Here is a 72,089-nt window from a genome sequence, read left to right on the forward strand (position 1 = left end):
TACCAAATTGCCCAAGTGCCAGTGTGTGTAATCGGTGGGGCTGGTCTTGGTGCAGTTTGGGGATTTTTGGCGAAGTATTTTCCACATCCTGATGATAAAAATTTGGCTAGTTTGAGGATTCTGATGCTGCTTACTGGAGGTGTTACTTCGGTTTTTGGAGCTACTTATGTAGGATTTGAAGGTACGGAAAATAAGATGTTAACATAAATGATTTTCATACTGTGCAAAATCTTTAAACAAGTTAGTAATATCTTACTAAAAGTTTGAGCATTTATGACACAATTGCCTTAGTTTCTCGAAAACAACTTTATGCCAACTTTTCGAAAAGTTATCAGAAATTTTTGTGACACCAAAAATAAAATATTTTCTTAGAAACCAATAACTAAATACACATCAGTGATCATATTAATCAATATTTAAACCGCGAATTCAATGTCCTTGTTTTTGTCAATTATTACCAATTTGGTTACTTCAGGAGCTGGTCCATTAGCAGTTGTGACAGCATCATTTGTGAGCACTGTATTTTACCAAAAGCAGGGTTGGAATATTAAAAAAAATGCAGTGGTGGACTTTTTTGCAATTTTGTGGGTCGGATTTGAACCACTCCTGTTCTCTACAGCTGGTGCCCAAGTCAAGGTAAAAATAGGCACTTAGTACAAATTATTTTGGTAACCAACATAATGTTTTTTTTTGCAGTTTTCAGAATTGGATACATACATATTGTTATGTGGTTTAGCATGTTTAGTAATTGGTGTGTTCATGAGAGTGTCTTGCACAAGTCTGGTTATGTTCAATGAAAATTTGAACAAGAAGGAATTGGTTTTTGTGTCTTTGTCGTGGATGGCAAAAGCCACTGTACAGGTAATATAATACTCACAAATACAGTGGTGCCCCGACATACGAGTTTTTTTCGTGTCGAATCTTAACTAGTGGTGTATGGCATCGTGCCTTAAGGCAAATTGTTGGAACTTCCCGTACCGTAATGAAATATTCGAGAAATTTTTAACGTTTTCAAATATATTATTACAAATACTGCAACTTTCATTATTTTTGCTATCTTATTATATCTGAGCAACTCAAATGTAAATCATAAATCAATTCATCTCCAGAACATTTACAATCGTCATTTCATTTCGAATTCAATTTCAAAAAAAAAATAATTGCCTAATTTACACAAAATTGAAAAAGTGCTCCCGTATAGTCACAGTCTAAACGCATTTGCAAATAATTCTGTGCGACATTTTCACTTATACTGTGCTTAGCTTGGCGGCATTTTTACATTTTTCAATAGTTTTCACAAAATTGGAAAAGTGCTCCAGAACATAAACAGTCTAAACGCACTCGGGTAAACATTTGTACGAGAGTGGCGCTTTGGCTGTGCTTAGCCTGGGTAATTAAAGTAAAATTAAATAAATTATCACATATTTTATAGAGATTTCAAATACGAGTACTGATTTTGTTAGAATATTTTTGGGTTCCGTACCACGACTTTTAATTTTTGAACTTCACTTATACGGTTCAAACAAATTTGAAAATTTTCAGAAAAATGTTTTTCAAAATTTTCAAAAATATACAAAGTTTTATGCTTCAAACATAAATTTTAAATTTACAATTCAGTTTAAAAATGTATATATATTTCATATGCGTTATTGTAATCGTAAGAAATATATCCTCAGATGGATTAATTTGGCATCTCTTGTTGATGTAAACATTCTTAAGTGTTTTGAGCCATAAGATCGTCACTGTGTATTTTATGAACGATATTATATATAGTGATTATAATTATCTCTTTGAAAATATTTAAAACAATTGTTATCAATCATTGATCAATATTTATTGATTATTATTTTTTTTATGCTTGAATGTTTAATTCTAGTATTCAAAATTTTCGAAAGTTTACAAAGTGTTATAATTTAAATATGAATTTCAAATTTGCAATTCAGTTTAAAAATGTATATATTTCATATGCGTTATTGTAATCGTAAGAAATATATTTTCAGATGGATTCATTTGGCATCTCTTGTTGATGTAAACATTCTTAAGTGTTTTGAGCCATAAGATCGTCACTGTGTATTTTATGAACGATATTATATATAGTGATTATAATTATCTCTTTGAAAATATTTAAAACAATTGTTATTAATAATTGATCAATATTTATTGTTTATTAATTTTCTTTTCTCAAATATTTAATTCTGGTACGGGAAGTTTCAGCAATTTATCTTAAGGCACGATGTCATACACCACTAGTTTATATTTCATTTTGTCATTAACATTTTTCTAGAAAACTTTTATTGCTCAAAGCTCGAATTTTGTGAGTATGTCGAAGCAATAAATCGTTTCTTTAGCTCGTACATCGGGGTACCACTGTACATATATCGAATTTGGGTAACTCCAGTTGTCTTTTATTTCTTTAGGCTGCCCTTGGTCCAGTTGCCCTAAACCTTCTACCAGCCAGTTCGACAGCTGATGAAAAACATTATGCAGAAATTATTTTGACAATCAGCATTTTAAGTATCATAGTAACAGCTCCTCTTGGAGCAATAGTCATATCTTTAAGTGGTCCTAAATTGCTGAGCAAACAGGATCATAGTGTGGGAGTTGGTGTGTTGAGTAAAAGTAAAAGAGACGATTTGGATAACTCGAATTCTAATGATAATATTGCTTTTGATAATGGTCATAGTTGAATTAGAAATATAAACTAGATCTATGGGTAAATTTACGTGCTAGAGTTAGTGGCGCACTCTATGGAGTGCGGAAACGATTAAAATTTAAGGGGCACAACTAGTGTGAAATTTTCAAAAAATCGATTTTTCAATTTTTCCATATTTCGATAGGATATACCTTTAAAAATAACATACCAAAATTTTAAATCGATATCTTAAATAGTTTTTGAGTCACAGCCATTTAAAGAGTATATATATAGTATATACGAGTATATAGTATAACGATCATTTAATCTTTAAACGCGTTTTTCTCGATTACCCAAAAACAAATGATCCGATCACTATCATTTTTTTACATGTTCTATATAAAGTTCTCCGTAAATTGAACTATCGATTTTTTGATTGGATCCAAAATCGAATTTTGGCAGGCCAAAAACGTCCAAAATTTTGGGTAAAATTCGCCTTTTATTCTAAAAACGCCGTCATTTTGTCAATTATTGATTTTTTTCTTTATCGTAGTTCATTTTACAGACAGTATTATCTAGTTTAAGGAGAATTTTTTTTTAAATTTCATCCACGTAGAAGAACGGAATCACTGTAGCAGTGAAGGGCTTTTTTTGTCGCGCCGTTGGAGATCGACGATAACTTAAAAAATATTTAATTTTTTTCTTCAAAAATTTTACTATGTATTCTTAAAACATGTATAAATATATTCCTGAAATGTTGAAATGATTGATAAAGTAGTTTTTTTAATATAAATTCCCAAAAATCACATTTTTTTTTAGGCGGTTACACTAGTTGTGCCCCTTAAGGCAAAGCGGTCGTATTGCGATCTATTTATACTTTTTTTGTCTATCTTATAAATACGTACTTATAAATCACACATAAATTAATATATTAATTTTTTATTTATTATTTACACTAACAACTAATTTGATAAATTTTGTGTCTACACTACGTTATTTTTATTCTAAGGGTTTTTTTTTTTTTTTTTTTTTTTATTATTTTATTGGCTTTATAAACTGGTACATTAGCCATATACTAAATTACATAATATCTACACTATCTCTTACATATATATCATTGTTTTATGTATATTGCATTTATAATTTTATATTATTACATTTGATGTAAATATAAAGAGCTCCATATAATCTTGTATCTGTCATCACTGTTATAAAATTAATTGGAAGGGAGATTTTTTGTTTAATTATTTCCTCCCATAGTTTCTAAGGGTTGATAGATAAAAAAAAAATCTCTAAAAAAACAATTGACGTTGTTGTATATTTTTTACTAATGTCAAAGTTTATTTTATAATTATTTACAATTTGTGCCAACTTTTTTTTGATAAAAATTTTTGTGTACTTAATTTTGAAACTATTTTAAAAATATTTAAAAAACGAAAGTTTGCAAAAAAATGTGACAGGGTTTTGGTGACAGAAAGTTTGTGGTAGATTTATTAATATTTTTGTCAAAATGTCGACGGATGATAAAGAGGAAATAAATCTTAAGTAAGTACTATATAGTTTATTATTATTATTATTAACTTCCCGTAGGGTAGTTATAGTAATGGGCCGAAAATCAAAAATGAAAATTTTATTTCTCGACGTTTTGAAGGATTCTGAATATTTTACTGGCATACCTCGGAAACTAAATGGATGTGTGTATGTGTGTTTTGTATGTCCTCATTTTTTCGTCCACGTTTTCGGGCACACGGATCAACCGATTTGAATGGTTCAAAAAATATTCGATTTCTATTGATAGGGATAAGTGCTGATTAGTTTTTGGCAGAGGCAGGTCCAGCCGTTTCGGAGATACGGAGCAAAGAGTGCAGAAAATACAAATCGAGTTTTTGAGAGAACGGATTATCGGATTTGAATGATCTAAAAAATATTCAATTTGTAATGATTGGTGGAAGGGGTGATTAGTTTTTAGCAAAGACAGGTCCCGCCATTTTGAAGATACAGAGCTAAATGTGCAAAAAATGGCAGTTTTTGAGTGAACTAAGCGTCCGATTTGAATGATATAAAAAACTTTCTGCTTGTATTGACAAAACAATTGCTTTTGAGGATAAAAAATTTTACATCTTTTAAAAATTCAAAAAATTACCCAGGCTAAGCACAGTCTAAGCGCCACTCTGGTACAAATGTTTACCCTAGTGCGTTTAGACTGTATAAGTACTCGAGCACTTTTCCAATTATGTGAAAACTATTGAAAAACGTGAAAATGCCGCCAAGCTAAGCACAGTATAAGTGAAAATGTCGCACAGAATTATTTGCAAATGACGTTTAGACTGTGACTATACGGGAGCACTTTTTCAATTTTGTGTAAATCAGGCAACTATTTTTTTTTTAAATTGAAATCGAAATGAAATGACGATTGTTCTAGAGATAAATTGATTTATGATTCACATTTGATTTGCTCAGATATAACAAGAGAAATAGCAAAAGTAATGAAAGTTACAGTATTTGTAATAATATATTTGAAAACGTTTAAAATTTCTCGAATATTTTCATTACGGTACGGGAAGTTTCGGCAATTTGCCTTAAGGCACAATGCCATACACCACTATTTAATATTGGCGTTTGAAGGCAGTTACAAAAATGACTTTACTGACAACCGAATCTACAGTAGTATTTTAACAATATGGGTCTGATCCTGTTTCCTTTAAACAGTAGAGGTTGTCTTTTCTCTTTTTTCCAGCAGAATTTCATTTGCCATATTTTCTTTCCATTAGAGTGCATATCTCTGATCCAAACAGAGCTATACTGACCAAGTTTATTCCTGTCATCTTCATTTCCTTCAGTTGTTCTAATAAATCTTTTACGGAACACAATTTTCAGTATGGATTTGACCAAGTTTTTTTTATAGACAAACAGTAGAATGATTTCTTCCAACTTTTCAGCATCTCTTACAGGTCAATTTCAACTCTTCAACTTCTCTAAAACCACATCTCAAATATCTTCATATATTTTTGCTTTTCCTGTAAAGTTGAGAGTCCATACCTCTAGCTGGTTAGTAAAATCTCTTGAACAGCAAAGACATCTTATTTTTTTCTACAATGAATTAAAGTTTCTGGCAGATCAGTGGTCGATTTGTGAGGTATTTGATTTTTCAGGAGCCCCAGCAGTAGTTCGTCCAAAATCTCGATAAATGTAGAACCTACGACTGAAGAATTTTTGGAAGACCAATTGAAAGATTCTAGTTCGAGCACATCAACTATTTCCGATGAAAAAGTACCGTGTCCAACAAAGGAGGTAAGTGGTAATTGATAAGTATTTCATCAAGGTAAAAAAAATCTACTGTTTTTCTTGGCCAATAACAGTCATTTTTCAATTTGTATTAAAAGGAATTATATCGTATTTGTATCTGGTTCCAGGAAAGGCCATCTAGTAGTGGCAGTGTCCATAAGAAAAGTTCTAACAAACGTGCTGATAAAGACAAACACTCAATGGATTTCTATTTGAGTGAATTCGTCGACGAATTAGAACGCCAACTGGTTGGAATGAAATTGAGTGCTAGACATTATGCTAGAAAAGCCAGGTAATGGTAATTAAGTTATTAGATAACATGGCAAAAAACTTAGTTATTAACTTCCCGAAGGAGAAGTTTGTTTTCATTAAAAAATCCGACTCGCTAATTTTATGTTTTCTCGACGTTTCAAGCCATTCTGAATCGAATGAGACTAGATTTGGAAAAAGTATGTGTGCATGTGTGTGCGTGGGAACAGATTTTTTGCCGTAAATCAACGTTTTTCCCAAAAACGGCTGGACCGATTTTAAAAATTTACAAGCCATTCGATGTTTTTCGATGAGGATTATTGTTTGTCAGTTTTGCGCGACGGTCGGCTGAGACGTTTCTTTATAAATAGCAGAAAAGTGAAAAATGTTTCGTCTACGTTTTAGCCCGCAATTTTTTATCGATTTTGAAAATTCCAAAACCGTTCGAAAGATATTGGTTGGGAATCGTGCTGATTAGTTTTTGCTAGAGATCGGCCGCGCTGTTTTCTTGTAATAAAGTGTTAAAAAAAATTTTTAGACGAATTTCATGATATTTTTTTTACGGTAGATACCATAGTCTTATAGATCATATCAAAATATTACGGCCATTGCTGTATTTTCAGTAGGGGCAGTCGGGAATATCGCCCAGGATAGCAAGAAAAAAATTCTATACAATGTGTTTAACTGATTGTTTTAATAACATTTTTTATTTATAGAAAAATAATTAAAAAAACATAATACGATTGCAATGCAAAACTGGGGTTCAAATAACCTATTATTAAAATTTATTATTTTGCCTTTCCTCCCTCTCTGAACGTAAATTATCAAATTGGTTATAAAGTCATTATCAAATTTGGCAATTTGGTTAATATAAAGATTCGTAAACGAGCTGAAAGTTTAGGAAAAATGTTTTTCAGATGTCGAGCCCTCTTAAGAATTCGTGCACTTCCAAGCTTAAGCTTCTATAAAGAGCTTTAAAATTTTGTGAAAAATGTAATAAATTGACTTTAAAAAACTTTTTTTTATATTGTGATTTTTTTTTGAAAATCATGAACTTTTTTTAAAGCAATCGTCCTGCATAGCTGTTCCAGAGACGAAATATCGAAACTCAATTACCATTTTCCGAAACGGCTGGACCTGTGCCCCAGGGCGCCAAATTTCTAAATCCGGCTCTGATTACGGCCCTACAACTCGTTTAATTTTACAAATTCGTCAAAGTTTGCAAAAATTTGTATAATTTTTTGGTGTTTGTCCCAATTAGACCTTTGATCGATGTTTGCTCAAAAAACGCCTGAACCGATTTCAGAAATTTAAAAGCCATTTGATGTATCTCAATGAGGACTATAGTTTGTCAGTTTTGTGCGACGAATTGCCGAGCCGTTTCTTTGTAATTTGAAAAAAAGTGAAAACTTTTCGTCCACATTTCAGCTCATCCTACTGAACCGATTTTAAAAAATCAAAAACTGTTCGAAAGATATTAGTTGGGAATAATACTGATTAGTTTTAGGTGAAAATCTACTGAGCCGTTTTCTTGTAATTAACTGTTGAAAAAAAAATTTAAGCCGATTTTTATGGAACTCTTTTTGGTGATATATATCATGGTCTTATAGAACCTACTGAAATATTACGGCCTTACGACAAGTTGTTTCATTTTAAAAATTTATCAAAGTTTGAGGAAATGAGTAGCTTTTTTTGACGTTTGTTAAAATTAAAATTAGACGATTTACTTAATGAACTTAAGGAACATACTAAACCATTGAAGTCCTACGGAAACTGGTTCAATTATAAAAATTATTGATTTGTGCAAATTTGCTTTTAGAAAATACTCCGAGTCAACGTGTTCGTTTGTTCTCAATTATGTGTAATAAATCCACTCGGAATACTTTTAATCACTCATAAATTAATTTAATTTTCATCGATTAAGTTGTTTATTTACACATATCGGGAAGTTCATGTAACTTGCCTCAAGGCAAAATACAAATACCAACTAGTTTTCACGTTTTCTTTTCCCCAGTCGATTAGAGGCGCGGGTGCAGCGCCGCAGCCAGAAACTCCACGAGCTGATCAGCCACGTCTACAATCTACGCCAAAAAGTGTACAAGATGCAAAAGGCTCGTCTCAAAAGACAGCATCGTGCTTCAAATCACGGCATCAGCCAAAATCCACAAAAGCAGCCCAGTCAGTCATCTGCTCTTCCAGTTGCATCAGGCAGCACCAATAACAATTCTGGTGCTACTGGAACGACTTTACAGGCTCTTTTGGGAGCTAAAGCTTCAGCTACAGCTGTGGCTGTGGTCAGTCGAGGGTCGACCAGTGCCCAAAATCAGCAGCAGCAGCCGCAGCAGAATTTGGTCAGAGTTGTGCTGTCTTCGAGTGGAGCAGCTGGCAGAAACGGTAAGACACAGACCAAGTTATAGTAATCGTTCCAAAAACGAAAATGAAATTTTGACATACCTTAGAAAACCAGTGGTGTATGGCATCGTGCCTTAAGGCAAATTGCTGGAACTTCCCGTACCGTAATGAAATATTCGAGAAATTTTAAACGTTTTCAAATATATTATTACAAATATTGTGACTTTCATTATTTTTGCTATCTTGTTGTATCTGAGCAAATCAAATGTAAATCATAAATCAATTTATCTCCAGAACATTAACAATCGTCATTTCATTCTGTATTAAATTCCAAAAAAAAATTTTTTTGCCTAATTTACACAAAATTGAAAGAGTGCTCCCGTATAGTCACAGTCTAAACGCACTTGCGAATAAGTTTGTGCGACATTGTCACTTATACTGTGCTTAGCTTGGCGGCATTTTCACACTTTTCAATAGTTTTCACGAAATTGGAAAATTGCTCCAGTTCATAAACGGTCTAAACGCACTTGGGTAAACATTTGTACCAGAGTGGCGCTTAGACTGTGCTTAGCCTGGGTAATTTTGTTGAATTTTCAATCCAAAATTACGAAAATATTTTATGGAAAATAAAAATAGATGTAACTAGTGGGGAGAATGGCATTGTGCCTTAAGACAAATTGCTGGAACTTCCCGTACCAAAAATTATTTTTTTTTAACATTTTTGAAAAAAATGTTTGAGAAACTATAAATATTTGACAAAAATATACTTTTTTTTTGAAAAAAAAAGACTTTTTGAAGAAAAATTTATTTTGAGATATTTTGAAAATTCTGAACTTTTTTCAAAGCAATCGTACTGCTTTAACTGCATAGAGACGAAATATCAAAGCGCGTAAGCGCCGCGCCGCCGTCTAATGGATAAAGATTGGTACGAAACCCATAGGAATGTAAACAAAATTTATACTTATTATTAAAATCTCTATAAAATATCTGATAATTTGATGTGCATATGTTTAATGCCAAATGGCATTTTTTTACTTTTTTTATTAGATCTCTGAAACCGCTAGACCTGCCTTCATGAATATTTGATCAGTTGTTTATCTTGTTGATACAAGTAAAATATTTATTAAATTATTAAAATCGGACGCTCCGTTCTCTTAAAAACTGAGTTACCGTTTTCGGCACTTTTTGCCCCGTATCTTCGAAATGGCTAGACCTGCCTTCGCCAAAAACTAATCAGCACGTCTCCTTATCAATACGAATCGAATGAATTTTGAATTATTCAAATCGCTTTATCCAAGTTCCCGAAATCGTCGACGAAAATTTGTATCCGCACACACACATACATCAATTTTTTCTAAGGTATGCCAAAATATTCAGAAACCTCTGAAACGTAAAGATATATAAAAATTTTTGTTTTCGATTTTTTTGCGATTACTATAACTTGCCCTACGAAAAGTTATAGTAATATATAATTTCGGGAAAAGTTCAAAAAATTACCCTACAAAGCACAGTCTAAGTGACAACCTGGAGCAAATTTATTTGCAGGTGCGTTTAGACTGTTTTTGTACTGGAGCACTTTTTCAATTTTTTGTAATATTATAAAAATGTAATTTCGCGAAAAATTAAAAAAATCACCCAGACTAAGCACAGTCTAACGCCACTCTGGTACAAATGTTTTCGCAAGTGCGTTTAGATTGTGACTATACAGGAGCACTTTTCCAATTTTATGAAAACTATTGAAAAATGTGAAAATGCCGCCAAGCTAAGCACAGTATAAGTGAAAATGTCGCACGAAATTATTTGCAAATGCGTTTAGACTGTGATTATGCGGGAGCACTTTTCCAATTTTGTGTAAATTAGGCAAAAAATTTTATTTTTTGAAATTGAATTCGAAATGAAATGACGATTGTTCTAGAGATAAATTGATTTATGATTCACATTTGATTTGCTCAGATATAACAAGAGAAATAGCAAAAGTAATGAAAGTTACAGTATTTGTAATAATATATTTGAAAACGTTTAAAATTTCTCGAATATTTTCATTACGGTACGGGAAGTTTCGGCAATTTGCCTTAAGGCACGATGCCATAGATCACTAGTTTTTTTTTTGTTTTTAGCAAATTTGGCGACAAGTGCGTCCACAGCTCCTACTAATCCTTCAACAGCCTTGGTGAGTGTCACTCCTGCGATTATGGTGACATCTTCAGTCATCGTCTGCGACAAAGACAAACACAGGATGACAAATGCTGGCGAGACAGGAGCTGCGGTAGCTGCTAAAGCTGCTGAGAAAGCCCCTGAGAGGATATCTTTGTCCCAAATCAGGGTAAAATTTTGTCATGTTTTTTAGACTCCTGATATTTTATATATAAAAATGGAGCTCTCGATAAAATGATTCGGTAAAACTCGAAAACGGCTAAACCGATTTGGCCAGTCTTAGTCTTGAATAATTCGTGCTAATCAGTAGGTTGTCGGAAATGTGAGATATTATTTCAAAATCGCGTAGAAACTTTACATTTTTAATTTGAAAATTTTTGCGGTAGCGTAATTTCAATAAAACAATGAACGGTGGCTAATACGTCAAGTGTCAAACGTTTTTGACAGATGATGTTCAATTACGTTTAATAGGATGTTATACGTGAATATTATTTAATTATGAATAAATTGTAGTAAGTAGTTTTGTTTGTAGTTTTATTTATACACAAAAACGTTATTAAACGGGCCGCAAGTGTTACTAGAAACTCAAAATATCAACTTTTTTGAAATGTTAATATGAAAATGCACTTTTTAGCATATTTTTCTCAAACACGATGCTCTGAAAGATCTCATTTGTATAATTATATACTCATTGGTATTTATAAAACATTTTCTAGGTTATATTATTTTTTATTTATATTATTCAAATTCAGAACCTAAATTTGGTATCGATCAAAGGAACATTTTGTCGAATAATATTTTCCCAGTTATAATTTCCCAGAATTTATCGAAAAATTGATAGTAATATATGAAGGTCCGGGGTTCAAAAGGTAAATCAGCGATGTGTCAAAAATCAGTAAAGTTAAGCATTGTTTAACAACAATATTTGAAAGTAGAGGGAAAAATATGTATAACCAGCTATAACCTTGATTCTTATGACTTTGCTATCGGGAGATAAACGGTAATCTTTGAAAATCCATATTAAAAGTATTTTCTTCCTTTGGTAGTTTTTTAGCATTAGTTAAAAGTGTAATTATTTTGTAAAATACGTTTAAAATTAAAATAAGACATTAAACCTTTTTGCCACTTGACTGTTTCAAGTTATCCCGTCTATGGGGTAAAAAGCTCTAGGTAACAAATTTTTGAAAGACATCAAAAAACACATTTCTACAATGATGAAGTAGCTGGCAGTTTTACTGAACTTAGTCAGATAATTTTTCGTTTGAAATGTGTTATTTTTTGCGATATAATTGTTTTGGTTTTCGCAATATAGTTTATATTTGCTCAAAGTCAAATTGGACTTTTGTGCCTCGCCCTGCTCTACATATATACTTTTTATTAAATTTACTTTAATTTATCGAATGTACTTGAAACTTTTCAAGAAGCAGGTCAAAAAAGAAATACTTAATTCATTTTTTATCTCTCCTCGCAAAAATTTGAAAATTTTGTATAAGCTCAGTAGTATTATTTACAATTATACACAAAATCCAGAATCCAAAAAGAATCTGAAAAACTTGAAACTTAATCAATAAGTCGGAAGGCCAAAAATGACTTGGATTGGATTATACCATGTTTTCTTTAGAAAGTGTATAAAACCTCCAGACAAAATATAGACAAACTAATGGGGTTTATTGGTTTTATAATACCCCATTATATATAGCATTCAAACAACACATCCTTATACACTAAAAGTATGAATATTTTTGATTCTCTAGAAATTATTTAGAATATACCTTACTTAGCAAAACAACGTTTGCCGGGTCAGTTAGTTGGTTAATAATTTTTTACTAAAGTTAATAATACTTTACTAAGTTAATAATCTTTTACCCCCAGCTTAGAAAAATGGCCCTCGAGTATCTCCTCAACAAAGTGTCGGAGCGCCTTCGCGCCGTAAGGGCGTCTCAGTCGGCAACTTCTTCACCAGCACCTGCAGAAGACCTAAATCCTGAAACAGAAGGATCTGTAGGGACTGACCTAAAAAAGGCAGCTATTGTTTTAAGGGCTGTCGCCAGTAAAAGTGACCAGCAATCTACGAGGAAACTTATGATTGTGGCTATTCCGAGCAATCGCAATATCGGCAATCGTAGTAACAATAGCGACGCGAATAATAATAATAACAATAATAATGATAATAATAATAATGGGTGTAATAGTGTTAATTGATAAAATATACTCTTGATTTTTTTTAAAGTTTTTTTAAATTTTTGAAGTGATACTTTTTATGTTACGTTTAAGTGAATTTCGTTACGCGAGTGAAATGAAAGACATAGTGTAGTGTGTAAAAGAGACAGAACTATACATTTTGATTACCCGGCTTGCGGTGGGAAAGAGAGAGACGTACGAGGTGTGTTCAAAAAGTACCCGGAATTACTAATAATTAAATTTCGCGGGTCTGGAGTGTCTGATTGTCAAAATTTTTTTTTATTGTGTTGGTATACATGCCCCTAAAGTATGATGAAATTTTCAGCTATATTCACTGTTTACTTTGTCTGTGGTAGTCGCTAAGGTTCGACGTGTTTTTCTGAGCTCGGCGATTTTTACAATGGAAGAATTGAAAAGTCAAAGAATTTGTATTAAATTTTGCGTAAAAAATGAAATAAAGTGTTGCAAAGTGCAAAAATTCACCAGATATGGCTTCGTGTGACTTTTTCCTATTCCCAAAGTTGAAGAGACCCATGAAAGGACGGCGGTTTTCCTCGATTGAAGAAATAAAGGCCGAATCGCTGAGAGTGCTCAAGGACATATCAAAAAGTGAATATCAAGGGTGCTTCGAAAATTGGAAAAAACGCTGGCATAAGTGTATTATATCTGGGGGGGACTACTTTAAAGGGGACCACATTAATGTAGACGAATAAATAAATATTTTTTTGAAAAAACGAAAATTCCGGGTTCTTTTTGAACAGACCTCGTATACGCAAAGCTGCAGGGCGATAAGGTAGGATATATTTATAGTACCATTGCTCTAATTTTAATTGTTTCCGCACTCCATAGAGGCGCCACCAACTGTAGCACGTAAATTTACCTCGGGATTTAATTTTAAATTTTAAATGAAATTTATTTAAATACTAGTTGCAACTGTTTACACTTTGCCGTGTTTTACTTTCAATTAAAAATTTGAACAAAAATGCATATTTTTTGCATCTAGTCTAGCATCCAGTCCGGGTATTTATTTAACGATTTCCCAAATGTTCAAGGTTCATGAATTTGTAACAATTACATACACAGAAATACATACATACATTTATATATATATACTAGCTGACCCGACAGACGTTGTCTTGTAATGCCAAAAAGAAACGAATTTTTAGTAGCCAGTAACTTGAGGAGTATTTGCTTTTTTGAAAAACATGGAACATTTTTACCTTCCTGTAGGGTAGTTATAATAATGGGCCGAAAATCGAAAATGAAAATTTTTGCATTTCTCGACGTTTTGAAGGTTTCTGAACGTTTTACTGGCATAGCTCAGAAAATATGGATATATGTGTGTGCGTGTGTGCGCGTGTGTGTGTTTTGCATGACCGACTTTTTACCATGTTTTCGGGTGCACGGATCAACCGATTTGAATGGTTCAAAAACATTTGATTCCTATTGATAGGGAGATGTGGTGATTAGTTTTTGGCAAAGGCAGGTCCAGCCATTACGGGGATACGAAGCAAAGAATGCAGAAAATACAAATGGAGTTTTTGAGAAAACAGAGTATCCGATTTGAATGATCTAAAAAACATTCAATTCGTAATAATAGAGAGAAGTGGTGATTAGTTTTTGGCAAAGGCAGGTCCTGCGGTTTCAAAGATACAGAGCTAAATGTGCAAAAAATGATAGTTTTTGAGAGAACTAAGCGTCCGATTTGAATGATCAAAAAAACTTTCTGCTTGCATTGACAAAACAATTGCTTTTGAAGATAAAAAATTATTACATTGTTTTTTATTTTCCATAAAATATTTTTGTAACGTTGGATTAAAAATTCTAAAACTTACCCAGGCTAAGCACAGTCTAAGCGCCACTCTGGTACGAATGTTTACCCAAGTGCGTTTAGACTGTTTATGTCCTGGAGCATTTTTCCAATTTTATGAAAACTATTGAAAAATGTGAAAATGCCGCCAAGCTAAGAACAGTATAAGTGAAAATGTCGCACAGAATTATTTGCAAGTTTAGACTGTGACTATACGGGATCACTTTTTCATATTTGTGCAAATTAGGCAACTATTTTTTTGAAATCGAATTCGAAATGAGATGACTATAGTTAATGTTCTGGAGATAAATTGATTTATGATTTACATTTGATGATTTGCTCAGATATAACAAGATAGCAAAAATAATGAGTTACTGTATTTGTAATAATATATTTGAAAATATTTAATATTCCTCGAACATTTCGTTTCGGTACGGGAAGTTCCAGCAATTTGCCTTAAGGCACGATGCCATACACCAAACGTTTCTTTTTTTCAGTTGTCATAGGCTTCAAATAACATTGTCAGTATCGATACCATATTTCTACCCTCAAATATGAGTTTTTTCCCTTCATGTGTTATTTTGCAGCCCTAAACGATTACAAAAGACCCCTAACCAAAATCAAGATAAGACAAATTCAGAAGTAATTCTATCTCGTTTCATCCCTTTTGACAAACTGATAGCAATCTCGACATACCCGCCTGTCTAAATATCGATTTAAATATCGATCTGTAGATTGTGTTATCGAAGTTAAACCACATTTGTAAAAATAATATGAAGGATGAAAATTATCTAGAGGAGGGATCTCGTAATAATAATATAGTTGTAACCATTGGGGGTAACTTCGATAACATAATCTACAGATCGATATTTATAGACAGTAGGAGGGTATGTCGTTTTGTCAACACAAACAAAGTTTTTTGAATCATTCTAATCGGACGCTTAGTTCTTTCAAAAACTGCCATTTTTTGCACATTTATCTCCGTATCTCCAAAACAGCTGGTCATGCCTTTGCCAAAAACGAATCATCTCTTATCCCAATCATTATAAATCTAATGTTTTTTAGATCGTTCAAATCGTATACTCCGTTCTCTCAAAAACTCGATTTGTATTATCTGCACTCTTTGCTCCGTATCTCCGTAACGGCTGGACCTGCATTTGCCAAAAACTAATCAACACATCTCCCTATCAATAGGAATCGAATGTTTTTTGAACCATTCAAATCGGTTGATCCGTGCGCCCGAAAACGTAGACGAAAAATTGCGGACACACAACAGCAGTTTTTTTAACTGTGCTGAACTCTGTCGTTAGTTTCGCGAACGTCTTGGCAGCAATATGCCGCCACTACATGGCAGCACCTGTTATATTTATTGAACAAAGTTTTGAATTAACAAGATATCTAGGTGTAAGTGGTATTTAGCCTTGAGGCAAGTTGTATAAACTTGGCGCTATTTATAAATAATTTAATGGATTCAATTAGTTTAATTTTAAATAAGACATTAAAGTTTGCAAAAATTAGTGAATTTTTTGGCGTTTGTCAAAATTAGACTTTTCATCGACGTTTTCTGACAAACGACTGAACCGATTTTAAAAATTTAGAAACTCTTTAATGTACCTTAATGAGGACTATCGTTTCTCAGTTTTGTTTGACGATCGGCCGAGTCGTTTCTATAATGAATAACATTATGTGAACACGCGCTTAGGACATACACAGAGTATGCTCTGAGGGCAAGACTTATTAATTCCCAATTCCAATCTTTAACAAATTTTTGTAACAACACTTTTCGTAAGTTTTTATTAATTCAAAATATTTTTTTAGAACATGAAAATTCGTTCAAAAATCGAAAATCGCAAATGATTTAAAAAAAAAACATTTTGCTTGGCTTTGCAGTGCAACAAGAAAAAAATACCAAATTTTCAAAATATGAGATAAAATCCTTCATTCTAACTCCGATTCATTTATTTATTTATTTTTCAAGCCGTCAGTATAATGATATTATCCAATTTACAAGCTCTTATATTTTGTCTATAAAATACGAAAGTTACAGTATTTATAATAATCTATTTGAAAACATTTAATATTCCTCGAATATTTCATTTTGCTACGCGAAGTTCCAGCAATTTGCTTCAAGGCACGATGCTATACACTACTAGTTACTAATTAATTTGATCATTTATACTTTTCGCATGTTTATGCAACTTGCCTCAAGGCAAAGTGCCCCTTTCAATTATTCAATTTATTAAACGGAATTTTACTATATTTATGAATTGCCCCCACAGATGAAATATAATATTTACAAATTCATAAGCCGAACAAATTATGCGTCGAATAAAATGCGTGACTAATTTCCATTCATACAGGAACATCGACAACAAAACAATAATATTAGGATATCCTTAAACCAAAAAAAACACGAAAAAATATATATATACCCGAAAGAGTTTTTTATGCTCTGAATTAAATGCTACCCCTTTTTTTGACGAAGGGATGATTGGATAGCTTACCATCGTTTTTTTAATGCATTAGTTTTGCAGAAAATCACGTAAAAAGGATTAAATAAAGACTAAAAATTATAAAACAGTTTATATGATATATTTTTATAAAAATTCAATTTAAAAAAAAAATATTTTGCCATAACGACTTTATATCCTGAGCTATATACATTTACCAAAGTAACCAATAAGCCATCGATAAAGTCTATATTATCCATGTACATCATATAAGTTTTTAATTAGATTTCACTCATGTTACAGTTTCATTCACTATTTCATCATAAATAGGTCAAAAGTGCACTCGAATCGGATTTAAAATGGGTCGAGGCGACCCATCGAGATGCGCACGAGATAGAAAATGGGGCACACATACACTTATATATATATATATATATATATATATATATATATATATATATATATATATATATATATATATATATATGTGTACTTCTATATTTTTGTAATGGTACGGAACCTTTAGAGAGTTTAGAGAGAGAGATGCTCTATTGCAATTGCAAGGATTGTTGTGACGTCACGATGCGCATGAAGATGCACAAAAGGAGAAAATTAGTAATAGATTTTGATATTAAGGGTTGTGACGTCACGACGCATTTTAGAAATGAGATGAAATCCATGATAAGAATCAAGTTTTATATATTAGTTTTTTAGAAGTTTGAAGAAAAACATTGTTTTTTTTAACATGATGTGGACTTTCAAGTTATTTTTTTTATTATTATATTTATATTATTATTATCATTATTGGTTTTATTTACTTCTTTATTTTACAAAAATAGAAATGTTGTATAAAATAGCTAAATGCTCACTTGTTGCATTAAGCTATTTTTCTACAACATTTCTTCTCACATTTTGTACTATTTTTAGTTAGTAAAGTATATATCTCTTATATACTATCTTTATATCCTATACTACTCAATTTTCTTTACAACTGACTTCTTCATTCTTCTTTTCTAACATCTAATTCTATTTCAATAAATTCTATTTAATTTCAATCCAACAAATCAAATGATAATTCTGTGTCAGTGCCAGGACTCGAACCGAGTGTCCTTGGTGTGTGAGTCGGGCATGCTACTGACTGAGCTATTTCCGCCACTCATTGGTTTCGTATTTATTACTTAATAATTAAATTATAATTCAAAATTCCTGTTTTTTAGGCTCTTTATTTTGTCTTCAATGACATTATTTCTCTTAAAAGCCAGATTTATTTTTTACAGAAGAGTTTTTCTTGTTTCATATTTTAGCACTATTTATTTATCACATTGCTATTCATATAATTATCATATTGTCAAGCATCCTCTAAGTAGATTTTTTCTAATTATCTTAGAGTCCATGTCTCTGATCCATATAGTGTTATGTTTAAAATGTAGCATTTTGCAAGTTTTTTTCTGGAAGTCTAGATTCATTTTGCTTCTTTTTTTCTTCAAATACATTTGCTTTATTACTAATTATTATATATGCGCAAGATTTTTTTTTAATTTCATCTAGAAGATTTATTTTTATTGTTAAAATATTGCACAAAAATCAGAAGTCACTCTCCTCATTTTAATTTGTAAATTAATTTTGTTTATATTTTAAAATTGAAGGAATACTTACGTTAGGTAAACGATGAATGCTTTGATTTTATTATTTTATCCTTTATCTCCTTAATTGAAAATTTCATGACAAGTCCATGACCCATTTTAGTTCCTCAATGGGGCTGAAATCCTGAATTACGTAATAGATGCATCTATGACGCAAATACCCATTCAGATGAAAATATTGAAATTCTCTCTGAAAGGATTTTACTGACGAGCTCTACATAAAAAGGAAAGAGGATACTGATAGTTAAATAAATAGCAAATTGAAAAGAACTTTACTGTCTGAAGAAGAATAAGTGAAATAACACATATGATGGAAGACTTTTAGGAAGCAACATAAATAAATAATTAGACAAATAAATGTGCATTCTCTGCTCATAATTTCAAAGGTGAAACTGCATCTACTTGGACTATAATAGTTGTTCATTTGTTATATGTATGTCTGGAAGGTCTAATAGACACTTTGTCTAGTTGTCTAAGGGCGTAGAATTTGTGGATGCACTTTGCTGCATATTAAATGCATTTGATTACAAAGCGGCAAAGTGCATTCTGCCATAACACGAACCTCTATATGCAAATTGTAGAGGATAGAGGAGAATTATTGAATTAATAGATGTGTGTATATATATATATATATATATATATATATATATATATATATATACAGGGTATCCCAGAATTCAACGTCGAGTCGAAACGGGGTGACTGTATTTATTGTACAATTATTAAACAACACGTAATTTGCAAACACATTTCAATCAGTTATAATGTTATATTTTTTCTCAAGAAAGATGTGGTATAAAATTGAATTATTTTTAACGCAAAATAATTTCCTTCAACTCGTTTGAGTTAAAAACGAGTTCATGGGACAAATGCACGTCCGCAAAACAATTTAGTTAATTTCCTCTCTCTCTCTGCGAACAAATTGAAGCAATAGTGTATCAAGGCTATTCAATTAGTTTGTTCCATTTATTAAACAGAATTTGCAAATCTAGAAATAAAACTAGTGGTACATGGTATTGTGCCTTGAGGCAAATTGCTGGAACTTCCCGTACCGTAATGGAATGTTCGATAAATTTTAAACGTTTTCAAATATATTATTACAAATACTGTAACTTTCATTATTTTTGCTATCTTGTTTGTTATATCTGAGCAAATCAAATGTAAATCATAAATCAATTTATTTCCAGAACATTAACAATCGTCATTTCATTTCGAATTCAATTTCAAAAAAAAAATAGTTGCCTAAATTTGCACAAAATTGAAAAAGTGCTCCCGTATAGTCACAGTCTAAACGCATTTGCAAATAATTCTGTGCGACATTTTCACTTATACTGTGCTTAGCTTGGCGGAATTTTCACATTTTTCAATAGTTTTTCACAAAATTGAAAAAGTGCTGCTACATGAACAGTCTAAACGCACTTGGGTAAACATTTGTACGAGAGTGGCGCTTAGACTGTGCTTAGCCTGGGCAATTTTTGGAATTTTTGATCCAAAATTACAAAAATATTTTTTGAAAAAAAATTAGAAACAAAAATTTTTAAGCAATTATTTTGTTGAAAGAAGAAGAAAGTTCTTTGAATCATATAAATCGGACGCTTAGTTCTCTCAAAAACTGCTATTTTTTTAACATTTAGCTCTGTATCTCCGAAACCGCTGGGCCTACCTTTGCCAAATAACCATTTTCCCCGTCATTACGAACTGAATGTTTTTAGTTTATTCAAATTCGATGCTACGATCTCTCAAAGATCGATTTCTATTTTCTGCACTCTTTGCTCCGTATTTCCGTAATAGCTGGACCTGCCTTTGCCAAAAACTAATCAGCACGTCTCCCTATCAATAGTAATCGAAAACGTAGACGAAAACGAAATGCGGACACACAAAACACACACACACATCGATTTTTTCTGAGGTATGCCAATATCGTTCCTCGTAAGTAACATCCGTTACTAAATTGTCTTTTGAATAAGTTTTCTTATAAATATTATATAGTCCGGTTAAAAAAGTTTATATTAAATTTGAGTTTGTAGTTAATTGGTATTTTTAGAATTGTTTTTGTTTTGTCAAAGCCATTTTATCAAATTTTGGTAGGTTTCACCCACATAAATTGAGTCGCAATCTAAACAATTAATTTTATAAACCAGATTTCTAAGACGTTCTTGAAATTTGTTTTCGTAAAAATAGAATTTGTAGTTGTTCTAAAATTGTTTGAAATATGGAATTAATTTATTGACTTTATTACGAATAAATTTAATGTCTAAAAAGCTAATCGAGCCTATTAACTGCACATTTTAATTTTTTATTAAAGTTATTAAATGAATGGACATTTTATCAGTATAAATTGTATGAATAGAAGAACATTCTAGCCTTCACTCTAAATAAATTGTGATGTCCTTATATTAACAAATATTAAAAACAAACAAGAATAATTATGTACGTAAACTCTAATACCATAAAAGTCTTCTACCATATGGTAAAAAATCGTAGCAACTTGCCAAATTTTTAACCACATATGAATTACTGGTATAAGGGTAGAAAATTTGCGAGTCCTTACTTTTATTCCTTTGTACTCAAAATGAACTGATAAATTGAGTGTACTCAACCGAAACGTCGGATGCCAAAATCAATCACAACTGTAATACATACACACACACCTGTATATATATATATATATATATATATATGCATTATACACATCTAGTTATCTAAAAGTGCAGATAATATTATGAGATAAATTTTTCCGCTTCATCAAGCAGGGTTGTGTTAATACAATACCCTGAATTTAGATCACGGACACTAGTGGTGTACGAACGATGGTATCGATTGTTAGAAAGGTGTCGATACTTTTAGTAAAGGGGCGTCCAATAAATACGTGATCGATTATTTAAGGATTTTTTTACCTCCCCTTCCCTTGGTGATATTTAAAATTAACCCTCCCTCCTTGCCCACCAAATATCACGTGTATTTTTAGTTACAAAAAAATTGATAAAATTTTTGAAAAGTATAATATAAACGTAGTATAAATTATAAACAAATTATTGCAAAAACTAAAAAAAATGTTTGAATTAGTCAAGTCTTAGCAACCCTGTGTTTCGAAAATCCAAATTTGAAGTATTTTTTGCATAAATTTTTGTTCCAAAAGTTAATGACTTGTATATACAGGATTTTATAAAATTTAATAAGCTTTCATGTGATATAATATATATAATAATTCTTATGTTTTGGAATAAGTTATAAACAAATAATTGCAAAAACTAAAAAAAATGTTTGAATTAGTCAAGTCTTAGCAACCCTGGTTTTGAAAATTCAAATTTGAAGTATTTTTTGCATAAATTTTTGTTCCAAAAGTTAATAACTTGTATATACAGGATTTTAGAAAATTTAATGACTTTTTTAGTGATATATGATAATTCTTATGTTTTGTAATAAGTTATAAACAAATTATTGCAAAAACTAAAAAAAATGCATCATGTTTGATTTAGTCAAGTCTTAGCAAGACTGTGTTTTGAAAATTCAAATTTGAAGTATTTTTTGCATAAATTTTTATTCCAAAAGTTAATAACTTGTATACACAGGATTTTATACAATTTAATAAGCTTTTATGTGATATATAATAATTCTTATGTTTTGGAATAAGTTATAAACAAATTATTGCAAAAACTAAAAAAAAATGCATCATGTTTGATTTAGTCAAGTCTTAGCAAGACTGTGTTTTGAAAATTCAAATTTGAAGTATTTTTTGCATAAATTTTTATTCCAAAAGTTAATAACTTGTATACACAGGATTTTATACAATTTAATAAGCTTTTATGTGGTATATGATAATTCTTATGTTTTGGAATAAGTTATAAACAAATTATTGCAAAAACTAAAAAAAAAATGCATCAGGTTTGAATTAGTCAAGTCTTAGCAAGACTGTGTTTTGAAAAATCAAATTTGAAGTATTTTTTGCATAAATTTTTATTCCAAAAGTTAATAACTTGTATACACAGGATTTTATACAATTTAATAAGCTTTTATGTGATATATAATAATTCTTATGTTTTGGAATAAGTTATAAACAAATTATTGCAAAAACTAAAAAAAAATGCATCATGTTTGATTTAGTCAAGTCTTAGCAAGACTGTGTTTTGAAAATTCAAATTTGAAGTATTTTTTGCATAAATTTTTATTCCAAAAGTTAATAACTTGTATACACAGGATTTTATACAATTTAATAAGCTTTTATGTGGTATATGATAATTCTTATGTTTTGGAATAAGTTATAAACAAATTATTGCAAAAACTAAAAAAAAAATGCATCATGTTTGATTTAGTCAAGTCTTAGCAAGACTGTGTTTTGAAAATTCAAATTTGAAGTATTTTTTGCATAAATTTTTATTCCAAAAGTTAATAACTTGTATACACAGGATTATATACAATTTAATAAGCTTTTATGTGATATATAATAATTCTTATGTTTTGGAATAAGTTATAAACAAATTATTGCAAAAACTAAAAAAAAATGCATCAGGTTTGAATTAGTCAAGTCTTAGCAAGACTGTGTTTTGAAAATTCAAATTTGAAGTATTTTTTGCATAAATTTTTATTCCAAAAGTTAATAACTTGTATACACAGGATTTTATACAATTTAATAAGCTTTTATGTGGTATATGATAATTCTTATGTTTTGGAATAAGTTATAAACAAATTATTGCAAAAACTAAAAAAAAAATGCATCAGGTTTGAATTAGTCAAGTCTTAGCAAGACTGTGTTTTGAAAAATCAAATTTGAAGTATTTTTTGCATAAATTTTTGCTCCAAAAGTTAATAACTTGTATACACAGGATTTTAGAAAATTTAATAACTTTTCTAGTGATATATAATAATTCTTATGTTTTGGAATAAATTATAAACAAATTATTGCAAAAACTAAAAAAAATACATCAGGTTTGTATTACTCAAGTCTTAGCAAGACTGTGTTTTGAAAATTCAAATTTGAAGTATTTTTTGCATAAATTTTTATTCCAAAAGTTAATAACTTGTATATACAGGATTTTAGAAAATTTAATAACTTTTCTAGAGATATATAATAATTCTAATGTTTTGGAATGAGTTATACACAAATTATTGCAAAAACTAAAAAAAATGCATCAGTTTTGAAACCCTCCTCTCTCTGAAAACCTCAAATGATTAATGGACGCTCTCTAAATATTAATAAAAATGTATAGGAAATTGAAAATGAAAAGTTTTGCATATCTTTACGTTTCAAAGGTTTCTGAACATTCTGGCGTACCTTAAAAAAATGGATATACTCGTATATGTGTGTGTATATATATATGTGCATGTGTGTGTGTGCGGATACAAATTGTCGTTTCGTAAGATTTTAGGAATATGGTTTACCTGATTTGAATAATTCAAAAAATATTAGATTCCTATTGATAGGGAGATGTGCTCATTAGTTTTTCGCAAATTCAGGTCTGGCTGTTTTGGAGGTACGAGGCAGAAAGTGCCAAAAATGGTAATTCAGTTTTTGAAAGAACGGATGAATGAATACAAAAAATATTTTATTAATATCAACCAAATTTATTTCTATTAAAAAAAAGTAAAAAAAAGACTTTGAAAATTGTGAAACAATTTGAAAAATTTGATTATTGAAAAAATTTAAGAAATAAATAAGTTTTGTGAATGAGATTTTTAAAAAAATTTGGTAATACTGATATTTCCAAATATCAAATTTTATATTGAAAACATATTTTTCATAAAATTTAGAAATTCTTGAAAACTGAATTTTTTAAAATTTTTGTTTTATGAAAATTTTGAAATTTCTTGAAAGTTTCATGAGGAGTATCATGAATATTCATGTGGGGTGATTCATATTGTTAAAAATATCTAATTTTTGACCTTCAAATGACATTTTTAAAATTCTTTTTCTGGATCTCCAAACCCGTTGAACCGCCTTTGCAAAAATCTATTCAATTTTTTTATTCTTGAATCATTCAATTTCCACTTTTTGCACTCTTTGCTTCGTATCTCCGAAACGGCTAGACCTGCCTTTGGTAAAAACTAATCAACACATCTCCCTATCAATAGAAATCGAATGCTTTTTTGAAACATTCAAATAGGTTGATCCTTGCGCCAGATATCGTGGTCGAAGACTTACATCCATATATAAGCACACACACATAAATTTATTAAGGTATGCCATAATGTTCAGAAACCTTTAAAACGTGAAGATATGCAAAAAAATTTATTTACGATGTTTTGCGATTTTTATAACATTTTTCTTAACAAAAATGTTAAGGACAAGGAAGTTAATTAAAAAATTGTTAATTTCTAGCAATTTGTCTGTCTAAGCAAGGACACATATTTCCTAAAAATAAAAATTACGATATTGGGAAAAATATTTTCGAATTTCTACAATCTTTATAATATTTCCAAAATTACGAAATATACATGAAAGTGTGAGAATATAGGTCATTTTCTTTCAATATTTTTACTAGGGAAATTATGAAACTTTCAAGAAATTTCAAAAACGAAAATGAAAAAAAAACAGTTTTTATAAAATACTAGTATTTTAAAATTTTTCAAAAATCTCAAAATCGGTTCATAATTTTCTACAAAAACCCATAAAAAAATCTTTTAGCTAATTCTAAAATTCTAAAACTCTCATCGAGTTTTATCGAATGCTTTTTTAGTTCGATATTTTTAGCACTAGACACGAGTCTTGCGCACCCCTCGTATTTTTTTAATGTTTTTTTTTTGTTCGATTATATTTTATTGTCTAGTCGAGAGGGTTCCGTACTATTATTTTTTCTCTGTATGATACCTTTTTATTTTTCATCCGTGACGAACGAACAAAAATAAAAAAACAGTCGCAGAAATACGATTTTGATTTAGGGAAATAAAAAAGTGCGACAGCGGCGGGAGGATTTTGATCACGTGATTGAAGTGAAACTTCTTTAGTAATATATATATATATATATATATATATATATATATATATATATATATACGTAACTCGATTGAATTATTAATTCCGCCTCCAATTTCCTACTTCTCACGTTTATTAATTCAGCATACAGCATGTCCGATATTCATTCATTCGTTTGTTCATCTATTATTTAGTTGTAGGAGGTCGTAATGGCCCAATGGTCACAAATTTATGGGCTTTTAAACGATACGAAGTGTCGGACATGATCGTTAGTATTAAAATTAGATGAGGACACATTTACCTGTACAAAATTTATTAGAGAAACTAGTGGTGCATGGCATCGTGCCTTAAGGCAAATTGCTGGAACTTGCCGTATTGTAATTAAACATTCGAGGAATGAAAATGGTCAATAATTGTTTTAAATGATTTCAAATAGATTAGTTATTGTGAATACATATTGTAAATTTATAAGTGCTTCTTAAATTGGGCGACGAGCGTATTCTACAAACAACTTATGTGTCTGAAAATACAAGAAATTTGTTAAATTATTATTATTATTATTATTTTAATTTTATTTTCAATAGCAATCAGAATACATGGCAATTCTATGTGCTATTTGGCTTATGTCATTCACTCGCACACATACACACACACTTTCAAACACACATATAAGTTTATCTGATAAATATTACATTCATATTTAGAGAATCACTTCAATAAGTGATTCTACTATTCTGTTTACATGATGTTTAATTTTTTTTTAATTTGATTTTTTTGATGATTTTGAATGTTTTGTCAAAATTTTGAGGTTTTTCCAAAATTTAGATTTTTTTTTATTTTCAAATTTTTTTTCAGAATATTCGAAGAATTTTTTAAATTTTCTGAGAATTTTGGAATTTCTTGAAAATATTCGATTTTTTTAAATTTAAAGAACGGATGAATGAGCACAAAAAATATTTTATTTGTATATTTGTATCAACCAAATTTATGTACAAAGTAAAAAGTAAAAAAGTGTCATGAAAATTTTGAAAGAAGGGGTTTGAGAAAAATCATAAAATATCGCGTGATTTTCTCATCATGATTTTGAATGTTTTGTCAAAATTTTGAGGTTTTTCCAAAATTTAGATTTTTTCTTTTAAATTCGATTTTTTTCAGAATTTTTGAATAAAATCGTTTTTTTTTTTAATTTTCTGAGAATTTTGGAATTTTTTGAAACTGTTCGATTTGTTTTTCAAATTTTGAAATATTCTAAATTTTTTATCAGAAATCGATATTTTTAAATTTTGATATTTTTTGAAAATTTTCAAAGTTTAGATTTTTTTTGAAAATGATGAAAAATTTCGAAAATTTGAATTTTTTAAAACTTTGTTTTGAAGAAGAATTTTTGAAAAATCTCGTGTTTTTTTAAATTTCCTGAGTATTTTGGAATTTTTTGAAGCTATTCGATTTTTTTTTTCAAATTTCGAAATATTCTAAATTTTTTATCAGAAATCGATATTTTTTAAATTTTGATGTTTTCTGAAAGTTTTCCATATTTAGATTTTTTTTTTGAAAATGAAAATTTTCGAAAATATGAATTTTTTTAAATTTGAACGTTGATTTTTTTTTTAATTTTGAAAATTACGAATTTTTTTGTAAAAGCACTTTTTGCACACCGTCCACACAAGCAAAAGGTTTTTTGAATTAATCTAATCGGATGATCCATTCTCCCAAAAACCGCATGACCACTTTTACACCCTTTGCACTCCATACAAATCGGTTATTCCATAATGTCGAAGATATTTGCTTGAACCATATACATAAACTTCGAAAATAAAAATCTGGGTACGGAACCCAAAAAAATTGACACAAAATGTGTACACATTATTAAAATCTCTATAAAATATCTGATGTGCATTTGTCTAATGATAATTTTTAACAACCAAATGACATTTTTTAAACTTTTTTTTATTGAGAGGCCATAACCGCTGGACCTGCCTTTCTAAAAATTTAAACAGTTCTTCGTTTAGTCAATACAAATAAAATGTTTTTTGAATTATTCAAATCGGACGCTCCGTGCTCTCAACAACTTCATTAACATTTTTGGCCCTTTTTGCCCGTACCTTCGGAACGGCTAGACCTGCCTTTGCCAAAAACTAATCAGCACGACTCCTTGTCAATACAAATCGAATGTTTTTTGAATTATTCAAATGAGTTCATCCGTGTTCGCGAAATCGTCGACAAAAATTTGTATCCGCACACACACACACGCACGCACACATCAATTTTTTCTAAAGTATGCCAAAATATTCAGAAACCTCTGAAACGTAAAGATATACAAAAAAATTCATTTTTGATTTTTTTGCGATTACTATAACTTACCCTACGGGAAGTTAACCCTTTTTTCTCTACTATCACTTATTTCCTCGTCCATCTATTTACACTTGACTGTTTTATTTGTCGTACATATGTTTAATATCCGTATGTAAATAATTTTGGACATCTATACGGTTTATCTACAACTGCTGAAATAATATTATCTTTTTATCTAGCTTACAGATTTAGTATTTAATGAACAAAAACATACATACGCATAGGTCACCCTTACAGAGGCACCCTTTGTTATTTTTTGAAACCGAAAATAAACAAGCCGCTTTTTGCATTCAAGTAGTAAATAATATTCAACTTAGTTCGGTATAAACAAAAGTATTTAATTGACTTATAAATTATTTCAACCAAGACGTTTGGTAATAAAATTATGATCGTAAATATTTTTACGATTTCAAAAAGATGATTTTAATTAAGGAAACGATAAAAATTTGAAATCATCACATTTTTAAATCAAATCGCTTCTCTGGGAGTAATTAAATTTCTTAACGGGGTCAAAATGCTGATATAGATAAAAATCATTTTTTAATCAATCTGTTTATGATGTAAAAACTGCTCAGCTGATCTTTACAAAATTAACTAATTGAAAGTGGCATTTTGCTTTAAGGGAGAAAGTTCATATTGACGCATAAAATTAGATCATATTTTAAAAATATTTTTAAACGTGATGGAATTATTTTATTGTTTTGAAACTTTAACACAACTTTATTTCACCCTTTTAGAATACAAAAAAATATTTAAATTTTTTTTTTTCCAAAATAACTGCCTCCGACGCGAGGTCCCAAACTGCTCCATTTCTCACTCATCAACCATCGATCTGAAAAAAATTTTTTTTAATGTTTTCTTTTCTTTAATGGAAATGATAAACCTATAAAATTTTAAAAAAAGTATAAAACCCAATGAAAAACAAGCATCCGATTTGAGTGATTCAAGAAACATTCCATTTATATTGACTTAATGAAGAATTGGTTAAATTTTTCAAGTTAAAAAAATTTCAAAGTTTTCAAGAAATTTCTAAGATTTCAAAAAAGCTCAGAGCTGTCAAAAAAGTTCAGAGGTGTCAAAAAAGTTCAGAGCTGTCAAAAAAGTTCAGAGCTGTTAAAAAAGTTCAGAGCTGTCAAAAAAGTTCAGAGCTGTCAAAATTGTTAAAGTTCAGTCCTGTCAAAATTTTTAAAGTTCAGTCCTGTCAAAATCTTTAAAGTTCAGAGCTGTCAAAATTTTTAAAGTTCAGAGCTGTCAAAATTTTTAAAGTTCAGAGCTGTCAAAATTTTTAAAGTTCAGAGCTGTCAAAATTTTTAAAGTTCAGAGCTGTCAAAATTTTTAAAGTTCAGAGCTGTCAAAATTTTTAAAGTTCAGAGCTGTCAAAATTTTTAAAGTTCAGAGCTGTCAAAATTTTTAAAGTTCAGAGCTGTCAAAATTTTTAAAGTTCAGAGCTGTCAAAATTTTTAAAGTTCAGTCCTGTCAAATTTTTTAAAGTTCAGTCCTGTCAAAATTTTTAAAGTTCAGAGCTGTCAAAATTTTTAAAGTTCAGAGCTGTCAAAATTTTTAAAGTTCAGAGCTGTCAAAATTTTTAAAGTTCAGTCCTGTCAAAATTTTTAAAGTTCAGTCCTGTCAAAATTTTTAAAGTTCAGTCCTGTCAAAATTCTTAAAGTTCAGTCCTGTCAAAATTCTTAAAGTTCAGTCCTGTCAAAATTTTTAAAGTTCAGTCCTGTCAAAATTTTTAAAGTTCAAAGCTGTCAAAATTTTTAAAGTTCAAAGCTGTCAAAATTTTTAAAGTTCAGAGCTGTCAAAATTTTTAAAGTTCAGAGCTGTCAAAATTTTTAAAGTTCAGAGCTGTCAAAATTTTTAAAATTCAGAGCTGTCAAAATTTTTAAAGTTCAGAGCTGTCAAAATTTTTAAAGTTCAGTCCTGTCAAAATTTTTAAAGTTCAGTCCTGTCAAAATTTTTAAAGTTCTGTCCTGTCAAAATTTTTAAAGTTCAGAGCTGTCAAAATTTTTAAAGTTCAGAAGTGTCAAAATTTTAAAAGTTCAGAGCTGTCAAAATTTTTAAAGTTCAGAGCTGTCAAAATTTTTAAAGTTCAGAGCTGTCAAAATTTTTAAAGTTCAGAGCTGTCAAAATTTTTAAAGTTCAGAGCTGTCAAAATTTTTAAAGTTCAGAGCTGTCAAAATTTTTAAAGTTCAGAGCTGTCAAAATTTTTAAAGTTCAGAGCTGTCAAAATTTTTAAAGTTCAGAGCTGTCAAAATTTTTAAAGTTCAGTCCTGTCAAAATTTTTAAAGTTCAGTCCTGTCAAAATTTTTAAAGTTCAGTCCTGTCAAAACTTTTAAAGTTCAGTCCTGTCAAAATTTTTAAAGTTCAGTCCTGTCAAAATTTTTAAAGTTCAGTCCTGTCAAAATTTTTAAAGTTCAGTCCTGTCAAAATTTTTAAAGTTCAGTCCTGTCAAAATTTTTAAAGTTCAGTCCTGTCAAAATTTTTAAAGTTCAGTCCTGTCAAAATTTTTAAAGTTCAGTCCTGTCAAAATTTTTAAAGTTCAGTCCTGTCAAAATTTTTAAAGTTCAGTCCTGTCAAAATTTTTAAAGTTCAGTCCTGTCAAAATTTTTAAAGTTCAGTTCTGTCAAAATTTTTAAAGTTCAGTCCTGTCAAAATTTTTAAAGTTCAGAGCTGTCAAAATTTTTAAAGTTCAGTCCTGTCAAAATTTTTAAAGTTCAGTCCTGTCAAAATTTTTAAAGTTCAGTCCTGTCAAAATTTTTAAAGTTCAGAGCTGTCAAAATTTTTAAAGTTCAGAGCTGTCAAAATTTTTAAAGTTCAGTCCTGTCAAAAATTTTAAAGTTCAGTCCTGTCAAAAATTTTAAAGTTCAGAGCTGTCAAAAATTTTAAAGTTCAGAGCTGTCAAAATTTTTAAAGTTCAGTCCTGTCAAAATTTTTAAAGTTCAGTCCTGTCAAAATTTTTAAAGTTCAGAGCTGTCAAAATTTTTAAAGTTCAGTCCTGTCAAAATTTTTAAAGTTCAGAGCTGTCAAAATTTTTAAAGTTCAGAGCTGTCAAAATTTTTAAAGTTCAGAGCTGTCAAAATTTTTAAAGTTCAGAGCTGTCAAAATTTTTAAAGTTCAGAGCTGTCAAAATTTTTAAAGTTCAGAGCTGTCAAAATTTTTAAAGTTCAGAGCTGTCAAAATTTTTAAAGTTCAGAGCTGTCAAAATTTTTAAAGTTCAGAGCTGTCAAAATTTTTAAAGTTCAGAGCTGTCAAAATTTTTAAAGTTCAGAGCTGTCAAAATTTTTAAAGTTCAGAGCTGTCAAAATTTTTAAAGTTCAGAGCTGTCAAAATTTTTAAAGTTCAGAGCTGTCAAAATATTTAAAGTTCAGAGCTGTCAAAATATTTAAAGTTCAGGGCTGTCAAAATATTTAAAGTTCAGGGCTGTCAAAATATTTAAAGTTCAGAGCTGTCAAAATATTTAAAGTTCAGTCCTGTCAAAATTTTTAAAGTTCAGAGCTGTCAAAATTTTTAAAGTTCAGAGCTGTCAAAATTTTTAAAGTTCAGAGCTGTCAAAATTTTTAAAGTTCAGAGCTGTCAAAATTTTTAAAGTTCAGAGCTGTCAAAATTTTTAAAGTTCAGAGCTGTCAAAATTTTTAAAGTTCAGAGCTGTCAAAATTTTTAAAGTTCAGAGCTGTCAAAATTTTTAAAGTTCAGAGCTGTCAAAATATTTAAAGTTCAGAGCTGTCAAAATATTTAAAGTTTAGAGCTGTCAAAATATTTAAAGTTCAGGGCTGTCAAAATATTTAAAGTTCAGAGCTGTCAAAATATTTAAAGTTCAGTCCTGTCAAAATTTTTAAAGTTCAGAGCTGTCAAAATTTTTAAAGTTCAGAGCTGTCAAAATTTTTAAAGTTCAGAGCTGTCAAAATTTTTAAAGTTCAGAGCTGTCAAAATTTTTAAAGTTCAGTCCTGTCAAAATTTTTAAAGTTCAGTCCTGTCAAAATTTTTAAAGTTCAGTCCTGTCAAAATTTTTAAAGTTCAGTCCTGTCAAAATTTTTAAAGTTCAGTCCTGTCAAAATTTTTAAAGTTCAGAGCTGTCAAAATTTTTAAAGTTCAGAGCTGTCAAAATTTTTAAAGTTCAGAGCTGTCAAAATTTTTAAAGTTCAGAGCTGTCAAAATTTTTAAAGTTCAGAGCTGTCAAAATTTTTAAAGTTCAGTCCTGTCAAAAATTTTTAAAGTTCAGTCCTGTCAAAAATTTTTAAAGTTCAGTCCTGTCAAAAATTTTTAAAGTTCAGTCCTGTCAAAAATTTTTAAAGTTCAGTCCTGTCAAAAATTTTTAAAGTTCAGAGCTGTCAAAATTTTTAAAGTTCAGAGCTGTCAAAATTTTTAAAGTTCAGAGCTGTAAAAATTTTTAAAGTTCAGAGCTGTAAAAATTTTTAAAGTTCAGAGCTGTAAAAATTTTTAAAGTTGAGAGCTGTCAAAATTTTTAAAGTTCAGAGCTGTCAAAATTTTTAAAGTTCAGAGCTGTCAAAATTTTTAAAGTTCAGAGCTGTCAAAATTTTTAAAGTTCAGAGCTGTCAAAATTTTTAAAGTTCAGAGCTGTCAAAATTTTTAAAGTTCAGAGCTGTCAAAATTTTTAAAGTTCAGAGCTGTCAAAATTTTTAAAGTTCAGTCCTGTCAAAATTTTTAAAGTTCAGTCCTGTCAAAATTTTTAAAGTTCAGTCCTGTCAAAATTTTTAAAGTTCAGTCCTGTCAAAATTTTTAAAGTTCAGTCCTGTCAAAATTTTTAAAGTTCAGAGCTGTCAAAATTTTTAAAGTTCAGAGCTGTCAAAATTTTTAAAGTTCAGTCCTGTCAAAATTTTTAAAGTTCAGTCCTGTCAAAATTTTTAAAGTTCAGTCCTGTCAAAATTTTTAAAGTTCAGTCCTGTCAAAATTTTTAAAGTTCAGTCCTGTCAAAATTTTTAAAGTTCAGAGCTGTCAAAATTTTTAAAGTTCAGAGCTGTCAAAATTTTTAAAGTTCAGAGCTGTCAAAAAGTTTAAAGTTCAGTCCTGTCAAAAATTTTAAAGTTCAGAGCTGTCAAAATTTTTAAAGTTCAGAGCTGTCAAAATTTTTAAAGTTCAGAGCTGTCAAAATTTTTAAAGTTCAGAGCTGTCAAAATTTTTAAAGTTCAGAGCTGTCAAAATTTTTAAAGTTCAGAGCTGTCAAAATTTTTAAAGTTCAGAGCTGTCAAAATTTTTAAACTTCAGTCCTGTCAAAATTTTTAAAGTTCAGTCCTGTCAAAATTTTTAAAGTTCAGTCCTGTCAAAATTTTTAAAGTTCAGTCCTGTCAAAATTTTTAAAGTTCAGTCCTGTCAAAATTTTTAAAGTTCAGTCCTGTCAAAATTTTTAAAGTTCAGAGCTGTCAAAATTTTTAAAGTTCAGAGCTGTCAAAATTTTTAAAGTTCAGAGCTGTCAAAATTTTTAAAGTTCAGAGCTGTCAAAATTTTTAAAGTTCAGAGCTGTCAAAATTTTTAAAGTTCAGAGCTGTCAAAATTTTTAAAGTTCAGAGCTGTCAAAATTTTTAAAGTTCAGTCCTGTCAAAAATTTTTAAAGTTCAGTCCTGTCAAAAATTTTTAAAGTTCAGTCCTGTCAAAAATTTTTAAATTTCAGTCCTGTCAAAAATTTTTAAATTTCAGTCCTGTCAAAAATTTTTAAAGTTCAGTCCTGTCAAAAATTTTTAAAGTTCAGTCCTGTCAAAAATTTTTAAAGTTCAGAGCTGTCAACATTTTTAAAGTTCAGAGCTGTCAAAATTTTTAAAGTTCAGAGCTGTCAAAATTTTTAAAGTTCAGAGCTGTCAAAATTTTTAAAGTTCAGAGCTGTCAAAATTTTTAAAGTTCAGAGCTGTCAAAATTTTTAAAGTTCAGAGCTGTCAAAATTTTTAAAGTTCAGAGCTGTCAAAATTTTTAAAGTTCAGAGCTGTCAAAATTTTTAAAGTTCAGAGCTGTCAAAATTTTTAAAGTTCAGAGCTGTCAAAATTTTTAAAGTTCAGAGCTGTCAAAATTTTTAAAGTTCAGAGCTGTCAAAATTTTTAAAGTTCAGAGCTGTCAAAATTTTTAAAGTTCAGAGCTGTCAAAATTTTTAAAGTTCAGAGCTGTCAAAATTTTTAAAGTTCAGAGCTGTCAAAATTTTTAAAGTTCAGAGCTGTCAAAATATTTAAAGTTCAGAGCTGTCAAAATTTTTAAAGTTCAGAGCTGTCAAAATTTTTAAAGTTCAGAGCTGTCAAAATTTTAAAGTTCAGAGCTGTCAAAATATTTGAAGTTCAGAGCTGTCAAAATATTTAAAGTTCAGGGCTGTCAAAATATTTAAAGTTCAGAGCTGTCAAAATATTTAAAGTTCAGAGCTGTCAAAATATTTAAAGTTCAGAGCTGTCAAAATTTTTAAAGTTCAGTCCTGTCAAAATTTTTAAAGTTCAGTCCTGTCAAAAATTTTTAAAGTTCAGTCCTGTCAAAAATTTTTAAAGTTCAGTCCTGTCAAAATTTTTAAAGTTCAGTCCTGTCAAAATTTTTAAAGTTCAGAGCTGTCAAAATTTTTAAAGTTCAGAGCTGTCAAAATTTTTAAAGTTCAGAGCTGTAAAAATTTTTAAAGTTCAGAGCTGTAAAAATTTTTAAAGTTCAGAGCTGTAAAAATTTTTAAAGTTCAGAGCTGTCAAAATTTTTAAAGTTCAGAGCTGTCAAAATTTTTAAAGTTCAGAGCTGTCAAAATTTTTAAAGTTCAGAGCTGTCAAAATTTTTAAAGTTCAGAGCTGTCAAAATTTTTAAAGTTCAGAGCTGTCAAAATTTTTAAAGTTCAGAGCTGTCAAAATTTTTAAAGTTCAGGTCTGTCAAAATTTTTAAAGTTCAGTCCTGTCAAAATTTTTAAAGTTCAGTCCTGTCAAAATTTTTAAAGTTCAGAGCTGTCAAAATTTTTAAAGTTCAGTCCTGTCAAAATTTTTAAAGTTCAGTCCTGTCAAAATTTTTAAAGTTTAGTCCTGTCAAAATTTTTAAAGTTCAGTCCTGTCAAAATTTTTAAAGTTCAGAGCTGTCAAAATTTTTAAAGTTCAGAGCTGTCAAAATTTTTAAAGTTCAGTCCTGTCAAAAAGTTTAAAGTTCAGTCCTGTCAAAAAGTTTAAAGTTCAGTCCTGTCAAAAATTTTAAAGTTCAGTCCTGTCAAAAATTTTTAAAGTTCAGTCCTGTCAAAAATTTTTAAAGTTCAGTCCTGTCAAAATTTTTAAAGTTCAGTCCTGTCAAAATTTTTAAAGTTCAGTCCTGTCAAAATTTTTAAAGTTCAGTCCTGTCAAAATTTTTAAAGTTCAGAGCTGTCAAAATTTTTAAAGTTCAGAGCTGTCAAAATTTTTAAAGTTCAGAGCTGTCAAAATTTTTAAAGTTCAGAGCTGTCAAAATTTTTAAAGTTCAGAGCTGTCAAAATTTTTAAAGTTCAGAGCTGTCAAAATTTTTAAAGTTCAGTCCTGTCAAAATTTTTAAAGTTCAGTCCTGTCAAAATTTTTAAAGTTCAGTCCTGTCAAAATTTTTAAAGTTCAGTCCTGTCAAAATTTTTGAAGTTCAGTCCTGTCAAAATTTTTAAAGTTCAGAGCTGTCAAAATTTTTAAAGTTCAGTCCTGTCAAAATTTTTAAAGTTCAGTCCTGTCAAAATTTTTAAAGTTCAGTCCTGTCAAAATTTTTAAAGTTCAGAGCTGTCAAAATTTTTAAAGTTCAGAGCTGTCAAAATTTTTAAAGTTCAGAGCTGTCAAAATTTTTAAAGTTCAGAGCTGTCAAAATTTTTAAAGTTCAGAGCTGTCAAAATTTTTAAAGTTCAGAGCTGTCAAAATTTTTAAAGTTCAGAGCTGTCAAAATTTTTAAAGTTCAGAGCTGTCAAAATTTTTAAAGTTCAGAGCTGTCAAAATTTTTAAAGTTCAGAGCTGTCAAAATTTTTAAAGTTCAGAGCTGTCAAAATTTTTAAAGTTCAGAGCTGTCAAAATTTTTAAAGTTCAGAGCTGTCAAAATTTTTAAAGTTCAGAGCTGTCAAAATTTTTAAAGTTCAGAGCTGTCAAAATTTTTAAAGTTCAGAGCTGTCAAAATTTTTAAAGTTCAGAGCTGTCAAAATTTTTAAAGTTCAGAGCTGTCAAAATTTTTAAAGTTCAGAGCTGTCAAAATTTTTAAAGTTCAGTCCTGTCAAAATTTTTAAAGTTCAGAGCTGTCAAAATTTTTAAAGTTCAGTCCTGTCAAAATTTTTAAAGTTCAGTCCTGTCAAAATTTTTAAAGTTCAGTCCTGTCAAAATTTTTAAAGTTCAGTCCTGTCAAAATTTTTAAAGTTCAGAGCTGTCAAAATTTTTAAAGTTCAGAGCTGTCAAAATTTTTAAAGTTCAGAGCTGTCAAAATTTTTAAAGTTCAGAGCTGTCAAAATTTTTAAAGTTCAGAGCTGTCAAAATTTTTAAAGTTCAGAGCTGTCAAAATTTTTAAAGTTCAGAGCTGTCAAAATTTTTAAAGTTCAGAGCTGTCAAAATTTTTAAAGTTCAGAGCTGTCAAAATTTTTAAAGTTCAGAGCTGTCAAAATTTTTAAAGTTCAGAGCTGTCAAAATTTTTAAAGTTCAGTCCTGTCAAAATTTTTAAAGTTCAGTCCTGTCAAAATTTTTAAAGTTCAGTCCTGTCAAAATTTTTAAAGTTCAGTCCTGTCAAAATTTTTAAAGTTCAGAGCTGTCAAAATTTTTAAAGTTCAGAGCTGTCAAAATTTTTAAAGTTCAGTCCTGTCAAAATTTTTAAAGTTCAGTCCTGTCAAAATTTTTAAAGTTCAGTCCTGTCAAAATTTTTAAAGTTCAGAGCTGTCAAAATTTTTAAAGTTCAGAGCTGTCAAAATTTTTAAAGTTCAGAGCTGTCAAAATTTTTAAAGTTCAGAGCTGTCAAAATTTTTAAAGTTCAGAGCTGTCAAAATTTTTAAAGTTCAGAGCTGTCAAAATTTTTAAAGTTCAGAGCTGTCAAAATTTTTAAAGTTCAGAGCTGTCAAAATTTTTAAAGTTCAGAGCTGTCAAAATTTTTAAAGTTCAGAGCTGTCAAAATTTTTAAAGTTCAGAGCTGTCAAAATTTTTAAAGTTCAGTCCTGTCAAAATTTTTAAAGTTCAGAGCTGTCAAAATTTTTAAAGTTCAGAGCTGTCAAAATTTTTAAAGTTCAGAGCTGTCAAAATTTTTAAAGTTCAGAGCTGTCAAAATTTTTAAAGTTCAGAGCTGTCAAATTTTTTAAAGTTCAGAGCTGTCAAAATTTTTAAAGTTCAGAGCTGTCAAAATTTTTAAAGTTCAGAGCTGTCAAAATTTTTAAAGTTCAGAGCTGTCAAAATTTTTAAAGTTCAGAGCTGTCAAAATTTTTAAAGTTCAGAGCTGTCAAAATTTTTAAAGTTCAGTCCTGTCAAAATTTTTAAAGTTCAGTCCTGTCAAAATTTTTAAAGTTCAGTCCTGTCAAAATTTTTAAAGTTCAGTCCTGTCAAAATTTTTAAAGTTCAGAGCTGTCAAAATTTTTAAAGTTCAGAGCTGTCAAATTTTTAAAGTTCAGTCTGTCAAAATTTTTAAAGTTCAGTCCTGTCAAAATTTTTAAAGTTCAGTCCTGTCAAAATTTTTAAAGTTCAGTCTGTCAAAATTTTTAAAGTTCAGAGCTGTCAAAATTTTTAAAGTTCAGAGCTGTCAAAATTTTTAAAGTTCAGAGCTGTCAAAATTTTTAAAGTTCAGAGCTGTCAAAATTTTTAAAGTTCAGAGCTGTCAAAATTTTTAAAGTTCAGAGCTGTCAAAATTTTTAAAGTTCAGAGCTGTCAAAATTTTTAAAGTTCAGAGCTGTCAAAATTTTTAAAGTTCAGAGCTGTCAAAATTTTTAAAGTTCAGAGCTGTCAAAATGGTTAAAGTTCAGTCCTGTCAAAATGGTTAAAGTTCAGTCCTGTCAAAATGGTTAAAGTTCAGTCCTGTCAAAATGGTTAAAGTTCAGTCCTGTCAAAATGTTTAAAGTTCAGAGCTGTCAAAATTTTTAAAGTTCAGTCCTGTCAAAATTTTAAAGTTAAAAATAGAAATCGAGTTTTTTGGATCATCCGATTTGTATGATACAAAAAACATTCAGTTCGTAATGACGTGGAAAAGTGGTTATTAGTTTTTGGCAAAGGTAGGCCCAGCGGTTTCGAAGATACAGAGCTAAATGTTAAAATAATGGCAGTTTTTGAGTGAACTAAGCGTCCGATTTGAATGATTCAAAAAACTTTCTGCTTGTTTCAACAAAATAATTGCTTTTGGAAAAAAAATGTTTCTAATTTTTTTTTCTAATTAAAAAAAATTCAAAAAATTACCCAGGCTAAGCACAGTGTAAGCGCCACTCCGGTACAAATGTTTATCCAAGTGCGTTTAGACTGTTTGTTTACTGAAGCACTGTTCCAAATTAGTGAAAACTATTGAAAAATGTGAAAATGCCGCCAAGCTAAGCACAGTATAAGTGAAAATGTCGCACAGAATTATTTGCAAATGCGTTTAGACTGTGACTATGCGGGAGCACAATAGGCAACTATTTTTTTTTTTTTGAGATTGAATTCGAAATGAAATGACGATTGTTAATGTTCTGGAGATGATAAATGGATTTATGATTTACATTTGATTTGCTCAGATATAACAAGATAGCAAAAATAATGAAAGTTACAGTATTTGTAATAATATATTTGAAAACGTTTGATATTCCTCGAATATTTCATTACGGTACGGGAAGTTTCAGCAATTTGCCTTAAGGCACGATGCCATACACCACTAGTTATCATTATGGAATTACCACCATTGTGTTCCTACTACTGCCCTTACATTTTTGGGATAAAAACATCAACTTTTAGGGAAAGGCACGCGTCCGAACTTTTTATACATTTTTATTATATTTGTGTCTTCGGTTTAACCCGATTATAACACAACATTTCCCTTTACCGATTTTTTTTTGTTATTTTTTGTTCCATAACAATTGGACATACGCCACAAATCCGCTCTTGCGTTAAAACTGATCCTTTCACATTATTTCACGATTTCTGCCCGAATTTTTTTAGGGAATATCCTGGATTTCTGGTTAATATTTTTATTAGCGGATGACTGATTGTTTTGTTGTTAAAAGGGAAACGGAAATAATCGGAATTATTGAGTTTAATTGAGTGGATTTGCCTTTGAGGGATGATAAAGTAGAGCCAGAGGGATGCGGTTGCATAGAGGGAAGATTGACCATCTGCTTATTAGGGAAAGAATTCTAAAATAAAAGTTTGTTTGTTGAATTTAATATAACTATTTTTTTTGTATAGGAAATGCAATTTTGCCCGTTAAAAATGGCAAGTTTTAGCAAAGATTAGTCAAGCCGTTTTTTAAGAAATTATTGCATAGTTATAGATTCTAAACATTAAGTTTACTAACTATCTTTTTCTCTCTCTTTTTGTTTCCCTTTCTTGTTCTTGTTTCTCTTTCTACCCCTTTCCTAATATCTCTCTCCTCTTTCTCTCTCTTTTTTGTTTTTAATTTCCCGAAATATTTCAAAATTCTAAAAAATCAAAATTTAAAAACAAAAATCATATTAAAAAAAATGAATCTTTTTTATAAAAATAAATATTTGGTACGGAAGTTCCAGCAATTTGCCTTTTCAAAAAAGTCTGTAAAAATTGTGAAAGGGACACTCGGTTCGAATCCTGGCACTGATGTGAAATTGTCATTTGATTTCTTGGGCTGAATGAATTTAAGTAGAATTTTAATTATTGATTTGAGATAGAATAGAATTATAAGTTTGAAATAAGTAAGGTTAGATGATAAAGAAGAATGAAAAAGTCAGTTGTACATACATACATAATACATACAAACACACACATACATCATTTTTTTCTAAGGTTTGCCAAAATGTTCAGAAATCTTTAAAACGTAATGATATATAAAAATTTTCATTTTACATTTTTTGCAATTACTATAACTTACTCTAGGGGAAGTTAAAAATAAAATTAAAGTAGTCAATAAAACAAATTTTTCGAAAAATTACAACATTTTCAAAAATTAATTTTTTTCAGTATTTATCTGTTAGACTATGACGCGGCGCTTACGCGCTTTTATATTTTATCTCCAAAACAGCTCCAAAAAAATTTTATATATCTTTACGTTTCAAAACCTTCTGAACATTTTGGCATACCTTAGAAAAAATGGATGTATGTGTGTGTGTGTGCGGATACAAATTTTAGCCGACGATTTCGGGAACACGGATGAAGCGATTTGAATAATTCAAAAAACATTCGATTCCTATTGATAAGGAGACGTGCTGATTAGTTTTTAGCAAAGGCAGGTCCAGTTGTTTCGAAGATACGGGGCAAAAAGTACCGAAAACGTTAATTCAGTTTTTAAGAGAACGGAGCGTCCGATTTGAATAATTCAAAAAACATTTTATTCATATTGACTAAACAAAACACTGTTTAAATTTTAGGAAAGGCAGGTCCAGCGGTTGTGGACTCTCAATTGAAATAAGTTAAAAAAATGTCATTTGGCTGTCAAAAATGTTCATTGGTCATATGCACATCAAATTATCAGATATTTTATAAAGATTTTAATAATGAGTAAAAATTTTGTTTACATTTTCATGGATTTCGCAACATTGTTTATCCTTAAGACTGCGACGCGGCGCTTATGCGCTTTGACATTTCGTCTCACCGCAGATAAAGCAACGCTATTGCTTTGAAAAAAGTTCGAAAAATTCCAAAATATTTCAAAATGAAACAAATCTAAGGTTATTTTTTTTCAAAAATTCCAAAAATATCAGAAATCTATTTTTTTCAAAGTTTTTTTAAAAAAAATGAATTTTTTAAATTTTATTTTTGGTGTATGCAATTTTCCTCCAAATCGGTTAATCCGCTATCTCGAAATCATCAATTTTTTCTAAGGTATACATCAATTTTTTCTAAGTTATGCTAAAGTGTTCAGAAAGCTTTGAAACGTAAAAATATATTAAAAATTTTGTTTTAAATTTTTTCAAAAATTTCAAAAATTTCAAAATTCTTGAAAATCTATGTTCTCAAAGAAATTTTAACTTTTTTAAATATTTTAACTTTCAATACGGGAGGCTTATGCAATCTGCCTTAAGGCACGATGCCATACACCACTAGAATTCAATTCATTAATATTAACAATATAAATAATATAACTAAACAATATAGGATTTTTATTATCAATTTCTGCACACAGTCGTATTTTATTTTACAGAACCCTAAACACATGTTCCTTTAATTATTGCCTGTATAAATAGAATAAATGCAACTACGATTGGGTCATTCTTTCGACTGAAGTGTCGAACAATGGTCGAGTCGTAAAAAAAGGCGATAAAACTTAGTTTTACGACCCCAGGAGATCCACGAAAACCCTATAGGGCCTATTATCGTTTCGACAATTTTACGATCGTGATTTTATGCAACTGCATTTTGGTAAATTTTAACTAAATAGAAGAAATGAAAGTGCATCTGCCCTATACAGAGAGAGAGAGAGAGCTAGAGGGATAGAGAAAGAAAATAGATTAAAAGAAACAAACAGAGATAGAAAAATAGAAAGGGTAAAATCATAGTGTTTTAAGGAAAATTGCTGGAACTTTTCATTTAATTTTTTTTAAAACAATAAAACTTGAATTTTGGTAAATTTTAACTTATTAGAAGAAATAGAAGTGCATCTGTCCCATACAGCAAGAGAGAGAGAGGGAGAGAGAGAAAGAAAGAAAGAATAATTATGAAGAAGAGACAAAGAGAGAGAGAGAAATTAGAAAGAGGTAAAAAGATTGAAAAAATAAAAGCATTGTGCCTTAAAGCAAATTGCTGGAACCTTCCGTACCGACAATTAATTTTAAAAAAAAAAGCATTAACATTTTATTGAAATTGAAATTTGTTATAAAATTTTTGAGAATTTTCGTAAAAACTGTTTTTTTTTAGAAAATTAGATTTTTTTTAATATTTTGAACTTTTTTTTAAAGCAAACGCTTTGCGTAGCTGTTTTAAAGACGAAATATAGAAACGCGTTAGCGTCGTGGCGCAGTCTAACAGATGAACTTTGGAAAAATAAAATTTTTGAAAATATGACTTTTTAAACAAATTTAATTTTATTTTAACTTCCCGTAGGGTAAGTTGTAGTAATAGCAAGAAATAAAAATGAAAGTTTGTATATATCTCTACGTTTCAAATGTTTCTGAACATTTTGGCATACATTACAAAAAATGAATGCGTGTGTTTTTGTGTGTGTATGTAGTATGTCTGTACAGCTGACTTTTTCATCCTTCTTTATTTTCTAACCTCCTGGACTTCCTTTCTAAATAATATTAATTGAATAAAATGCTTTGAAAATTTAATAAAAATATTAGAAATTATTAAATGAAAATACTAATATTAATATGTAAATTTTTCATAATTGTTTTCATGATATCGATATTTAAATTATTGAGGATTGAAATAAATGTTGTATTTTTGAATACACATCAATTGTAATAAAAACTACAAAAATGTATGTATTTTAACATATTTGCAGAACTTTTTTCTATTTTTTAATTCTATTCTATCTCAAATCAATAATTAAAATTCTACTTAAATTCATTCTGTCCAAGAAATCAAATGACAATTCCACGTCAGTGCCTGGATTCGATCCGAGTGTCCCTTTCAAAATTTTTACAGACTTTTTAGAAAAGGCAAATTGTTGAAACTTTCGTGCCAAATATTAAGTTTTCTATAAAATATTTAATTTTGAAACTTTGAAAAAATTTGTTTTTGAGAATTTTGAAATTTTTGAATAAAAAAATAGATTTTTTTGAAAAAAAAAATCATATTTTGAAAATTTTGAACTTTTTTTAAAGCAATTGAATTTTAGCTACGTAGAGATGAAATGTAGAAGCGCGTAAGCGCCACGTCGCAGTTTTAACGAATAAGCATTCGTACGAAACCCAATGAAATGTGAACAAAATTCATACTTTTTATTAAAATCTTAATAAAGTATCTGATAATTTGATGTGCATGTGTCTAATGATTATTTTTGACCGCAAAATGACATTTTATTTCACTTTTTTATTGGATCTCCGAAACCGCTGGACCTACCTTCCGAAAAATATAATCAATTCTTCATTTCGTCAATAGAAATAAAATCGCTCTATTCTCTCAAAAACTGAATTGCAATTTTTGTTATTTTTTGCTCCGTATCTCCGAAACGGCTGGACCTCCCTTTTCCAAAAACTAAACAGGACTTCTCCTCATCAATAGAAATCGATTTTTTTAATGTAATTTCTGTAAATTTCTATCCGCACACTCACACAGAGATGCATCCATTTTTTCTAATTTTAAGGTATTCCAAAATGTTCAGAAACCTTTGAAAAATAAAGATATATAAAAATTGTCATTTTCGATTTTTTGCTATTGCTATACGACAATCAAAGAATAAAAACACTGGTTTATTTTTTTTTAATATTTATTAAATTATACAAATCGAATATTAACAAAATTTTATACAAAAAATATATTAAAAATTTAGTACAAATACAAAAATAAATTTAAAAAAAAATGGATAAAATTTTGACAAATTAAATTTAAAATTTTCGTAAAAAAACTGGAACTTTGTTTGTCACCACCAGCAACTAGAACAAAAAACACAAATTAGACCAAAAATTAAAGCAATAAATTCGGAATTATTCAAAACCCACTCTTGAACTTCAAAATTTCTACCCGTCAAAATTCAAACTTGTAAATTTATTTTATTAAAAATTTTCTTTAAATTTTCCCTCAAATTTCATCATCATTCTGGAAACTGATTTCAGGCTTTTCCAATTGAACACAACAAGGGTCTACAAACGCACCATGAAGTTCTGGACACGTAAAATATCTTCGTCCAGCAAACGAACCATCATTTTTACCTAAAATAATAGACACAAATTTATAAAACTAAATTATCTTTTACCAAGTTGTCCTTTAACCTACCCAATGGTCCTTCATATTTGACCCCGATCAGTTTTCCTCTCAAACCAGTGACTTCGCCCCTGTACATGACGGTGGCTTTTCTTAGTGGTTTTCCAGGGACGTCCACAATGCATTTGTGGCCTGTTCTTAAATGGGCAACCCTTTGCTCTGCTTCGAGTCTTTTTGCCAGACGACGGTCTCGTCTACGCCTCTGGACTTCGGAGTCGTACTTACCAATCTTGAAAGAAAATTAAACTAGGTGTTAGTGGTATTTGTGGGTAAAGACAACTTCCCGATACAAATAAAATTTGGTCTTGTATATGATGCTAAGTTTTTTATGCAAGGTTCCGGGACTTTTTTGTATATTTTTTGTATACCTCAAAAATTTGTTCGGGGACTTACTCTTATTCTTAGTTTAGTAGAAACTAGATAAAATTTCCAATGTTTGTGTATAAACAATTTAACACAGCCCTATATAAAATTTTGGAATAAATGAAATACGACCTTATATGTTGTTTTAACATTTTTATACAAGGTTTTGGGACGTTTTGATCATTTTTTTGTATATCACAAAATTTTTGTCTAGAATATTATTTTTGATTTAGCTCAGCAGAATTTAGATAAAATTTACTATGTTTTCCTGAAAACAATTTAATATAGTCTTATATAAAAATTTTGAATAAATTCAAGACAAACTCGCCCTTATATATAATATTGTTCTACTAAGTTCTCTATATGAAATTTCAGGTCATTTTTTTACATTTTTATGTATCCCTCTAAAATTTGTTTGAGGACTTACTTTTATAGTTAGCTTAGCACAAACTAAATAAAATTTACTACATTTTCCTGTAATTAGTTTAATATAGTCTTATATAAATTCTTTGAATTAATCCAAAGCACACTCGCCCTTATATATTGTTCTAAGTTTTTCATATAAGGTTTTCGGACGTTTTTATACATTTTTCTGTATACCTCAAAAATTTGTTCGGGGGCTTACTTTTCTAGTTAGCTTAGCAGAAACTAGATAAAATTTACAACGTTTTTGTAAAAACAGCTTAACATAGTTTTATAGGAAAATTTTGGATAAATCCAGTCTTATATAAAATTTTTGAATAAATTCAAGGCGAACTCGCACTTATTAAGTTTTTCATACAAGTTCAAAGTTTTCCTTACTACAAAAATTTGTTCAAGGACTTACTCTCATATCTAGCTTAGCAGAAAGTAGATAAAATTTACTATTTATCTGTATAAACTGTTTGTTATAGTCTTATATGAAACTTTTGAATAAATCCAAGACAAACTCGCCTTTATATATAATATTGTTCTACTAAGTTTTCCATACGTTTTGATAAATTTTTCTATATAACTCAAAAATTTGTTTGAGGACCTACTTTTATAGTTGGCGTAGTAGAAACTAGATAAAATTTCTAATACTTTGGTATACACAGTTTGACACAGTCCTATATAAAATTCATTAAATAAATGAAATTGAAACTCGTTCTTATATATTGTTCTAACTTTCTACTCTAAGTTTTGAAACATTTTTTTACGTTTTTCTGTATACTTCAAAAATTTGGTTGGGGACTTACTTTTTTAGTTAGCTTACTAAAAACTAGATAAAATTTCCAATATTTTTGTATAAACAGTTTAATACAGTTTTATATAAAAATTTTGAAGAAATACAAGACAAACTCGCCCTTATATATAATATTGTTCTACCGGGTTTTTCATATAAGGTTTTGGGATGTTGTGATACATTTTGCCGTATACCTCATAAATTTATTCGGGGACTTACTCTTATACTTAGTTTAGTAGAAACTAGATAAAATTTCCAATATTATAGTCTTATATGAAAATTTTGAATAAAGCGAAGGCAAAGCCTTTTATATATTATTTGTCTAACTTTCTATACAAGGTTTCGGGACATTTCTTAAAATCTTTTTGTATACCTCAAAGGACGAGGACTTTTATAGTTAGCTTAGTAGAAACTATATAAAATTTACAACATTTTCCTGCAAACTGTTTATCATAGTCTTATATAAAATTTTTAAATAAATCTAAGATGAACTTACCCTTATATATTGTTCTAAGTTTTTCGTACAAGGTATCGTAACATTTTATGACACTTTTTTGAATACCAAAAAATTTTGTCCAGTATACTATTTTTTATTCAGCTTATCAAAAATTAGATGAAATTTACTACGTTTTCGTATGAACAGTTTGATATAGTTTTTTATAAATTTTTTGTATAAATCTAAGTTTTTTCTATACAAGTTTTTGGAACGTTTTTGTACATTTTTCTGTATACCTCAAAAATTTGTTCGACTTATTTCTCTAGTTAGCTTAGCAGAAACTAGATAAAATTTACTATGTTTTTATGTAAACAGTTTAACACAGTCCTATAATTTGGATAAATCCAAGATAAACTCGCTCTTATATATATTTTTTCTTATATATATTTCTTATTATATATTGTTCTACCGGGTTTTTCATACAAGGTTTTCGGACGTTTTATACATTTTGTTGTATACCTCGAAAATTTGTTCGAGGACTTACTTTTATAGTTACCTTAGTAGAAACTAGATAAAATTTCCAATGTTTTTGTATGGACATTTTAACACTTTCCTATATAAAATTTTTGAATAAGTGAAATGCAAACCCTTTCTTATATATTGTTCTAACTTTCTATACAAGGCTTCAAGATATTTTTGTACATTTTTATAAGTACCTAAAAAAATTGTTCGAGGACTTACTTTTATAGTTACCTTATCAGAAACTACATAAAATTTACTAAGTTTTGGTATAAACTGTTTAATACAGTCTTATATAAATTTTTTGAATAAACCCAAGGCAACGCCCTTATATAATGTTCTAAGTTTCCTATACAAGGTTCCGGGACATTTTTGTACATTTTGCCGGATACCTAAAAAAATTTGCTCGAGGACACTCTTTTCTATTTAACTTAGTAGAAACTAGATAAAATTTCCAATATTTTTGTATAAACAGTTTAACATAGAATTATGCAAAATTTTTGAATAAATTCAATCTGAATTAATAGCGATTCACGCTATTATATTGTTTTTCGTGATTTAATCCTTTACCTTGTTCCTTTTCATATAACTTCTCAAAGTACCAGGTTTGCGGTCGTATTCCTCCCAAGTCAGGCTGTACCTAGGTACAGGCCTTGATTTAATCATAAAATCATCCAAAATGTGCAACCTGCACCCAGTTTTGACATCATAGGCATTCAGACTGGCAGCGTCTTCCTCCAAATTCGCCAAAAGTTTACCCTGGATAAAAATCATTTCTGTATTCCAAAATAACCTGAACCTGGGTCTTTTATTATTTTTCTTACATTGTCACCGACCTGACTGTCGTACAATTCCAGGTGCATGGTGTCAGGATCAGCTCCTGTCAATAATTCGAGCCTGTTTTTCAGTTGCTTGACAGTCATACTTTTGAAGATTTTTCGTTCTGTAGTTGTTTCAGGACGTAAGGATGTCGAAACGTAAATTTGTACAGGATCTCTTTCGACAAACTCGTATTCTGTGTCCATCATGGTGATAAAGAAGATTTGGACGATTTTCTGAAAATTGTTTAGTTGTGAGAACATTGGGTATCTAATTGAAACTAGTGTCAATTGGGTCTTATGTATGGATTCGGGACACTTTTACGTTTGTTTGAATAACACAAAAATTTTGTTTCGGACACTGATTTTTTTAGTTTAGCAGAAACTACATAAAATTTACTAAGATTCTGTATAAACTGTTTTATATGTCCCGAAACAAACTTTTGTATAAAAAAATTAGATTAGTTTGGATTAGAGTGTTATATGGAATCTGGACATTTTTTACGTTTTTTTAAATAACACAAACATTTTGTTCTGGACTACATAAAATTTACTAAATTCGTGTACAAACTGTTGTATATGCCCCGACTCAAAGTTTTGTGCAAAAAAATGAAATTAGTATGATATCGTCCTTATGGATTCGGGACACTTTTTTACGTTTGTTTGAATAAAACAAAAATTTTGTTCCGGACACTTTGATTTATTTAACTTAGCAGATACTAGATAAAATTTACTAGAGTTCTGCATAAACTGTTTTATATGCATCAATACGAATTTTTTGAAAATTTTTTTAAAGTAATATGTACTCGTCCTTATGTATTGAGCATTATATGAATTCAAGACAATTTTTTTCAAATCACACCAAAATTTTGTTCCGGACATTATTTTTTTATTTAGCCTAGCAGAAACTAAATAAAATTTACTAAAATTCTGTATAAACTGTTTTATATGCTCCGATGCAAACTTTTGTGTAAAAAAATAAAACTAGTGTGACTTTATGTATTGAGCGATTCGGAACACTTTTTTACTTTTGTTTAAATAACATGAAAATTTTGTTCAGGATACTACTTTTTATTTAACTTAGCAGAAACAACATAAAATTTACTAAGAATCAGTATAAACTGTTTTATATGCGTCGATACAAACTTTTGTGCAAAAAAATGAAACTAGTGTGACTTCATCCTTATGTATTGGGCCAATATATGAGATTGGGAACATTTGTTTACGTTTTTTTTTAAATAACATGAAAATTTGGTTCAGGACACACTTTTTTATTTAGCTTAGCAGAAACCAGATAAAATTTACTAAAATTCTGTACAAACTGTTTTAAATGTTTCGAAACAAATTTTTGTGTAAAAAATAAGATCAGTTGAACTTTGTCCTTATGTATTGAGCCTCATATGGGATTCGGGACACTTTTTCACGTTTGTTTATGGTTATATAAAATAAAAAAAATGTTCTCGGCACTCTTTTTAATTTAGCTTAGCAGAAACTAGATAAAATTTACTAAAATTTTATATAAACAAACTTATACACTTCTATATGAAAATTTTAAATAAAACGATGCTAAACTCTGTCTTATACATTGTACTAATTTGGAATGAAATAATCAGGACATTTGTATATTTTTTTAATTATCACGAAAACTTTGTTCTGGACGCTCTAATTTATTTAGCCTAGCAAAAACTAAATTTACTAAATATTTGTATAAAATGTTTTATATAATCCTATACATTTTTTTCTGAAAAAAATTAAGCTACTATGAACTCGTCCTTATGTATTGAGCAATATATGGATTCGGGACGCTTTTTTACTATTTAATTATCCTAAAAATTTTGTTCCGGACACACTTTTTTATTCAGCTTATCAGAAACTAGATAAAATTCACTTAAATTCTGCATAAACTGATTTATATACCCCTATACAACTTCTTTGTGAAAAAATTCAAATAAAATCTCAATAATCCTTATAATAAATTTTTGACACTAAATAGTACTTACCAAAAATTTAATATAATCCTGAATAAAATTTCAACAATACCCAAACCTAGTAGTAAATCACAAATTTAATAAAACTTGGTAAAATATTAAAAAAAAACAAGTCCCCCCGAAAATTATTTTCGAATCCCCCAACCAAAACCCAAAAAAATAAATTTGACTTTTATGCAAAATTAAACAAAATCATTTCCCAAAAATAAAATAAAATTTGTTCCCAAGCCTATTCGGATCATAATTAAATAATATTTTTTTGAACTGTCAATTAACATAGTAATAAATAGTAATAAAACTAGGTGTAAGTGGAATTTAATAAAAAAATTCAAATTAATATGACAAAGTTTATATGGAAACTATATTGAAGAAAATTTCTATTAAGGAAAATCTAAATCCAGTTTCTAATTTTTTGTGACTCTGTTTGCGGTCGAATATCGACACAAATAATTTTATAAAATATTATATATATGTGTGTATGTGTATGTGTGTGTTTTAGTGTGTTTCACATACATTTCTGGATTATTAAACACATAAATTGTATAACTTTTCCACTTTCTCGCAAATGTCGGTGTTACGCGCATTGACCATGGGAGAAACACTTCAGAGTTACAATTATTATTATTATTATTATCATTAGATACTTTAGATACTTATTGTTGGTGGAAAGGTGTTCAGAAAGTATAAATTATTATAAATAATTAGATTTTTTTAAATTTAATTTTATTTGATTTTTAATATTTTCACCCGAAGGCAAGTTCATGGTGCGAGAGTCTCCTATTTTAATTACTTCTTGTCTGAGGTTGACTTGTAATTTTCAAAATTTTTAATAAATATTATATTGTAGTAAATGTAGAATTTTGGTAGAGATTTATATTGTATGTTAGTAAATTTTATTTTGTTCTAGTTTCTTCTAAGCTAATTTGATTTGATTAGAGATAAAATTAAGAAATTTTTTGTATAGACTATTTTATGTATAATTAATATTTAAGTTTGTTTGTTTGTTTGATTTATTTGTTCTATAATATATTACATAAAGGAAAAAGTCTATCATATGTCTATCTATCATATGATGCTAATATAATTCATTCTTATATCATCATTTGAAACATTGTTGATGGTACAAATTAAATAAATTATGGGAAAAAATCACAAAAACCATATTACAATGTTGTCTTGCAATTATGTTGTGAGTCTTTCAATTATTTTTATTTAAATTTTTAGTTATTATATACAATTGTTTATACAGAAATTTAGTGAATTTTATCTAGTTTCTGCTAAACTAAATAAAAAAGAAAGCCCGACAAATTTTGATTGTTATTTGAACAAACGTAAAAAAATGTCTCGAATCCATATAATAATCATATTAGGTTGTCAAATATCTCCCTTCCGCTTTTTTGCTCTTAGTTTATAATACAAAAAGGCGGAAGGGAGATATTTGACAATCTAATATTAGTTGGATTTTTATACAATAAAGTTTGTATTGGGGTATATAAAACAGTTTATACAGTTGTTTAGTAAATTTTATCTAGTTTCTGCTGAGGTAAAGAAAAAAAGAGTGCCCGGAACAAATTTTGTTTGTTATTTAAAAAAACGTAATAATTGTCCCGAATTCATATATCACTCATTACATAAGAATAAGTTAACATTAGTTTCATTTTTCACAAAAAAAATTGAATTGGGGTATATAAAAAAGTTTATACAAAATTTTAGTAAATTTTATCTGGTTTCCGCTAAACTGATTAAAAATCGAAAGTCCCGAACAACATTTTGTAGTTATTTAAAAAAAAAACTAAAAAATGTCCAGAATCCATATATAAAATGATTATTACTTAAGGACAATTTACACAAATTTCATTTTTCACAAAAAATTTCGTGCCGAGGCATGTAAAATAGTTTATACAGTATTTTAGTAAATTTCCTCTAGTTTCCGCTAACCTAATTAAAAAATGATGTCCGGAAATTTTTTAGCTTATTTAAAAAAAATTAGAAAAATGTCCACCATCCATACTACCAGACTCTGATCCATACAAAAAAGTACACAAATATCTTGTATATATAAAATTATTATAAAAACAATTTCAATTCTTCCTCCTTACAAATCCTTTTATCATATCTTCAAAAAAAAATAACATCTGTTTCTAGAACAAAATTTCTTTTTCTTCGGACTATACTATTATTCAACTGTTAGATAAAAGTGTGCATTATATCGAATATAAACATCGATATCGATTGTATAAATAAAAATGTGTGTGTGTGTGTATGTAACAATATGTAATTGAAAGGGTCTCTTGAGGGTCTTATCAGTTTTCTGTCAACGATTTTTAGTCTTATCAGGAGTTCGACTTGCTCACGTGCATTTATATTGATAAAGGGAGAGAAATTCTAAGGCAATTTATAAAAGAAAATTTTGAAAAAAAAATTTAAAATTATTTTTTTTATTCATAATTTTTGGTCCAGTGTACGATAATACATTTTTATTTATTTATAAAATAAAATAAAATTTAGTTATAAATTAATATCGTTAAAATAAAAAAATTAAACTAGTATTTTTTAGTATCAAAAATAAAATAAATATTAGAGTACAGAGTTATGTTTACATATAATTTTTTACTGTTTTTTTTTATAAACATTAAATTATTGTTATTAATTTTTATTTGTATTTTGTTTCAACTATTCATAAATATTAAATTTGATAAATAAAAATAAAATAAAAGTATATAAATGTTACAGGCATTAACTGAAAAAAATAATAGAAAGATGTCGATATAAAATAATAATAACAAAAATGTGGATAGGAAAAGTAATATTATGTAAAAATGTTATATTTATGACCTTGTATGTATGACTATAACTAATAATTATATATATAAATATATATATATTTCTATTTATTTTCTATTACATTTTTTTAAAATTTCGACCAAATTTCGATATCCAGGTCAACAGTTCGATCAATCGATCAATCTTCAAATATAACTGTAGTTAATTACTAAATATATAAAACTAGTTTCAATTTTGGATATCTTAATAGATCAAGTGTTAGTTTTAACACTTAAAAACACTTTAACACAATTTTTCTAACATCTTAATTAATTGTTGTGATATAAATTAGTAACATGTTAGCGTTTGGCGATATATGGATTCGGGTCATTTTTTTTACGTTTGTTTAAATAACATGAAAATTTTGTTCTGGGTGCTCTGATATTTTTAGCTTAGTAGAAACTAGATAAAATTTACTAAAATTCTGTATAAACTGTTTTATATATTCCGATACAAAAAGTTTTGTGAAAAAATGAAACCAGGGTATACATGTCCTTATATGTATTAAGCATTATATGAATTCAGGATTTTTTATCCAAAAAAATCGTATTGAGGTATATAAAACAGTTTATACTAAATTTTAGTAAATTTTATCTAGTTTCTGATACGGGAAATAAAAAAGAATGCCCGAAACAAAATTTTCATGTTATTTAAAAAGCGTAAAAATTATCCCGAATCGAATCGACACATGGATAAGAAAGGTTAGTTTTATTTTTTTTTCACAAAAAAATATTCTGAGGCATACAAAACAATTTACATAGAATCTTAGCAAATTTTATCTAGTTTCTGCTAAATTAAACAAAAATGAGTACCCGGAACAAAATTTTCTTGTAATTTAAATAAATGTAAAATCAAGCTCAATACACAAGGAAAAGTCGCACTAAAATCATTTTTTCACAAAAAATATTATATTAGGACTTATAAAATAGTATAATATACTAAACTTTAGTAAATTTTATCTAGTTTCTGTTAAGCTAAATAAAAAAGAGTGTCCGGAACAAAATTTTCATGTTATTTAAAAAAAAAAAAAGATATATAATTGTCCCGAATTCATATATTGCTCAATACATGGACAAGTTTACACTAAAATCATTTTTTTCAAAAAAAACTTTGGACCGGGACATACAAAATAGTTAGTACAGTATTTTTGTAAATTTTATCTAGTTTCTGCCAAGCTGAATAAAAAAATAGTGTCCGGAACAATTTTTTTTTGCTATTTAATAAAACGTAAATAAGTACCCTGAATCCATATTGTGAGATTCCTAGGGACTTGTTTACATTAATTTAATTTTTTCACAAAAAACTTTGCACCGGGGTTTATAAAATAGTTTATACCAAACATTAGTAAATTTTATCTAGTTTCTGCTAAGCTAAATAAATAAAAAAGAAAACCTAGAACAAAATTTTCTTGCTATTTAAAAAAACATAAAAAAGTGTCCCGAATCCATAAATTGCTCAATACATAAGGACGAGTTCACACAAATTTCAATTTTCAAAAAAAAAAATCGTATTAAGGCATATAGTAAATTAAGTGAGCAAACTTGTTCCATAATAGACCTATATATTTTTTATAAAAATAATAAATCATCTATTCAAATGAGACAACAAGTTTGTTTGTTAGTTTTTTTTCAATGCCAGGTCGTGGGCAGAATATTCTTCAGTAACGGTGATTTATTTTTTGTGGGAAGAACTTGATTTTATAATTATATATATATATATATATATATATATATATATATATATAAATATATATACAAAAAATACAATTTATCAAATTCAAATTAGTGACTTCACACTTTGACAAATTTGGTATACGAGTTTTGCATTTCCAGATTCATAAATGATTTGTATGACGATTTTTTTTTATCAAAGTCGATTTTAAAAAAAATTATTCTAGAAAATAAATTTTCTAGAAAATATTTAAAATTTATAAGCGTGACATTTTAAATGGTTTTGTTTAATTCTGAAAAATCTGTTATTACTGTTACTAAAATTATATACTTAGGGACAATTATTGTAATTACTAGAGCAAATTGTTTGAAACAATTATTGTCAATTTATGTCAAAAACTAGTTCATGATCAAATTAAAATACCAGATGTCATTGTAAACAATAAGTGAAATATAATTAATATTCATAATATTATTTTAAAATTAATATTGATAATTTAATTTTTTATTTTTATTATTAAGGCAAAAAATTAACACAGAATGTACTCGTATGTGTTGTTGGTTTTGTGTGAAATTTTTGTATCAAGGCATATCAAAATGTTTATATAGAATTTTAGTAAATTTTATCTATTCTCTGCCAAGCTAAATTAAAAAAGAAAAGAGTACCCGTAACAAAATATTTAAGTCATTTAAGTCAAGTTATAGTGATCGCAAAAAAAATCGAAAATGAAAATTTTTATATACCTTTACGTTTCAAAGGTTTTTGAATATTTTGGCATACCTTAGAAAAAATATGTGTATGTGTGTGTTTTTTTTTTGTATGTGTATGTGTATATGTGCGTGTGTGTGCGGATACAAATTTTCGTCGATGATTTCGGGAACACCGATCAACAGATTTGAATATTTCAAAAATCATTATATTAGTATTGATAAGGAGACGTGCTGATTAGTTTTTGGCGAAGGCAGGTTTAGCCGTTCCGTAGATACGGAGCAAAAAGTTCCAAAAACGGTAACTCAGTTTTTAAGATTTTAATAATTTAACTAGTGGTGGTATGGCATCGTGCTTTAAGGCAAATTGCTGGAACTTTCCGTACCGTAATAAAATTCGAGGAATATTAAACGTTTTAAAATATATTATTACAAATACTTTAACTTTCATTATTTTTGCTATCTTGTTATATCTGAGCAAATCAAATGTAAATTATAAATAAATCAATTTATCTCCAAAACATTTACAATCGTCATTTTCGATTTCGAATTCAATTTCAAAAAAGTAGTTGCCTAATTTGCACAAAATTGAAAAAGTGCTCCGGTATAGTCACCGTCTAAACGCATTTGCAAATAATTCTGTGCGACTTTTTCACTTATACTGTGCTTAGCTTGGCGGCATTTTCACATTTTTCAATATTTTTTCACAAAATTGGAAAAGTGCTCCAGTACATAAACAGTCTAAACGCACTTGGGTAAACACTCGTACCAGAGTGGGGCTTAGACTGTGGTTAGCTTTTAAAGATGTAATAATTTTTTATCCTCAAAAGCAATTGTTTTGTCAGAACAAGCAGACAGTTTTTTAGATCATACAAATCCGTTCACTCAAAAACTCGATTTGTATTTTCTGCACTCTTTGCTCCGTATCTCCGTAACGGCTGGACCTGCCTTTGCCAAAAATTAATCAGCACATCTTCCTATCAATAAGGATCTAATGTTTTTTTAACCATTCAAATCGGTTGATCCATGCGCCCGAAAACGTGACCGAAAAATTGTATCCATACATACATGCACACACACACATCCATTTTTTCTGAGGTATGCCCTTTAAAAATGTTCAGAAACCTTCAAAACGTCGAGAAATGCAAAAATTTACATTATCGATTTTCGGCCCATTACTATAACTACCCTTCGGGAAGTTGATAATTTGATGATTTTTTAAATAAAAACGTCCTATTAGAAATCGTCTTAACCGGGTTTTACTGTAGTTTGGAATGATACGATGATGATGGTACATAGAAACTATCTTTTCTGATTGACTCTGTATACTAAATAGTAAATGGTAAATAGTAAATGGAAGTCGCCTGTCAATTGTGTGTTATCAGAGAGAAGTTTCTTTCACACGCTTGAGATTGCGCACATGGCCAACAGATATATACATATATTATACATATATGTATATACAGTATACACATTACAGAACATTCATTGACTGGAACGACGACCGAATTTATAAACAAATCTATATTTATAAATAAATGTATGCAGGGCCGGCCCTGCATAATTACTAGATAAAATTTACTAAAATCTTGTATAAACTGTTTTATTTGCCCTGGTACACATTTTATTGTGAAAAAAATGAGAAAATAGTGTTAACTTCGAGACACTTTTTTACGTTCCTTTAAATAACTTAAAAATTTTGTTTCGGGTACTCTTTTTATATAGTTTAGCTAAATTCGGATAAAATTTCCTGAAATACTATATAACCTATTATACATGATTCTATACAAAAATTTCAAGTAAAATATAGTCTGAACTAGTATTTACATATTTGACCAATTTTAATATATAGATTCAGGACATTTTTGTACATTTTTTTGAATAACTTAAAATTTGTTTTTAAACATTCATTTTCATTCAGCTTGGCAGTAACTAGATAAAATTTACTAAAATTATAAACAATTTTTTTGAAATAACCCGATACAAAAACTTAGAGTAAATATAGTCTTTGCACGCATTATATAGACTATATAATGCGTGCTGACTATATAATGCTAACTATATAGACTGTCAATTTTAATATATGGATTAGGAACATTTTTATGTATTTTTTTGAATAACTTGAAAATTTGTTTCAAGACAACCTTTTTTATTTAGCTTAGCAGAAACTAAATAATATTAAATAAAATTTGATATAAACCGTTTTATAAATTTTGATTAAAAAATTTAAAATAAATCTAGTTTGTACATGCATTGTGCAAATTTGCGATATACAGATTTTGTGATATTTGTTTCGATATTTTTTAAAACACTCGAAAAATTTATTCCTGACACTTTCCTCTTTTTATCTCAGCAGAAACTAAATAAATTTAACTACAGTTTTATATAAAATTCTTGTTATGCCTCGATGTGTATTTATATGTATTGAGTAATATAATGATTCGGGACACTTTTTTACATCTCTTCAAATAACTTGAAAATTTTGTCCCGGGTACTCTTTTTTTTAGCTTAGCAGAAACTAGAAAAATTTACTAAAATTATATATAAACTATTTTATATACTTTGATACAAACATTTCGTGAAAAAAAAATCACACTATTGTTACTATCTTTTATGTATTGAACTATATATCGATCCGGGACACTTTTTAACTTCCCGAAGTTTGTTTTCATCAAAAAATCCGATTTGCTAATTTTATGTTTTCTCGACGTTTCAAGCCATTCTGAATCAAATGAGACCAAATTTGGAAAAAGTATGTGTGTGTGTGTGTGTGTGTGTGTGTGAACACATTTTTTGCCGTAAATCGACGTTTTCTCAAAAACGGTTGGACCGATTTCAAATATTTAAAAGCCATTAGATGTATCTCGATGAGGACTAGCGTTTCTCAGTTTTGTGCGACGATCGGCCGAGCCGTTTCTTTGTAATTTGGAAAAAAGTGTTAAACCTTTCGTCCACATTTAAGATCATACTACCGAACTGATTTTAAAAAATCAAAAACTGTTCGAAAGATATTAGTTGGGAATGATACTTATTAGTTTTAGGTGAAAATCTACCGAGCCGTTTTCTTAATTAACTGTTGAAAAAAAAATTTTGGCCGATTTTTATGGAACTTTTTTTGGCGATGTATACCATGGTCTTATAGAACTTAATGAAATTTTAAAAATTCATCAAAGTTTGAGAAAGTGAGTAGTTTTTTTGACGTTTGTTAAAAATAAAATTAGATGATTTAGTTGGTATAACGATAGTGTACTTGTCTTGAACATAGTAAACCATTAAAGTCCTACGGAAACTGGTTCAATTATAATTATTGATTAATTAAAATTATTGATTTTTGAAAATTTGTTTTTAGAGAATACTCCTAGTTAACGTGTTTGTTCGTTCGTTTGCAATGATGTGTAATAAATCCACTCGGAATACTTATAATCACTCATGAGTTAATTTATTTTTTATTGATTAAGTCGATTATTTACGCATATCGGGAAGTTAAATACTCAAGGCTAAATACCAAACCAACTAGTTTGCATTTATTTTAATAACTTAGAAAATTTAACTCAAACACGCTTTTTAATTTAGTTTAGCATAAACTAGATAAAATTTACTAAAATTCTGTATCAACAATTTTATATGCTCCGATCCAAATTTTTTAGGAAAAAATTAAACTAATGTGTACTTGTCCTTACATGTATTGAACAATGTAAGGATCCGGGACATTTGTTAAAATGTCATTCCGTTTGTTAAAATTCCATGAAATATTTGTTCCGGGAACTCATTTTTATTTAGCTTAGCAGAAACTAGATAAAATTTACTAAAATTCTGTATATATTATTTTATATACTCCGATGCAAACTTCTGTGCAAATGACACTAATGAGTACTCGTCCTTATGTGTTAAACCATGTAAAGATTTGGGACACTTTTTTACGTTTTCTTTAAATAACTTAAAAATTTTGTTCTGGGCAGTCTTTTAAATTTAGCTTAGCAGAAACTAGATAAAATTTCCAAAAAATCTGCATACTCTATTTCACATTCACACACAATCTCCTTCCATCGTGCACGTCCGAAGGCATGACGCATGCCTCGTCCGTCGCCAACCGCAAATCGTCCGACAAACCGAGACAAAAGTCAGTCGCAAACGCGTGGGCCGCCTGGGTTCACTTCTTGTCGAAATTATCGGGAAAAAATTACGTAAAAATAGAAAAAATGGCAGAAAAAATAATTAAAAATTATAATTAATTACGTGAATATATATGTAATTAAAAATAATTAATTGGTACCGTGAAATGTTAGTGGTTTGATTGGTAAAAATTATTTTTCTTACGAAGACACCGAAAAAATGTTAAAGTGATGGACAAATGAAAAATTTGTTCGGGCACTCGTTGGGAGTTAATAATAATAAATTAATTATGGTAAAAAGATAATTAATAATTGTAATTAATTACTTAAATATATATGTAATTAGAAATAATTAATTGGTACCACAAAATGTTAGTGGTTGGAGTGGTAAAAATTGTTTTTGTTTGAAGAACACGAAAAAATGTTCAAGTGATGGACAAATGCAAAATTTGTTCGGGCACTCGTGGCGAGTTAATAATAATAAATTAATTATGGTAAAAAGATAATTAATAATTGTAATTAATTATTCAAATATATATGTAATTAGAAATAATTAATTGGTACCATAAAATATTAGTGGTTTGATTGGTAAAAATTGTTTTCCTTTAAAGACACCGAAAAAATGTTCAAGTGATGGACAAATGAAAAATTTGTTTGGGCACTCGTGGGGAGTTAATAATAATAAATTAATTATGGTAAAAAAATAATTAATAATTATAATTAATTACCTGAATACATGTGTAATTAGAAATAATTAATTGGTACCACAAACTGTTAGTGGTTTGATTGGTAAAAATTGTTTTTCTTATGAAAACACCGAAAAAATGTTCAAGTGATGGACAAATGAAAAATTTGTTCGGGCACTCGTTGGGAGTTAATAATAATAAATTAATTATGGTAAAAAATAATTAATAATTGTAATTAATTACTTAAATATATGTGTAATTAAATTTAATTAATTGGTGCCGTAAAATGTTAGTAGTTTGATTGGTAAAAATTGTTTTGATTGGTAAAATTTGAAGTGATCGAAAAACTTCGTTCGGCGAGCTCATAAACAGTAAAGAGTAAATAAATTATTAATAATAATTAATTATAATTAATTATGATGTGAATTAGTGTGTAATTATTAATTAGTGTGGTCCAAATTAAATTAACACTAAATTGCTGTTACTAATAATTGTTATTAATTATTTTGTGACTGGTTCAACAAAGTGCTTATCAAAACGTTTTTATTATCAAATGTATTGAAAAATTTTCTAAAGTACTTCTGAGATTAATAATAATAATTATTGGTATAATTATTGGTATAATTAATTAGTTTATATTAATGAATATATAATAATTATGTTATTAATTTATTTATAAAATTACCATATTTCCAAAAATGTGATTTTTGTCTAATGTTCCTGAACAATTTTTCATTTTTCAAGGACAAATCAGTGCACGATTTGTATCTTTATTATTATTTTTGTATTTTTATTATTTTTTCTAAGTATAAAATTACTCTAAAACGATTGATGAGTTTTTGTGTGGATCAAAATTGTATTTTGAGACTTGTTAATAAAATTGCATGTGGTATTTAGTGGTATTGAGTTAAATCAGTGGTAACTTTTAATTTTTTTCAATTTGAAAAGAGTTTAGAAGATATTTGGAATACAAAATTGTATTTTTTTTTGTTAGCATTAAAAATATCGTAAGTGGTATATAAGATTTCAAGTGGTATTTATGTATTTGTCACTTCGATAAAAATTTTGCACGTGGTATTTTGTGGTATAAAAATTATTTAGAGAATATTTACGTAATTTCAGAAAAAATTTGGGTTACAAAATCGTGATTTTTTGTTACCAATAAGAATATCGTAAGTGGTATATTATATTTCAAACGGTATTTATATATCACTCTAATAAAAATATCACATTTTTTGTTTAGTGGTATTTAGTGGTATACATTTTTCAGAAGATATTTACATAAATTGTTTTGTCGTTACAATTGTTCAGAACAAATTAGGGATACAAAAATGTAATTTTTTATTTTGTGGTATTTAGTGGTATAAATTGTTCAGAATACATTTACATAATTTGTTTCGTGGTAAAAATAATTCAGAACCGCGAATTTTGGGATACAATATCGTAATTTTTTCTTACCATTAAAAATATCTTATGTGGTATATTATATTTCAAGTGGTATTTTTTGTCATTTTACTAAAAATATCACATGTGGTATTTTCTGGTATAAATTGTTCACAAGACATTTACATGTACATTGTTCTACCATAAAAATTGTTCAGAAATCATAATTTTTTTACCATTAAAAATATTGTAAGTGGTATAATAAAAATTAAGTCGTATTTATATTTATTTAGTGGTATTTTACACAAGTGGTAATAAATATTTTGAATTATTAGTTTTTTGAAGATCAAAATTTTATTATGTGACTTGTTATTAAAATCGCACGTGGTATTTTGCGGTATAAATCGTCCAGTACACATAATTTTGCCTTACCATTAAGAATATCGTAAATGGTATTTTGTGGTATATTAGAAATTAAGTGGTGTTTAAATTTAGTCAGTGGTATTTTACACAAATGCTAACAATTATTTAAAATTGTATAGAAGTACACAATTGTGTTATTTTGTGGGTTTCAAAGACGTATTTTTTTTTTTTGTCACTCAAAACTTTATTCAAGTCAAAGACGTATGTGCCTTAATTGTAGATATAGAAAAACAAGTGGTATTTTATGGTATAAAAATTTCTGATCAATTTTTAATTTACCAAGGGCAAAATAAATTGCGTCAATTGTTGAAGAGAGATACTTAAGAAACTAATTTTTACTTTTGTCAATTTAGTAAAAATATTAAAAGTGGCATTTTCTGGTATACTACATTTCAAATGGTATTTATATATTTATTTAGTAGTACTTTATACAAGTGGTAATAAATATTTTAAATCATTAAAAATTCTACAGAAGTACACAACTGCTTTATTTTGTGGTTTTGCAAGACGTATATTTGCACTAATTGTGTGTACAGAAAAACAAATGGTATTTTATGGTATAAAAATATCTGAAGCAATTTTTAATTTACACAACGACAAAACAAATTGCATATAGAACGATACTTGAAATAAAAAATCACATTTTTTACTTATCTTGTTATTTGTTTTTGCAAAATAGTGAATTTTTTTAAATTCTTTTAGGTGGTACAAGTGCGGTATTTTGTGGTAAAATCAAACCTAAAGTGGTTCTTGCAGACAACAATTATTTTTTGACATTTGCAAAGATTAAGTTGACTTAAAAAAAGTACTTGTGCAAGTGGTATTTAGTGGTATTTCGAACATATACCAGTGGTATATCACCTCAAATTGTTTATATATAGTTCTACAACTTTCATGACTGGTATTTCAACTATTACCGAAGTGGTATTAAGTGGTATTTAGTGGTAAAAATTTAATATGATTCTCAATTACAAAATTTTTCGTGTCAAAGTGGTGAAAAAAGTGTTTTTGTGATCAAAAGGTTAATAAAGGATTATTGAGGATCATTTTTTCGAGATGTTGAAGATACACATGTTGGAACAAATCATCACAAATGATAACAGGGATAATGGTGAAGGAGGAGAAAGGTTAGTGAATTTTATTTAAAAAATTATATATATATATATATATATATATATATATATATATATATATAATTAATTGTTGAAGATATTTAAAATTGATCACCCATTATTATCTACACTATTTATCTTATGAATTATGTAGTTACAATCTGGTTATTGGGGTAAATAAAAAAGTACAAAAAATATATATTGAATACATTAAAGGGTGCTTTGTGTCAATTATATTCAAATATTTTTGTTACCAATATATAAGTGGTTTTCTTAAGATTTTTTTCTAAAGAAAGTTCTTCATTGTATTGCCTATTGGTTGCATAATACAACAAACAACCGAGACAATTCATTTTATCACAAAGCCTTTTGTAAACATATAATAAAAGTATACAAATTTAGAAACTTATATAATAACATGTATTTTGAATGCCTAATATTTATTTATTCACTTACAATTTTAAAATCCACTATAAGAAAATTTTGAAACGCAAAATGGAATAAAATACAACATAGTAATAATATGCAATTTTTTGATAATTTATTTTTTTAATCAGTAAGTTTTTGATATAAACAAGAAAATAGGTATTAGTAGGCCTCTAATGGTTTAATTACAAAAATTAATTAAATCTTGGATTAATACAAAAATGAGAAAATTTGTTCTAAATGAATAACCTATTATAATAATGGGTGCTCTTATAAATCACCTATAAATTAATATATTGATTTATATTAATTTTATTAAGGCAAAGGTTAATCTCAAAGTTAATTTAATATATATATATATATATATATATATATATATATATATAAATTTAATTAACAATTTTATTCTATCTATTTCTATCTCAATTTCCCAGCAAATTCAAATATTTACCATCCCTTATATGAAGTCGTAAAATTCTTATAGTTGGCCCAATATTTGGGTTTTCCTCGATATGGAGAGTGATATTTTCATCCCCGAGTTTTGTTATGGGATGAATTTATTGTTTTCAATCTACCTTGCGGTTTAATAAAGGAAATTTATTGTTTTTTTTGGGGGGAAAGAGATATATGTGGGGAAAGGACTTATTTTTGGAACAAAGTTTTCCAAATGAAAATATACCCTATATTTAATTCGTTACTAAAGATATTATTTAAGTGATAATTTAATTAACTTTATATAAATATATTTATTTACTTGTTTTGTATGGTGCGAATTATTTTTAATATTAATAAGTATATTTAATTCATTACACGTCGAAAATGTAAAAAAAAATATTTAAATATTATTATTTCAATCCTAAATAAATATTTTTGTTTGGCTCCAATGTTGCAAATTAATTTTTTACTAAATGTTATTTTAAAATAAAGTATGAAGTATCAATTTTATTTGTTAGTAGTTTAGTTTCCATTATCATTAAAAAATGTAAAATTCTTTTAGAGAAATATTATATTTTTATAAAATAAGCCAATAACGACATTTTGTAATATTTGGATTTAGAACATTTTTTAGTTTTTCTCAAAAAACTTTTAATTTTCATATAGTACATTATAATTTGTTTACATTAGTAAAAACTAGATAAAATTCACTAAAATCTAGTAAAAAAAAGAGTGCGCGTAAGGATCACACGCGATTGAAGTAAAACTATTAATATTGTATGAGTAGGCAATTAAGATAAAAATAAAAAAACATCATATTTGAATTTTAAAAATCATCTTTTAATAATCATATAACATCAATAATAATAAGATCTCCTGAGCATCGGCACAGCTGTCCTACTGATATTAAGAGTTTGAATATGATGTGAAGCTTTCTTCCTAATTTTGTTACCTATCTTACCGGGAAATTCAAACCATAAACGTAGAAGTTCATCATTATCGCCACGTTCTATGTACACTAATTTTCCCACACAACCATTAGCTAAGCCATCACTTACATCAATATTAGTTGTTATTATGTAAAATTTATTCAGAACTAAAATTATTTCATACGGCAAAGCCCCGGTATCAATAACCGATTTTTTTGAAACTGCTGACGAATGTATGATTGTTGATCTGTCGCATGGCAACCTACATAAATATCCGTGGCAGTAGATATTATTTTGTCTTCAACGAGATTCAATATAAATTTATTATATTCCATGGCACATTTATTCTCTAAGAAAAGTCTTATTCCATGAGGACATAACATAAAAAACGTGATTCAATTAATGCAAGTTCATATAGGGTTTAGCGCTCGACTTACGCATGACATGACGCGATATGAGTGGATACTCGCGACATCAGCGCTTACGGCGTCGTAGTGTTCAACTACACGTTGGCGTTTTCGTTGCATTTGTACGGATTTACACCCGTGTCGCGCCTAATAAAGTGTTTACACCCATGTCGCGCCTAAAGAAGTTTTACTTCAAAACTGTTGGGATATTGAAATTTTTACTAATTTGTATGCCAATTTTTTTTATTATAAAATATTATTTAAATTGCATATATATATTTTTTTTATTACAACTGCTAAATAATTTAACATCTAGTAACAATAATAAACAATAACATAAATTTAAATACAAAGAGCACAAAATAAAGGGTAGGATTGCATAAATTAGTATTAAATATTTTTTATCTGTTCTCTATTAATTTTTGTTAGTTGAGATTTTACTCCATATGTTATTATTTAAGATGTGAAATGCACTAAATTTATTTGTTAATAATTTTTAATTGCCATTATAAATAATTAATATAAATTTTGATTACTGTTTTTTTTATTTTCTTTAAATATGTTTAAACATAATGGACTTTCTTATATTATATTAAACAAATAAGATATATTTTTTTGTTTTATAATGCTGTTTTTTAAATAAAAAAAATCAAATATTTATAAATTATGAAATTGTCGTGAATAAATATTTTTGACCTAGAATTTAGAGGGATGAATAGAATTCAAATGTTTCAAAAAATTGCATTGAAAAGAATGTAATAAAAAATTGTAATTTATTTATTAAATAAATTTACTTAAACTTTGTAAAGAATCCGGAATCTTAATATGGTACAAAGATAAAAAATTTTAATTTCAAAATTAGCACAATATATTGCATATTGTTAAAATCATACATTTTGTAGTGCATTTGTCGTGTTTATTAGTTTAGAATTAAACCCTGACGTTTCGGGTTCTGATTTGTCTCATCTTCAGTTCTGGTAACTTTTTTTCTCCTGGTTTGTAACTCTTTTTTCTTCTGGTTTGTAACTCTTTTTTCTTCTGGTATGCAACTTCTTCTCTCCTGGTTTGCAACTTTTTTTCCCTGGTTTGCAACTTTTTCTCCTGGTTTGCAACTTCTGGTCAGTTTGCATACAAGAAGTATAAGTAAGGCGCGTTTGTGGCCTGCTTTGAGAAAATACTGCTCGCCCATTTAAGAACTAACTCTGTCTTTATTATTATTATTACTGATTATAGGTGAAAGCCGGGTTATCGGTAATACATTGATGACGATGAATCATCAACATAATAGATTTACATGAAAACATATTATTGGTAGCAGACGATTGGATAGGGTTGACTTGGATACGATTTATAGATGAACTTAGTCAATATCATTACACCACTAGTTACTTTGAGGCATAAGATAAATCTAATACTAGTCGTTACAACACTTTTTTTTAAAGTCCTATGAGCTCTTGTGCTCACTTCTCAAACGACGTGTTTTTTTTATAGAAGGACACAAATAGGTCCTTTATGTGATTACTACAATTTATGTAGTACTGGAAACATTACTGCTTGACATCAGGTAGTCCGAGGCTGTTATCAAAACTGGACCTCTCGTCATCTACTAATCCTCAGAAGTTCTTTAGGTTTTATTTCAACCTTTGTATTATAAACTAACTAAATAGATTTTCCACATATTCTTTTGCCACTAATTTTAGATCTCCGCCTTTTCTCTCCGCTTTTCTCTATCGTTCCAAAGAGTTTAGAGTTATTTTGTAATAATGGCAACATGCCAGTTGAAATCGTTCTTTAATAGGTCAACAGATTGCCATATTAGCTTTTTATTCTCTTTGGAAGTACTTGACTCAAGTGGTAAGGGTCACCACTCCTTTCTCATGGTACAACATGGTATGGTAGTTGTAAAGTTGAATGTTTATGAGATCTTGATATGGATTTATTTATAAACAATCATGGATAATAATGGATAAATGAATGCGAATAAATTGACGGCAATAGATTCAATTTACTTCGTTTTCTTCCTTGTATATAGTTGTCTTCATGATGCCTTTTTTGTTCTAAATTAATAAAAACTAGTTGAAAGTAGTATTTTGCCTTAAGGCAAGTTGCATGAACTTTCTGAAACGTGTACGAATTGACTTAACCAACCGAAATTGAGATTTAGATATTTAGATAATATTAGTTCACTCACGATTACATATCATCTACGTAGCCCTTGATATTATTTAATGATTTAAATTAATGGTAACATTTTTGACACAATTAGATTTTGTCGACTCACTTTTCTAAAAAAAATGGCAAAAATTTTTGTGGAATTCAAATTTTGCGACTCATCACATCACAAGAGCGACTTTTGACACAAATTTTGACAATGATATTTTTATAAATTTTGATGAATTTTTCAAAATAAACTACTTGTCGTAAGCCCTTCAAATTTTAGTAAGTTCTAGTAGCGCCATGATATCTATCAAAATAAAATGTTTAGAAGTTTACGAAGAAACGGCTCAGCCGATCTTTGTCCAAAACTAATCAGCACGACTTCCAAATAATATTTTTGAATAATAGTTTTTTAAATTTATAAAATCGATTCAGAATTTTCACTAAAACGCTGACAGAATTTTTTTCAAAAAGAAACGCTTTAGCCGATTGTGTCAAAAATTCAACCAACTTGAGTGTTTATAAAATTTCATTAAATTTTTTAAAACTTCTCAACAGTTTTTGAGAAAGAGTCGATGAAAGGTCTAATTTTATCAAACGTCAAAAAAAACGCTACACATTTTTTCAAACAAAGACATTTTTACAAATTTTGATGCATTTTTAAAATTAAACGACTTGTCGTAAGGCCGTAATATTTCAGTATGATCTATAAGACCTTGATATATATCGCGAACAAAAAATTCATAAAAATCGTCCAATTTTTTTTTAAACAGTTAATGACAAGAACACGTCAGCGAGTTTTTACCAAAAACTAATCAGGTCGATATTCCCAACCGATATCTTTTGAACAGTTTTTGAATTTTTAAATTCGATTCAGAATTGCAGGCTAAAACGTGAATGAATTATTTCACTTTTCTGCTATTTACAAAGAAACGGCTTGGCTGATCGACACGCAAGTCCTCATCGAGATACATCGAATGGCTTTTAAATTTTTGAAATCGGTCCAGCCGTTTTTGAGAAAACGTCTATTTACGGTAAAAAATCTGTTCACACACACACACATACTTTTTCCTTAAATTTGGTCTCATTCGATTCAGAATGTCTTGAAACGTCGAGAAAACATAAAATTAGCGAATCGGATTTTTTTAAGAAAACATAAACTTCTCCTTCGAGAAGTTAACTAGGAAATAATTATTTGAACATTTTTAATTTTTCTTTAAAAATATAATATGTGTTCGTATGTGTGTATGTATGTATGTATTTGTTATATCGAACAAGTGATATCGAATTAACGACCCGTGAAGTGCTGCGAAAATAAAGTTTCGTTCGAAACGATTTCTGTTTAATTTTCTGCTTATCTTCAGAATCGATCTCTTCTTCACGAGGCAAGGACGCCTCCAAGTCTACTCGGATCATTATCGATTTTTAATCGATAAATTATTAATATTAATTATTATTATACATACACACAAACACACATACATAGACCCACCCACATATATCTAAAGACTGATTATCAGAAATGAATTCAGAAATCACATCATTCAAAACTTTATTGCAACTTTGATGTAATTTTTTTCTAAAACAAAATAAATTACATCTTGAAATAAATTAATTTTTCTATTAATTTAGTAAATTATTATTAACGTATAATATATACAAATTCAATAAGTAATATGAAGAACGTTTCGGCAAGAATTAATATCATTATACACAAATTTAGTATCAAATTACAACAAAAATTACAGTACAGTAATTATTACAAAATAAACTAAACTCAGTCCTATTTTTAAAATATTTTTGTTTCTTCATATTGTTTGTTATATTATGAGTAAATTGAGGAAAACATGCATCAATACATTGAATAAACTTTTTAGGCATTTCGACACTAAATGTGTGCCATCATTCAATATTAATGTTTTAATTATAAGAACAACTTTAATTTGAAATAATTTTGTTACTTTAATAATTTATTTTTATGAAAATATTCAAATTAATAATTAATTGAATAATATTATTCGACGTTTCGGTATCAATTTGTATCATCATTGAACAATTTAAAACCAAATTATACTAAATACACATGCAGTTTTTTTTAATATTTTTTATATTGTGAGAAAATAAAGGGCAAAAATACATAATACATTGAATATATTTCTTGTACGTTTTGGCAACCAATGTGTCATTATTTAGCAACTTATTGCAATTTAATTATTAATTAGAAAATCTACTACAGTTTGAATTTTTTTTTTTTTTTTTTTAATTTCAATAATTATTACAACTGCTAATTTATTAACATCAAGTAATATTGATAAATAAATAATTAATTTAAATAAATAAAAGAGCAAAGGATAAATTTTTTTTTTTTTTTTTTTTTTTTTTTTTTTTATTTCATTAAGTAATTACAACTGTCTATAAATATGACATCTAGTAATTTTTTTGATTAATATAAATAGAAAGGGCATATCAGGCCGCCCAGTGGTGGTCCTGATATTATTGTTGTTAAACTAAAGTAGATTTGATCCAGGTAGTCTTAAAAACTAATCAAATTAAACTATACATATTAGATTAAACAAAACAAAACAAAAAATAATAATAATAATAATAATCTTCTAATCTAACTAATCTAGTATTAAACATAGGAGTAGGACTACATTATTTCTAAACGATAACTTAAAAACCTTATTGTGCTAACTGAATAAGTTTTGTTCTCTTCAGTCTGTAATCGAAAGTTGTGTCGTATAATTTGGCTGCAAGTTCGTTGCTGTGATTGTCAATATTTTGTTTGTGTCTCATTGAATACTTTTTAATTTCTTCTGTGACTGTGGCTATGCAAGTGTCTTGATGTATCATCCAGTTGGGGACTTATCTGGGAGCTCCACTGCTTGTCTTAAGAGTTTGTTCTGGAACCTTTGTATGATTTGAATGTTACTTTTTTTGGGCGGATCCCCATAGTTGTACTCCGTATGTCCAAACTGGTTTTATGATGGTTTTGTACAACAAAATCTTGTTGTAGGCTGATAGTTCTGATTGCCTACCCAACAACCAGTGTAAAGTTCTTCTTATGTGTTCCATGTGTGCCCGTTTAGTGACTATGTGCGCTTTCCAATTTAATTTCTTGTCTAGAATCATCCCCAGGTATTTGACTGTCTCTTTTGCAGGAATTGTGTGGTTGAAGATTCTAACTGGAGGACATGTGTCTTTGCGAAGGGTAAAGGTAACATGTACCGACTTGGAATTGTTGACTTCGATTCTCCACAGCTTAAACCATTGTTCCATTTTGTCCAGATGAACTTGAAGAAGTAATGATGCCATTACGGGATTCTGATGCTGAGCGATAACGCATGTGTCATCTGCAAACATGGCTATATTGGTATTACAATTAACAGGAAAATCGGCTGTGTATAGAAGAAATAATGTTGGTCCTAGAACACTTCCTTGAGGAACTCCGGCTCTAATATTTCTCACTTCTGACTGAACACCATTTATGTAGACGTAAAATTTTCTGTTTTGTAAATAAGAGTTAAGTAAGATATATAAGTTACAGGGCAGACATTTTTTAAGTTTGTATAAGAGTCCTTTATGCCACACTTTATCAAAAGCTTTCGTAAGGTCTAGAAAAACTGCAGAGCAATAATTTTTTGAGTGAAGAGCTTCATTGACTGTATTAACTACTCTGTGAATTTGTTGAATTGTTGAATGCTGTTGTCGGAAGCCAATTGATAGTTAGGTATTAAGTTTTTGTTATGTATTTCAGAGAGTTTATTCGTTTTAGAATAAGTTTTTCAAAGATTTTTGATACACAAGAAAGTAGACTTATTGGTCTGTATGATGAAACTAAATGATGGTCTTTACCAGGTTTAGGAATTAAAATTATTTTAGCAGTTTTCCATGCTTCTGGAAAGCAACGAAGTCTAATTATTGCATTGAAGGTTATAACTAAATATCTTATCAACTTCTTGGGTGCTTCTTTTAGCATTCTTATTGTTATTTTGTCATGTCCTGGGGATTTTTCCTGATTTGGATGATTTGATTAAACCGGAAATTTCTGAAAGGTGGTTCTGTTAACTCCGTTAGTAGTTCTTATATCCTGGTGGAGATAATCATTTATGAAGTCTTCTTCGCTACGACTGCATTGAGGAGGTGCCGGGTTAAAAGTTTCTTGTAGATAGTCAGCAAAAAGTACGGCTTTTTCTTTGTGTGATCTTGCCCATGACTGATCAGGGTTTCTGATCGGTGGTACAGCCATAACTGGTTTCTTGAGTCGTTTGCATGCTTTCCACAGCGAATAATTCGTATCTTGAGTTGAAGATAGGTTGTTTAGGTAAGTCCTAATAGATTCATTTTTATAAGCATTAATTGTTGATTTTAAGTTTTCGCAGGCTCTATTAAGTCTTTTCTTATCTTCGGGATGCCTAGTGACTTGCCATATTTTACGCAATCTTCTTTTGATGGCTATTTGTTTTTTTATGTCCAAAGGAATGCTGAGAGTCTTGCAATTAACATCTCTGGTGTCGAATTAGTTGCTGCTTGTTGTAGAATAGTTGTTACTTGATTGATGGCATTGTTGACTTCATCTTCAGTTTTCAGGCGAATGTTGCAGTGTAGGTTATTTTCAATAAAAATTTTATAAGTTATCCAGTTTGTGTATTTATTGGTTAGTAATTGACTGTCAGCAACAATATTGAAGTTTTGAGAATACGTTAGTATTACTGGTGAGTGATCCGAATTTAGGTCCAGGCAGGATCGAACTTCTATAGAGCTTTCTTGGATATTTTTGGTTTAAAAAAGTCAAGCAAGTCTGGTATTTGCTCAAGTCAGTGGGCCAATATGTGGGTTCGCCTGTGGATATTGCATTTAGGTTTAGCAGGTTCATTGCTTTGTGAAGCTCACGTCCTCTGGGAGTAGTTAGTCTCGATCCCCAGCATGTGTTTTTTTTTGATAATCTCCTCCAGCGATGAATAAATTACCAATAGATTGAAAAAGTTCAAGAACTGTTGCTGACAGATTGTAGGTTTAGGAGGGCAGTATATTGCTGAAAAAATAATGGTTTTCGGAAATATGTCAACAGCAATATTTGTTGCTTGCATGTAGTTAGTGGAAAATGATTCTATAACAGTATGTCTGATCTTGTTTTTAATAATTATGGCTGATCCACCATGCGCTGTTCCATCCGGATGATTTGTGCTATACGTTTGGTAATTAGTAATACGAAAGTCCTTTTGTCTGTGAGATGAGACTCAGATATAAGCATGATGTCGATGTTGTTGTTTATTAAAAAATATTTAAGCTCCTGTGTATGCTGACACAGACCATTGGCGTTCCATAAACATATTCTTAAAATCCCTGCCATTAAAACTTCCTGTTTAAAATTGTTGTGAGTATATTGAGCATTGTGCTCATTTGTTCGGTCAGTGTTTTGATCATTGTTTTGAGTTCAGATAGGTCGTTATTGTGTTGTTCGTTTTTGTTTGTAATAGACTCTTCAGTAGTCTCTTCTTCAGCTGGTGTGTATTTCCACGAGCAATCCTTGA

At 28.7% G+C, this 72,089-nt stretch overlaps 3 protein-coding genes across 3 annotated transcripts in view; 2 read left to right on the forward strand and 1 right to left on the reverse strand.

Moving 5' to 3' along the window:
* LOC113377808 (sodium/hydrogen exchanger 9B2-like) overlaps positions 1–2,776 on the forward strand; it is a 17,978-nt gene extending 15,202 nt beyond the window's left edge. The window contains exons 11-14 of the mRNA XM_026618234.1: positions 1–181; positions 476–636; positions 697–861; positions 2,418–2,776. The exon at positions 1–181 is cut by the window's left edge and continues 2 nt beyond it. Coding sequence (XP_026474019.1) covers positions 1–181; positions 476–636; positions 697–861; positions 2,418–2,687 — 777 coding nt within the window. The 3' untranslated portion in view covers positions 2,688–2,776. The remainder of the gene's footprint in view (positions 182–475; positions 637–696; positions 862–2,417) is intronic.
* A 40,997-nt stretch (positions 2,777–43,773) lies between these two features.
* On the reverse strand, positions 43,774–47,506 carry LOC113377817 (tubulin-folding cofactor B-like). Its single transcript, XM_026618245.1, has 4 exons — positions 47,303–47,506; positions 47,049–47,237; positions 43,969–44,185; positions 43,774–43,904 (listed from the first exon to the last, which is right to left on the reverse strand). The coding sequence occupies exons 1-4, from the start codon at positions 47,504–47,506 to the stop codon at positions 43,774–43,776; spliced, it is 741 nt and encodes a 246-aa protein (XP_026474030.1).
* Positions 47,507–61,951: 14,445 nt separating this feature from the next.
* The window catches only part of LOC113377826 (rap1 GTPase-activating protein 1-like), a gene marked incomplete in the record, with an annotated part of 395,724 nt that continues 385,586 nt past the window's right edge, over positions 61,952–72,089 (forward strand). The window contains 1 exon segment of the mRNA XM_026618256.1: positions 61,952–62,216. Coding sequence (XP_026474041.1) covers positions 62,146–62,216 — 71 coding nt within the window.

The sequence above is a fragment of the Ctenocephalides felis genome, unplaced genomic scaffold, assembly GCF_003426905.1.
Source record: "Ctenocephalides felis isolate EL2017-DRISC unplaced genomic scaffold, ASM342690v1 CF-g0.4_SCAFFOLD_00845, whole genome shotgun sequence".
In the NCBI taxonomy this organism is placed as follows: Eukaryota; Metazoa; Arthropoda; class Insecta; order Siphonaptera; family Pulicidae; genus Ctenocephalides; species Ctenocephalides felis.

Excerpts from the sequence above, each read along its gene's own strand:
- LOC113377817 (XM_026618245.1), bottom strand. The coding sequence starts at position 47,506 with ATGATGGACACAGAATACGAGTTTGTCGAAAGAGATCCTGTACAAATT. Across the intron at positions 47,238-47,302 it reads ACAGTCAGGTCGGTGACAAT|GGTAAACTTTTGGCGAATTT; the intron begins GTAAGAAAAATA and ends ATTTTTATCCAG. Across the intron at positions 43,905-43,968 it reads CAAATATGAAGGACCATTGG|GTAAAAATGATGGTTCGTTT; the intron begins GTAGGTTAAAGG and ends CTATTATTTTAG.